This window comes from Astyanax mexicanus, unplaced genomic scaffold (genome assembly GCF_023375975.1).
Source record: "Astyanax mexicanus isolate ESR-SI-001 unplaced genomic scaffold, AstMex3_surface scaffold_37, whole genome shotgun sequence".
Taxonomy (NCBI): domain Eukaryota; kingdom Metazoa; phylum Chordata; class Actinopteri; order Characiformes; family Acestrorhamphidae; genus Astyanax; species Astyanax mexicanus.
Window position 1 is genome coordinate 1852198 of NW_026040047.1, and position 60948 is coordinate 1913145.

General features: G+C 39.8%; 3 protein-coding genes across 4 annotated transcripts in view; 2 read left to right on the top strand and 1 right to left on the bottom strand.

The window, feature by feature from the left end:
* rcn2 (reticulocalbin 2) overlaps positions 1-5619 on the top strand; it is a 12207-nt gene extending 6588 nt beyond the window's left edge. For both annotated transcript variants that reach the window (XM_022679938.2, XM_022679939.2), the window contains exons 7-8: positions 1084-1226; positions 4050-5619. In XM_022679938.2, the coding sequence (XP_022535659.2) occupies positions 1084-1226; positions 4050-4193 (287 nt within the window). In that variant the 3' untranslated portion in view covers positions 4194-5619. The remainder of the gene's footprint in view (positions 1-1083; positions 1227-4049) is intronic.
* A 13388-nt stretch (positions 5620-19007) lies between these two features.
* On the top strand, positions 19008-51944 carry pstpip1a (proline-serine-threonine phosphatase interacting protein 1a). Its single transcript, XM_022679936.2, has 15 exons — positions 19008-19505; positions 20814-20914; positions 21010-21084; positions 21241-21275; positions 21370-21476; positions 21593-21655; positions 24430-24528; positions 26711-26756; positions 31670-31749; positions 38639-38737; positions 41819-41915; positions 47945-48032; positions 48146-48228; positions 51050-51162; positions 51340-51944. The coding sequence occupies exons 1-15, from the start codon at positions 19473-19475 to the stop codon at positions 51469-51471; spliced, it is 1251 nt and encodes a 416-aa protein (XP_022535657.2). The 5' UTR covers positions 19008-19472; the 3' UTR covers positions 51472-51944.
* A 1739-nt stretch (positions 51945-53683) lies between these two features.
* Positions 53684-59828, bottom strand: tspan3a (tetraspanin 3a). Its single transcript, XM_022679937.2, has 7 exons — positions 59653-59828; positions 57813-58004; positions 57632-57706; positions 57260-57361; positions 56976-57128; positions 55916-55999; positions 53684-54609 (listed from the first exon to the last, which is right to left on the bottom strand). Exons 1-7 carry the CDS (start codon positions 59716-59718, stop codon positions 54517-54519), a joined length of 765 nt encoding a protein of 254 aa, XP_022535658.1. The 5' UTR covers positions 59719-59828; the 3' UTR covers positions 53684-54516.
* Between the last annotated feature and the right edge of the window lie 1120 nt (positions 59829-60948).

Consider the following 60948-nt stretch of genomic DNA (forward strand, 5'->3'; position numbering starts at 1 on the left):
TTTACATTTAGCAGACGCCCTTATACAGAGCGACTTACACCTTTGTCATTTTCTCAGTTTAAGAACTCAGAAATGCCTCATTATATCAGCATATTCCATATATATCGTATTTGTTGCACTATAAGGCACATTATGCAACACTAGTAAGGAACAGAGGTGTCGAAAGAGCTAGTGCTTACCATGGTTAGCGGCTAATGCTAATACTGCTATAGTCTCAGTGCTGGAGAACTAAACTGAAACTCCTGTACAACTCTGTACTTCAGCAGAGTGTCTTTACTGCTCCTTAATACCTGACTGATAGAATTCATACATAAGAAGCACCGGATTAAAAGGAGCTCTGACCATTTTTTGTGGGAAAATTAAAGAATTTAAAGTGTGCCTAATAGTGAGAAAAATACAGTGGATAGAAAGGACAGAGCAGACCAATTCTAAAATTGGTCTGTGATTAATCTATTGTGGAAATCTCTCAATAATAATTATAATCCAGTGTCTGAGGAGAGCTCTGTGCCATCTCTGAGTTTCCCTATAGCTGTATCACGTGATCATCAAGTTTTGAATGATTAAATTGACTCATCAGCCAGGGCAGTTCCTCAGATCGTCCAAACATAACACAGATCACATGATAATTCACCAAATATTAGCAGATTTAACGTTTAAATGCCCACCAGATTTAAAATGCCTTATTTTGAGTTTCCATCATTTTGTCGGTAATCAAGTGAATCAAATTACTGAGCAATGAACCCAAACTTTGCCCCAAAACATGTATTGAGTGATATTAAACAGATTAATCAATGACATCTGATTGCACATTCAAAGTTAAGTATCAAAGAAAATACATAAACTTATTGTTTTTTTTATATTATGTGCTTAAAATTAGGAATAAACATAATTAAATTCTTAATATTTTCATTGATGTTTAAGGTTTTTGCTGTGCCATTGTTTTATTATATATGTTTAAATATTCAGGCAGGTATCGTACTAAAAGTCTGAATTTTGGTACTGTAATAACTCTAATGTGCATTGAGTTAAATGTAAATATTGGAGCTGCTTTTTATTCCTGGGTAATTTGTGTACGTTTTAAAGAGAGTGATGAGCCGTCTCAGTGGGAGGCTGAGGAGACGGTTCGGTTTAAAGACCTTTATGACCAGAACAAGGATGGAAAGCTGAACCGAGACGAGCAGCTGCGGTGGGTTGCCCCGAACAGCTACGGCTCAGCGAGAGAGGAGGTTAGTATACCACATAGAAACCACCAACCGTACCCTACCCACAGTGCACTTCACTACATTCCACTACATTCATTTTGCAGGGTTTGCGAGTTCTGTCCCACCACTCAATTTGTACTACCAGTTCTGTGGATGCAACCATAGTTTATATTTAAGATCAAGCTGCCTAAATGAACCATTTGGCAGGATATTTAAGACTTAGAACACTAAAAACATTAAACTAAAAGCATCATATCAGCAAAAGTAGGGGAAGAATATGAATAGTGTAAATCAGAGTGTCAGGGTGAACACATACAGCAAGAAAAAGTATGTGAACCCTTTGGTATTGCTTGGATTTCTAGGATTGCTTGGATAAATTGGTCATTAAATGTGTTCTGATCTTCATCTAAGTCACAACAATAGACAAACAGAGTCTGCTTAAACTAATACCACACAAATAATAATATATTTTTATTTTATTGAAATAGGAAAAAGTATGTAAGCCTTTGGATTTAATAACTGGTTGATCCTCCTTTGGCAGCAAAAAACTATTCTGGATCATTCCTCTTCACTAAACTGTTTCAGTTCAGCTATAATATTATGGGATATCTGGTGTGAATCTCTCTCTTGAGGTCATGATGCTGCAGCATCTCAGTTGGGTTCAGGAGGTCAGGACTCTCCAGAAGGAGGATTTATTTATTTTCTTCTGTTGAAGTCGTTCGGTTGTTGATTTATTTCTATGTTTTGGGTGGTTGTTCTGCCGCATCATCCGTCCTCTGTTGAGCTTCAGTTGAAAGACAGATGGTCTTAAGCTTCCCTGCAAAATGTCTTGGTAAACTTGGGAATTAATTTTTCCGTTGATGACGGCGATCCGTGCAGACCCTGAGACAGCGTAGCAGCCCCAAACCATGATGCTCCCTCCACCATGTTTCACAGTTGGGATGAGGGTTTGATGATGGTGTGCTGTGCCTTTTTTCTCCACACATAGCGCTGTGTGTGTGTTTTCCTTCCAAACAACTCAATTTTGGTTTCATCTGTCCACAGTATATTCAGCTCAGTACTGCTGTGGAACATCCAGGTGCTCTTTAACAAACTTCAAACGTGCAGCAATGTTTTTTTTTATGGACAACAGTGGCTTCCTCCGTGGTGTCCCATGAACTCCATTCTTGTTTAATGTTTTCCTTAGTGTAGATTTATCAACAAAAATGTGAGCATGTTCCAGAGATTCCAGAGAAGTCTTCAGCTGACACTCTAGGATTCTTCCTCACCTCATTGATTATCCTGCACTGTGCACTTGCTCTGCGCAGTGCTGAACTTTCTCCATTTGTAGAGCGTCTGTCTTACCCTGGACACATGAACATCAAGGCTTTTAGAGATACTTTTGTAACCCTTTCCAGCTTCATGCAAATCAACAATTCTTGAATGTAGGTCTTCTGAGAGCTCTTTCGTGTGAGGCATGATTCACATCAAGCAATGCATCTTAAGAACAGCCAATTTAACAGGATGATGCAACAGGACAGCGACCCAAAACACAGAAGTAAATCAACAACCGAACGAAGAAAATACTGAGCCTTCTGGAGAGTCCTGACCTCCTGAACCCAATTAAGATGCTGTGGCATCATGACCTAAAGAGAGCGATTTACACCAGATATCCCATAATATTATAGCTGAACTGAAACAGTTTAGTGAAGAGGAATGATCCAGAATTCCTCCTGACCGTTCTGCAGGTCTGATCTGCAGCTACAGGAAACCATTGGTTGAGGTTTTTGCTGCTAAAGGAGGATCAACCAGTTATTAAATACAAAGATTCACATACTTTTATTTACTCTCACTGTGAATGTTAACATGCTGTGTTCAATAAAAAACATGTAATTGTTTGTGTGGTATTAGTTTAAGCAGACTGTGTTTGTCTATTGTTTGGACGTAGATGAAGATCAGAACACATTTAATGACTTATTTATGCAGAAATTCAAGTATAATCCCAAAGGTTTCACATATTTTTCTTGCAACTGAATGTGTACAATATCTGTTAAAAACTTAAAAGTAATCACTGTATAAACAGAGACAGAGGAGAATTCTGCCCTCAGGGTTTTCTAACAGAAACAGCGAGAATTAGGAAAAAGAGGGAAAGTGCTGCTTCTCTCTGTGTGTATACAATTCTATTAGTTTAACAGAGTGTAAAACTCAGTGAAGGCTGTATGAATTGTGTCTTGCGGCTCGAGGAAAATAGATGTTTGTGGCCAATATATCCGAAACACCTCAGCTAATGATGATGATGGATTACATAAATCCCTTTTACACATTAAACATCGCTTTCTAAATATGTTGGTGACGAGATACAAAATGGCAGAAAAAAATTTATTCCACATATGTAGAGTTATGTTTTCCATGGTAGCGCAGCTGAACTTATTTTGCAAATGATGTTTATTCAGTAAGTGGGAGAGCAGGAGCCGCTGTGTGTACAGTTAATTTGCCCATTCGTCAGTCTTTGACATTTTCATTCAGTCTTTTATTATTTGACAAAAAGTGTAATCAATTTTGTGATAGTTTTTCGTTTTCAGGTATTAAGTTTCGGTTCGTTTTCACCTCATTTTCCTATGAAAAATAGGTCGTCAACGAAGATTTTTCTGCTTAGTTTTCGTTAACTAAGGTTGAAAATTACTGTCCAGAATGGCAGAACTGTCCTCCTAAACTCTGAAGGGTTCTGGGAAATTTAAGTGTCTTTAAGTGAGCTATTTTAAGTTGTTATTGGAGTAAAACTGGGCTTTTCAGGTACTGGTTTTAAATATTATGTAAGCAATGCTGGTTTTTTTCCTGATTTTTTTTTTCTTCTGTTGTGTTTTATAGGCTGTTCATCTTATTAAGGAAATGGATCAGGATGGAGACGAGAGACTTTCAGAAACAGAGATTTTGAAGAACCAGGATATTTTCATGAACAGCGAAGTGACCGACTACGGCAGACAGCTCCATGTGCCTCATGATGAATTATAACACTTTCAAATGGACTTTTTTTATATTAACATCTTAGTAGTTTTATAGTGAATGTTAATTTTCTTCTAAAAGAAAGAAGATTGATTGTATTTGTTTGTCCTCGTGAAAGCTACATTCTGTTTAGTGAGTAAGAAGTAGGTTTGCGCACTAAATTACTCACTTTTGGAAGGTTAACTCTTAGATTAACTCAAAGTACAGTTTTTGTACTGAATATATTGTACTGTTACTGTATGTCTCAGGCAGTTGTGTATAATAATATTTTTCAACACCTGTTAGATCAGAATTATGTAAGATTTAGTTTTTGTTCCTTTAGGCTTCCAGTTGAAATAATTTCTTCTTTGAAAAAAACACTTTAAGGACATGCATTTCTGGACAAGCTGAGAGATGTTTCCAGTCTGCTTTCAGTCTGCTTTCACAAACGTACATAGTAGTTAGTGCTGTTCCCAGCTTTTTAAGGCCAGTCCCCTTAGTCACTGGATCATTAAAACAACTGTTATGTTTTATATACAGATATGTTTAATATCTTAGTAAGTATAATTTTACTATTTAATTGAGGTAAGGTATAAAAAAAACCCATAAAAAATAGTTTAAGACATGTTACTCTAATTTTATGATGAGGATAAGGCTGTTGTTCTTGAGCTATTTTTTTTTTTTTTCGTTTTTGGATGATGTGTCAGAAAATTACCAGAAGAAAGTTTGGTCCTTAAGTAAAGTTGCATTAATCATTTAACATCCTTATCAAGAAAAAAGCAATGAAATATTTCATATAAATAAACAATTTATGTTCTTTTTTTAAAGACCCCAGTTGATAAAATGTTGATAAAATGTACATTCCTAATAAATGTTTGAAATGAAATGATGTGGTAAAATTAGAACAACAGTTAATACATTGTAATAATAATAATAATAATTATAATGTACATTCCATTCCATTCATTAAATCGAAATGCTGAAAATGAAATGCTCACCAGAAATTCGAAAAAAAAAACGTGTCTAAAATGATTGAGGGATAAGAACTGAGACATACTCTTGAAAAGGTGTATGTGAAAGACTAGTTTCACCAAAATCAGTGTGTGGACTATCATAGTTAATTTAATGAAGTTAATGAATAATCACAGTTCATTTATAGGGGCAAACACATTTTCACACTGGGCTAGATTAGTTTGGATAGTTATTTCTAACTTTAAAAAATGAAATCATCATGTAAAAGGTGCTTTTTATATTTTCTCAGATTTGGTTTGTCTGATGTTAAAGTTTGTTTGATGATCTGAAAAATGTCTGACAAAAATGCAAAAACAGAGGAAATCTGTAAGGGGACAAATACTTTGTCACACCACTGTATACTCCAGAAACACAACTACCTATCAGTGTAACATTCTGGAAATGCAGACCTTTCTGTGATTAAAAATAAAATAAAATACATCTAGCTTAAATCCACTATAACTTTACGTTATGTATAGATCACATTTAACAATTTAACCCTTTCAGACCCTGTGTTCATTACAATGGACATGGTGTATTTGCTTTTTTTTTAGTTTTTTTGCACATAACACCATCAGAATAGACCATTAACCAGCCAATAAAAGGATTTCTATGCATATTCAACCATAGCTTAGCTCCGCCCACTGCACAGAAAAAGAACAGCTACTCAGATATTAGGACCTGGCAGCACTACAGCCAATGAGGCAAAGTAAGAGCTAATTTTATCTAATTAAATAATTTCGAGGACTTCTTATCGTGTTTATTTTAATGTTTAGGGATGGCTTGTCAAAAAAAAAATTCTGAAAATAAAACAAAAGTGTTAAACACAGACCTCCAAAACAAAGGACATAAAAAAACAGATATGTTAATTAATCAGATTTATTTTTATATAGATTTTATATAAAAATATTAAAGTCTTCTTTCATGTGCATTACAGACAGAAAACAGCATTCTTACATGTTTTTATCACCATCACACTACCACCAACATGTTTTACTGTATGATGTTATTTTTATGAAATGCGATGTTACTTTTTTACGCCGGATGTAATAGGATGCACATCTTTCAGAAATTTCAACTTTCGTCACGTCTGTCTAGAGTATTTTTCCAGAAGTCTTGGGGATCATCAAGATGTTTTCTGGCAAAATTGAGACGAGCCCTAATGTTCTTTTTGCTCAGCAGTGGTTTTAGCCGTGGTACTCTGCCATGCAGGCCATGTTTGCCCAGTCTCTTTCTTAAGGTGGAGTTGTAAAAATCCAGGGGTGCTGTAGAGAATGTGCTCATGGTCACAGACTATTTCTCCAGGTACTATCAGGCATACCATACAAGGACCACATAGAAATCTCCCCATACCTACAGGTGAAATAGCAATCCAGGACCCCATTGTACATAGTTTGTTCTGAAAAGAATGGTGGAGAAAGGGTTCTCCATGAAAATATCCCAACCCACTGTTTGTTTTCCACATGTGTCTTCCTGCCATGAGGAAGGAAGCAGCATCTCTATATCAGTGGCGATTGCTCTAAGACTGCAAGGGAAGCTCAGCTTCCCCTAAAATGTAAAAAAATAAGTGATTAAATATATACTGTTGTGTGTACATGTCACTGATTAAATATGCGCTACACCGCGCTGAACTTAGTTCAGAATCAGCTTCTTATCACTGGTAACGCCACGGCTTTCCTCTCACTCATTCCCGCAGCTTCACAGCGCTGCTTTAAACAGTGCACAGACTTCAATAGCGGAGCAAAGCGCGCGGCTAAACCAGACGAGTCATTGGATAAATGCTGGGCTTTGTCCCGCCCATCGGACGCTCAGCGTCTCTGGGGGTCTATGGAGCAGTGGGCTGGCCTCGGCCGGCCCGGACGCTCAGCTTCTGCATGATGATTGGATGATCTGTCTGAGGCTGAGTCCCTTTTTGATTGACAGCGAAATGAGCGAATCAGCGATCTTTTAGTGTAAAAATCCATTTGATAGTCTTCCATAAGAAGAAAAACTTAGAGTTAAACAGCAGCAGGGCAGATCAACTGCTCAGATTAATTTGGTGTAAAAGGTGGGGAAAAGTAACAGGTATTTTCAGCTGTTCTGGTTTGATAAAGTGAGCTGGCTGACTGGAAGTGCTGTAACAAATAAAATGTACTGATGGCCACGCCTCTTGATGAAACTCAGGACATAAATGAACAGGGGCCAGTAGTAAGTATTGTGTTATTATTAAAAATAATGTAAATAATTTAAATTAATAAAGGGATTATTTAAGGTAATTAAAAAGGAAATAAATTTACCTGCATTTTTTTCCTTTACCAACTTTAAATATTTTGCGTAATGTTTTTTTTACTGATCATTTTATGTTTATTCATGTCATAGCGTCGTTTTTTATGTAATTGTTCAATGTAAAGAATGGGTACCTTTTTGTTGTGTAGTGAAAACTTGAAAATAATGCCTTTTGTTTACAAAAAAAAAAACATCTCAGTGAGAGTAGAATTTACGTATAAATAAAACTACATATGTTAAGATGTAGACCGAAATTGAGCTTCCCCTCCTTGAAAGACCAGCATCCGCCACTGCTCTAAAGGTACTGTATCAAATCAAACTTAATCAAGTGTATCTACACAGTGCTTTTTACAACTGATTTTGTTGCAAAGCAGCTTTACAGAAATGTGATATCAGGACAGAAAATCAGAAAAAAACACTGAACATACAATACAGAATCTCCAGTGAACAACAGAGAAAACACTTTCTCAGAGTTGCAGGAGGAAGAAACACTGGGAGGAACCAGGATTGCATGCGTGCAGCATTAGCTGCTAATCGTGCTAGTTCTTTAGCCACTCAGTGGTGAGTATCATCGGTCTGTACCCTGCTGCTAACTCCAGCTAGCACGGCTGGAGCAACATTAAAGAGGACATGAAACATTTCAGTTTGTACAAGTTTTCTAAGGGATTAAATATAATGGAATTTATTTGGGGGGAATTTTTTATATCAAATATTTACACACTAAATTATAATATATTTATGTTTGCGCTAGGGCGCCGCCATGTTGCCCGTGCAGCACTGGTGACGTCACGAGGTTGGTTGGTAGAAGAGTCCAGGTATGAAGCTAGTGGAAAAGAGCTTATGGTTTGTGGAGATTATGGATGAAGACGAAGCTGAACTAGGCTAACGTGGAGCATTTACTCAGAGATCTTTCCTGTAGAAACCTGAGCAGAACTTTTCAGATGCTTTTCTGAGAGAGAGACGTTTTGGGAGTGTTTATTCTCTCTCTACATGGAGCCGTGCAGAAACCCTGCAGCCCGTCAACAGCAGGTACCACCATCCAGTTAACCAGCTAGTTTATATACATTTATCTATTTAACATGTAAAGTCCAGAGTTCATTAAGACTGAATGAAACGAACATGATTTAAGTGGATATTGAAACACAGGCTCTGTTTGGTTGATAAACCGTTCAGTTTAGAAGTTAGAAAGCTTACTGGGTACTTAGCTTCATCTAGTTAGCGTTAGCTAGTTAGCTAGCGTTGGCTAGCTATGGTAAGATAGCTAGATAAGTAGCTAACGCTAGCTATGTTATCTTTTAACTCTCAGCTTGTCTAGACTGTCGGTAAGTTTGTCCGGCACTAATGATCCCGACTCAAAACCCCTCTCCTCCACATAGTCCTGGTCTAGAAAGTGCTCGCTCCTAACCCCTAGCATTGCAGCTAACCGGAGGATTCTCGCGCTTCAGCGCCGCTAACCACCGCTGAAGAACAGCTGTCTTCTTAAGAGGCGAGATATGAAAGTGAAAGTAAATATTTTTCTCATTCTTCACCCTATAAAAGTATACTATACCCAGTATTACTACACCCAGGGGCAATACAAAAGTGCCCCCCGCTCTGCATAGATTTTTGGTTTGGCTTTTATTATCTATTGAGAAACTAAATCACTGTAGACTAATAGTTTATGTTAGTGAGGTGTTCGGGAACCACGTGACGTCACTTTCAGCGCTGGGACAAGATGCCGCTGCGCTTACTTAAGAAAATGACATTTAGATTTCTTATTATTTTAATTCAGTTTCACTGACAACTGTTAAACTTATCAGATTTGTTAGAGTGAAAATACATCTTGTGAATTATACTAAATACTTGAAGTCTTTCATATCCCCTTTAATATTAGACACTAAGCGCTAGCACTTTTGTCTTTCAGAGGTGAGTATTATCGCCCTGTACCCTGCTGCTAACTCCGGCTAGCACTGCTACTGTAAGTAAATGGAAGTGCTACAGTTTTTAGTAGATAAATCTGTGTAGATAAACATCATTTGACTACATTTGATACATATGTTTTAGGAATTAAAGTTTTGTTTACTTAACCTAGCTTTACTTAATTTAATTAACCTATATATTAACCTAACATATTTTTAGGTGGTTTTGTTGATAGAAGATTATATTCTGTCAACAGCCTCTTTTTGTACTCCTCAGAAGAAGGAAATTAGGCCATTATAGCATCTAGTTCCAAAATATCCTTTCTTAGTTCCTCTAGGCTTCTCATTAGATTTTCTTACAGAAGATGTATAAAATCATATTTGTCCTCTTAGATGTGCCTTCATTGCTTCTCAAATGACTGAAGGAGACATTCCTGGGGTTGGTCAGAAAATCATAGCATATTTAGGCAAGACCCGTTACCAGGGAAGCTTCAAGGTATTCACCCTAAGCAAACACACCCCCCACCCACTCCAACACTAATGGGGCCCCAACCTCCACACCCGAAATCCCAAACCCTCCTCTGGCTTAATTATAGCAAATATAGCAATAGTAACATTTAAAACCCACCAAATATTGCAAATATTGGTTATTTAAGTTCTTATCAAAATAATATTTAAATGTGACCATGTGATATACTGACAAAAGGAGATAAAAAAAAAAAATATATATATATATATATATATATATATATATATATATATATATAAAAGAAAAGAAAATATATAGAGAAAAAGGAAAATAGTTCTGTGTTGTTTTGATATTATTACTAGTCACTGTATTTCAAGTTATTGGGTTATTACTGTGTACACCAGTTGGTTGAGCCTGTGCTAGGGGCGTGTCTAGTTTGGACTGAGTGAGGGGAACAGAGAGCACATGCTGAGATTGCATCATACTAAAGTTATGCTGCTTTGAACACTCATCAGTGTGTCCTGTGTTCATTAAATTTGGTATTTTCTATTATCCCCTCTCTCAGGTACGAATCAGTTGAGAAGCATATTATTTAAATGAATATCTGTGTTTATGAAATGTTGTGTTTTTGTTGCTTACTAGTGATTTTATTGACTTTAGCTGAGATTTCTGAAGCACATGGAGTTAGCTCTGCCCGTTAGCTAACAGTAGGCTGCCTATTGTTTAAGGCTGTACAGTCACATGCTCAGTTTAAGGGTATATTTTGTATGAAATGCGGTTTAATTGTGATTTGACTCTACATTTACTGATTTTACTCTACATGTAATTAGCTATGGCCATTTTTAATGTTTTTTTGTTAGCTAAGTAGGCTACTAAGCTTAGCTAATGCTAGCTAGCAGAGTGCTCTTGAGAAAAATAGGCTAATTAGTTAGCATGGTTTTACAGAGCCACATCCTCAGTAAATGAGAGGTTTCTTTAGCATTTTCTTTACTTTACATTTACAAGTAGTTGTGCTGATTACATTTTTATGACAGAGTATGGGTAAAAATAATAATAAAAATAATAAAAAAAGAATAGTTAAATATGTTAATCTGTTTTAATGTGTTTTATTAAATAGCTGGTCTGGGTTATCAAATAAATACATGTGTCATGTCCTGTCTGTTCTCTTGTCTGTATGTTCTCATGTGACCCGGCTCCTCTGTGTTTCATTCCCAGTGTTTTTCCACTCACCTGTGTTCATTTGTAGCTCCGCCCCTTCGTCCCAGGTGTTTCCTGTTCCCTGTGTGTGTGCACCTCTATTTAAGGTCCGTGTTCCATTTCCCCGGTGTCGATCCTTGTACGTTTATCGTCTGTCAGTGCTCCATGTTTTCCCCAGTTTCCTCAGTCCAGTTTTCAGTTTATTCCATGTGTATTTTGTATTTGTTTTCTTTAATAAATCCTTTTTTGTTTGCATTTGCGTCCGCCTCCGCGTCCTCCCTGCACCCGCACCTGACAGAAGGATCGACCAAATATGGACGCAGCAAATAAGTGGACCGGCTCCAGGTTGGCGATCCGCCGTGCACCATGCGGGACCCCGGCGTTGGAATTCCCGAGGCCTAAAGGACGCCACAGGCCTCGGCGTAGACGTTCTAAGGGGTCCCGCCAGCATAAAGAGGATCCCTTTACGGGGGAGGATTTTCTTGGGGGGGCGCTAAGGGTTGGTGCGGTGAGCCTCGGGTCTCATCCCGTGTTTGGCAGTAGCCATGAGTACCCGAGGCAAGTGGCGCGCAGCCCGTGGGACTACCTGGGATGTGCGGCCAGTAGCTCCGAGAAGGAGGAGGAGCTCTACCCCGCACCTGCCCGTACTCCATTTCCTCACCCAAAGGTTCAGAAGAGAAAGAAACAAGTTAAAACAGCCACATTAATCGGCACTAAATACCTGGTAGACTGCTATATACAGGATCAAATGGTAAGAGCACTGTGGGATTCAGGATCCCAAGTAACAATAATGGACGAGCAATGGAAGGCTGCACATTTGCCAGATGTCAGATTAAAACCCCTTTCTCAGATTCTGGATGGAGAAGACACTCTGAATGTAGTGGCAGCTAATGGAGAAAGCATACCTTACCTTGGCTGGGTAGAGGTGACTTTTAAGTTGGTCTCTGAGACACCATGTAACCCAGAAGTAATTGTTCCAGCACTTGTGATGAAGGGTTGTGCGCTAACCCAACCAATCATAGGTTCCAATGTGATTGCACTCATTGTGAATAGTGAAATTGGACAGAACACTCCCATGGATAAGAAAGAGATAGTTGAAAATATTAGGGCAGCTTTTCCAGGACTCCACATGCACAATGTACAAGCCTTGGTGGAACAGGTGAACGCTGAACGAATGACGGAGTATGATGTCAAGACCACAAAAGAAGTAGTCAGTGTACCAAAACGCACATCTCTTCAGGTTGAGTGCCGTGTAAAAGCAAAACCACTGCAGGAAGATACTACATTGCTGTTCGAACCAAGCATCAATCCAGAATGGCCTCATGGACTAGAATTTTCAGAGACGTTGGTAGAACTAAAAAAGAATGCAAAGCCATTCATCACAGTTGATGTGCATAACCCCACCGATCATGACATCATGCTGACAGGAGCGATTGTTGTTGGAACTGTGCAACCCATTCAAGCAGTTTATACAGCCACTGTTTTAGAAGGTTGTCGTCCACCAGTTCGCACCACAGTAAGCCATGTAGGAGTAGAAGAAGGCCAAATCACTGGTGATGAGTGGGATCTACCAGTTAACTTAAGTCATCTTGAAGAGCCAGAAAGAGAAGTGGTGCGCAAGATGCTGAGAATTGAATCCAGTTCATTTGCAAAATCAGACAATGACATCGGACGCATTGATAAACTACAACTTAGCATTTCGCTAAAAGACACAGAACCTGTTGCAAAAGCCTACTTGAGTGTGCCCAAGTCACTATATAAGGAGATGAAAGACCATTTACATGACCTCATTGCACAAGGCTGGGTGACTAAGTCAAATTCCCCTTATGCATCTCCTGTAGTCTGTGTCCGAAAGAAAGATGGAACATTACGCTTGTGCATTGACTACAGAGAACTGAACAGGAAGACCATAGCTGACCGCCAGCCCATCCCTAGGGTGCAAGACATCATGGATGGCCTTGGAGGTAACTCATGGTTCTCCTTATTAGACCAGGGGAAGGCCTACCACCAAGGTTTCATGGACAGAGAAAGCAGGCCAATGACTGCGTTTGTCACCCCTTGGGGGCTATATGAGTGGATCAGAATTCCATTTGGTCTCATGAATGCACCTGCTGCCTTGCAGCGGTGCATGGAGGAATGTCTGGAGGGGCTGAGAGATGAAATATGTATCCCATATCTTGACGACACCCTTGTATTCAGCAAGTCTTTTTCGGATCATGTTCACGATTTGAGGTTAGTGTTGCAGCGACTCAGACAATATGCAATCACGCTGAAGCCAAGCAAATGTGAGCTCTTCAAACAAGAGGTCCGTTATTTAGGACGTATTGTGTCAGCTGAGGGCAGCAAAATAGATCCAGTTGATACCATCGCAGTAAGAGCTCTAAAGGAGAAAAAGCCTCAAACAGTGGGAGAACTGCGAGCAATAATGGGCTTGTTAGGGTATTACCGACAGTATATCAAGGACTTTTCTCGCATTGCTGGGCCTCTCTACAGTCTTCTGAAAGTCACCCCTGAGGTCAAGAGAGAAGGGAAACATTGTTGCAAAACCAAAAGGCAAGAAGGGAAAAGAAAAGCAGCACACTCTCATCAGTCTATCATCTGGACAGCTGCACACCAAGAGGTACTGGAGAAACTGACTGATTGTCTAACTCAGCCACCTGTTCTCGGATTTGCAGACTTCAGTAAATCGTTCATCCTCCACACTGATGCTTCCAATCAGGGCCTGGGTGCCGTATTGTACCAGGAACAGGAAAGGAAACTCCGTATGATCGCGTATGCTTCGCGGACACTCACAGAACCAGAGAAAACTACCATCTTCATTCAGGGAAGCTAGAATTCCTGGCTCAAATGCTCGCCCTACTGGTCACCAGTTGGGAAAGCTGGGTATAAAAAGCAAATGGCTGCTCCGTGAATGGGATCGATTGATCTTTGATGAAAATGGCCTTTTATACCGAAAGACAGCCACAAGAAAACAGTTGATCTTACCAGAGAAATACAAAGAGATGGTCCTGAGAGAATTGCATGATGAAATGGGTCATCAGGGAGTGGACCGGACAGTGTCATTAATCAGAGATAGGTTCTTCTGGCCTAACCTGCAGAAGGATGTTGAGCACTATGTTTCCTATTCTTGTGTGTGTTTGAAGCAGAAGAAACCAAGTCGAGAAACTAGAGCTCCTCTCACAAACATTGTTACGTCACAGCCTTTTGAACTGGTCTCAATAGATTTTCTTCATGTAGACAGAAGCTCAGGTGGATACGAGTATATCCTGGTAGTAATTGACCATTTCACACGTTTTGTTCAGGCATATGCTACGACATCAAAATCTGCTAAAACTGTAGCTGACAAGATATTCGGTGACTATGCATTGAAGTTCGGATTTCCCATGAGGATACATCATGGCCAGGGAGGTGAATTCGAAAACCAACTTTTCGCACAGTTGAAGAAAAACTGTGGTGTTATTGGCTCTAGAAGTACACCGTACCACCCCCAAGGGAATGGTCAGGTGGAGCATTTTAATAGAACTCTCCTCCAGATGTTGAAAACACTGACTGAGAGAGAAAAATCCAATTGGAAGGATTCGCTAAACAAGCTCATTTATGCTTACAACTGCACTCGCAGCAAAGTCACTGGGTTTTCTCCCTTTTATCTTCTTTATGGACGGCCTCCGAGACTGCCAGTTGATCTTTTGTTCCGCCTAACTCCAGAGAGTGGAACAGGTGATCATCAGGAATATGTAAAGCAATGGAAATCTGGAATGCAGGAGGCATATGAGATTTCAAGAGAGAACGCCAAGAAGTCTGCCGAAAGAGGAAACCGGAATTACAATAAGAAAGTCAGGAGTTCTGTGTTGCAAGAAGGCGATCGTGTTCTTGTGAGAAACATGACACCCCGAGGTGGGACAGGCAAACTTCGAAATCATTGGGAGGAACAAATTCACAAAGTTGTATGGCAAGTAAATAAAGATATTCCCATCTATGAAGTTGTTCCGGAGCTAGGAAGAGGAAGCAGAATCCTACACCGGATTACTTACCACTAGAGGTCCAACTCAAGACGGCAAACTCAAAAAAACAAAGAAGAGAACGAAAAAAAACCCAGAAAGAGAAGAGAACATTCAAGCAGGGACTGACAGTGATGAGGATGACTATGAATACCACTGCATAACTGTGCCACAGCCTCAATACAGTTGCAACACTGGACGTGATATTCAGACAAAAGCTCAAGAGCCAGCTGTACAAACTGAGAATCAAGTTCTTGGATTGGAAAATGTGCCCCAGCAAAGTGAGGCCCACGATAGGAACTGTGCTCTGGATCAGGACATTCAGCCAGAGATGTCTGCTCAAGGGAGACAAACAGTTGAACAGGATAATTTCTTTGAGAGAAGCGAATCACTCCCTCCGTGTACTGCTGCTGACAGCATTGATGATGAAACGAAGGCAAAGTACAAGTATCAACGACCCAACAGAGAGAAGCGAGCACCAAAGTTATTCACCTATGACCAGCTTGGTACCCCAGTATGCTATCTAGCTTCTCTTTCAGAAAGTGACACTCACAGGCATTTTCCTTGGCCTTGGGATGTGGAACATACAAGACAAACATGGATGGACCCTACACAATTTTACTTTCCCCCTGGGCATTACTGTTCAATGCATTTGCATAGGAACTGAGTAAAAGACATCCTGGGAATGTTGATGGACTGTTCACCTCTGTTCTTTCACGCATACAAATATGTTCACAACATTCATAGACTGTGAACAGAGTTGTTTACATATACCTACTAGGGATGGACAACACCTGAAAGAACTTTCACACTTATACATTTGAAACATACCATGAACTGTGATAAAACAGATTGGTCATGTACACATACGATGGACACAAACTAAAAAGAAACTGAACTGACACATACACCCCTGCTCACAACACTTATGGACTGTGGATAAGCAGAGTACCTGATGAATATGGACATGAACTAAAAGGACTTCCACACACACACACACACACCTATGCTCACAACACTCATGGACTGTGGATAGACAGAGCAGTTGAGTACACTTACCCAATGGACATGAACATAAGATAAACAGACTTTCCCTCTCACATGCGCACATATGCTTGCAACACGCATGGACTGTGAAAAAGCAGAGCACACAAATTTGCAGAATGGAAAAAAAAAGGAAAAAGAAGACACTGTTCATGTTAGTGGACACTGATAAATAGAAATACATTTCCTTTCTGCAGTAGAGACTTACCTAAAAGAACAGAAAGGAGTTTGACTGTTGGCTATATACAAAAAAATGGTTGAAAAAAAATGTAATGTGCAAACACATTCTTTGTGATGTCGGGACGACATCTATATTGGTGGGGAGTGTGTGATATACTGAAAAAAGGGAGATAAAAAATATCTATATAAATATATATATGTAAAAAAGAAAAGAAAATATATAGAGAAAAAGGAAAATAGTTCTGTGTTGTTTTGATATTATTACTAGTCACTGTATTTCAAGTTATTGGGTTATTACTGTGTACACCAGTTGGTTGAGCCTGTGCTAGGGGCGTGTCTAGTTTGGACTGAGTGAGGGGAACAGAGAGCACATGCTGAGATTGCATCATACTAAAGTTATGCTGCTTTGAACACTCATCAGTGTGTCCTGTGTTCATTAAATTTGGTATTTTCCACTATCCCCTCTCTCAGGGGCGTAACAAACACTCCCGTCCTATACAAAAAAAAGCACACAACTTATATTTAACATAAATTTTAAATCCAACATAAATAAGAGTACACACATATAAGAATTAGGCCTTTATGTGCCAAATATCTACAACTGCTGTTTGTGAACTTTCACTTCAGCAAAGGCAACCACAATTTCTTACAGATTAATATAGCAGATTTAAGAATTCTGTTGTCTGAGAATTAGAGAAACGCACGCATGCTTTGGCTTTGTGCATGGATGCAACTAGACACGTACCCCTCTTTTAGGGTGTTTTCACACCAGATCAGTTAATGAGTTTGTTTACTGATCTGAACTAAACCATCCTTTACCCTTTATAAACCTAACAGAAGGAGTTTAAATATCATCAGATAATGAGGGTCATGGAAGTAAATAAATGTAGCAATATATTTATCAATAAATATATAAATAAATGCAGAAACAGCCCTAAATAAAGGTTTATGCATGGAAATATTTTAAGTGTGTACTTTTAATGTATTTATCTATACAATTATGTATTTATATATTTATTTATTCATTTATACTTCCATTTATTTATTTATGCTTATGTCACTTTTCTGCCTCCATATTTTGGGACTTTTTCAGTCCCATCATGTTTTTTATGCATATGCATGCCTGGCTGGATAAAAAATGCAGAAACGAGTATTTTTCTGCCTGCGGAGGATGTTTTTAACATTGTTAAATGCTGAACTGGCGCAGGCTACACTGGGTGGGCAATCGGGGAATGAAAATGTCATTATACTACAGAGACCTGGCCTTCCTGCTCAGAAGAGTGTCCACACAGTCCTGATAATAGTGAAGTTTGGCCACAATAGCACAAGGCTTGCCCCCCCTGCTGCCTCGGTTGCAGACGGTGGTAAAACTCGATCCAGACATCTCCTCCACATTCAGAGTTAGAATATTCGTGCTCCTCATTCGTCCCTTCAGGTCGACTCGTTTCTCCCGCAGAGCAGCTACATGTTTGCTAAGCCTGTGCACGGTTGTTTGCAGAGTAGTGATATCATCTGAGCATGTGGAGCGGCCATGCTCCATTTCAGTTTTTGTTTCACACTATCCATGTCCGTACGTAGCACAGCCACACTGCTACCCTTAAAAAAAGTTTCAGTGACATACTAAACATAATTATACATCAGCAATAATACATGAGATGGAGTGCTATAATGTGTAATATTGGCACTACTGTGCTGCAGTCGTAGGCATGCGGCCGTAGGCCAAAAGCTCGATTTTTGTCCCATCTGACCACAGAACCTTCTCCCAATCACTCTCAGAATCCTCCAGGTATTTATTGGCTAACTAAAGACGGTTCTGCACATGTTCCTTCTTCGACAGGAGGACCTTGCAGCACTGCAGAACTTTAATCCATTACAGCATAATGTCTTACCAAAAGGTTTTCTTGGTGACTGGGGTCCCAGCTGCCTTGAGATCATTAAGAACTTCCCCTTGTGTAGTTTTAGGCTGATCTTTCACCTTCCTCATGATCAAGTATACTCCACGAGGTGAGAGTTTGCATGGAACCCCAGATTGATGTTGATTGATAGTCATTTTGTATTTCTTTCATTTTCTTACAACTAATTCACACTTTTAATGTGACAACGTGCTTAGCGGTACGCCATCCGCGCACAGGAAGAAGGAGTAGGCGGCGGAGGTTTTAGTTGAGAAGAGAGTGTTTTAAAGCAGCGAGGGAAAAGAGCGACAACTTACGAGGCAAAAACGACTATAATAATGGAGCATTTAGGCTGAACAGCGTGTATTCGCTCTTGTCTCCCACAACAACACACTTTAATGCTGCACCGACTCAGCCTGAGGAGTTTATAAATAAATACATGATACCGGCTCTGTGAGACGGACTGGCGACATCTCTGCTGTTCAGAAGCTAAGACACACAACATAATGCAAACGTTTATGCCTTTTTATTGATTATTCCCTATAGTTTTGATACTTACAAGAAATCCTTGTTGAAAAAAATTTAACTTAATTGTTTTAAAGTACTAATTATAAAAATAATTATTATTTCTTTATTTATTTCTATTTGTGTTTGCTGTTTGAAATGTATGCTGTGAAGTTAAAAATATAACTTTAAAAAAGGAAATCAATTGGTCATTTATTATTAAGTAAAATGTCTTGTTTTCTTGAGTATTTTTAATTACTCTTTAAGCAAACAAATATGTCTTATCCAATTTCTCAATAAATCAAATTGATTTTTCAGTACAGTACTTGATTACTAAAATAATCAATAGCTGCAGCCCTAGACTGAATTATTATTTCTCTCTGCAAAATGCAAATCAATTGATATAATTTATACAATTTGATATTTTTTTGGATTTTATTTTTGATATTCTATTTCTCACGGTTAAAATTAACCTTCCCTTAAAATTATAGACTGTTCATGTCTTTTACAGTTTGGAAACTTCAAATCAGCAAGAGATTCAATAATTATTTACTTCACTGTATAGTGTAACCTTCTGTTCAATTTAGCATCTTCTATTTCAGGAGGTTCATTATGTCCAGCGTTTGAACGGTGACTAAAACAGGCTGTTATCTACAGGGCGCCTGTGGTCAGTGACATAATGCAGAAGCTCTTCCTCATCCTAGTCGAACACAGGCAGCACAAGTGAACTGCTGTGAGGTCTTGGGTTTCCTGTGTGTACTGCTGTTGTTCCTTTTTTAACTGAAAATTTGACTTACTCACTGCATTTCGCTGGAGTTTGCGCTGGAGTAAACAGAGCTACAGAGGCTGAGATGACACCGTTACAGTTTAAAGATGCGTTCTGGGTAAGTAATCATGTGTTAAGATGTTTTAGAAGTTTGATGTTTCAGCTGAAGTCCATGTGTGGCAGGTGTATATCTGGATATGAATGTTCCTTTTTGAACTGTAACGTTCATCTTGTGTTTCTTGTACAGTTTTAAAGAAGGATGTTCCACGTTCTAGGCTGTAGAGTGTTGTCATAAACTGGCAGAATGGTAGTCTGAGAGTTGTCAAGTCAAGTCAAGTCAAGAGGCTTTTATTGTCATTACGTCTGAGTACAGGTACACAGTGTGATGAAATTACGTTCCTCCGGAACCATGGTGCAACATAGAACCACAAGCAATAGACAACATAAAGTGCAGGAGTGACGACAGTGCAACATAAAATTATAAAATTATAACACTAAATAACAATAAATACAATAAATACAAAAGACGAGACAATTTAAAGACAGGACAGTGCAGTACCTTCTACGTTGTGTGTAGAAGTATGGTAGAAGTATATACTCCCCTCTTTTATGTATGTATGTATGTATCTATATAATATATTCTACACAATCCACTCTTACTGTCCATTCTAAATAAAACACTAAAGCAGATATCTCGTAGTTTAATGGTCAGAGAATAGCGTTCCCTGCCAGGAGGTAATGGGTGTTTCTGTAGTTTTTAGAGCGTGGGGGGGATCGGTAATCAGGTCGGCATTGTCAGGGTAAACCACTTCCACTCTTTTTGCGGATTCTCTTCAAGAATTGTTCTCCCCTGGAACTGCATGACACATGTGGCTTTGATCTTCAGCGATATATGTATACATATATATAAAACAACAAATCTTCAAAGCAGCACGGAACGTTTCTGGGTTCATTTGCATCCTAGCTCTCGCCTCATAAACCTGTTTTACCTGATGCACTTCCAGAGGTCGAGCTGTTCCCATGATTAAAAAAGTACATTCTGGATCTGCTTCTGCTAAAGTTTTAGATTTATAGGACAGAAGTGTGGCTGTAAAGAGTCTAAACGAGATCATCCCGCATGTGTGGAACAGCTAGAATCTAGACGTGGCATTCTATTTGTGAGCTGAGCCACCAACGGTTTAATTCCAGAATTCAGGATGAGTAACATGACATGACGCACTGGTAGTAGTATGGAAAGATGATCTTGTGATGTGAATTAGCCTGAAATACACCACGTTGTTGCTGTGTTGGTTTAAACAAGCCTTTCCTGATTATAATTTCCTCTAAATGTGAACTTATTAATTAAAAATAATTTATGGTTATATGAGCTGAGAAAAACACTTTATCTGGATGGTGAAGAGATAACACTTCCTCCACTGGCACTTAGGGCCCAGACTTTGTTAGCAACGCCGGGTACGAGGCCCTCACCCAGAGGCTCTACGATGGCCGGCGGGCCTGCAAAGACATGGAGGAGCTCTTGAAGATGAGGTGATCTTTTAAATTGATTTACTTTCCATTTGAATAAGATTTGAAGCTCATTTAGACGTGATGATGTGATGAGAAGGGGCTTCTGCTCTTTGCAGGGCGATGGCAGAAGAGAAGTATGGCAAAGAGCTAGTGGCTATTGCACGAAAGGCTGGAGGCCAAAGTGAAATAGGGTAAGTGGTTAACTTTTAACTCCTCCGCACAGAGTGCTCCACTCCTGACAAGGTACTAATCCACACTACTGAGAATCAGGCTTAGGACATAAGCAGAAAGAATGTGGATGTGAGACACATCCATATTAGTAACACGTTCCTCATTTCTTCTTGCAGCACTTTAAAGGCTTCGTTTGACCAACTCAAAGCACGTAAGTGGCAGGGCGGCACGTCCCGCTGGTTTTATCAGTTATAATTTATGCACTTAAACTGGACCACAGACACTGATGTTTAATTTACAAACAGAAATCGAGAACATCGGAAACTTGCACATCCACCTCTCGGGGATGTTAAAAGAAGAAGTCAAGCGCATGGAGCAGTTCAGAGAACGTCAGAAAGAGCAGCGGAAAAAGGTGCGTCCGTGCAGAAAGACACAGTGGGTTTTATCCTGACCTTCATCCTCTATCTGTCTCACCAGCCCACACTGAGGCCTGGCAGGGCTCTGATTATGAACCTTTCTCTATTGCAGTTTGAGGGAATCATGGAGAAGGTTCATAAGACCAAAGTCTCTCAGTACAAGAAGACGATAGAGGTGAGTCTCAGACTTTCAGATAAATCACAAAAGCACGACCCGAGGGGCAGGGGCAGATACTACCCGCCTCACTTTTCACACTCAGAAAGATGTGCTGCTGAACCAGAAGATCAGTCAGGAAATTACACGTCTATAAGTGGCACTGAGAGAGTGAGAGAGCGAAAGAGCGAGAGAGCAGGAAGAGGAAGAAGCATTCAAAGTCAATTTAAATCGGTGTGCATTTCCGTGCCTGTGTGTGTGTGTGTGTGTGTGTGTGTGTGTGGTTTTTGTGTGTGTGGTGGGGTCAGTGCTCAAAAGTCCCACATCTATTCCTCATTAATATTTTTAAAACCCCACACACACACACACACACACATAAACCAACGCAAGTTTCCCTATTCCTCTCATAGATTGGTAATTTCCTCAAAATGCGGTGTGTTCTCACACACACTCTTGTACTAGTGTGTTCTGAAGATCAGGACAGTTTTAAGATCACAGAGTAACTGTTTAAAGTGAATCATCTTAAATCTAATCTAAACATATATTTCTGATTGAAATTATTTACTACTGAATTATTAATCGTGTCCCTTATTTAAGTTACTTAAGGTAAGAGACTCTGTGCTATTGCATTGACAAATAGTTAATAAACATATTTTAAAATGTTTTATCAGATTTTCTCCCCAGTTTATAAGGCCTATTACGCAACCCACACAATAGGTGACATGTGAAGTCAGACTCCACCTATTTTTGAACTGCTACTGATGCAGCATTGCTGAGTAGCATCATAGCACTAACGCTCGACACGGAAAGCACAGCGACTCGGTTCTGATACATCAGCTCACAGATGCAGTCTTGTGCTGATCCACATCACCCTTTGGAGTTGTATGGGAGGAGACAACAGGCCTATGCCTTTTCCCCCTAATGCGTATTCCGTCTTTCCAGTATTTTATATGAGACTTAGGTGAGATACTAAAATAGACTAATCTAACTCCAATTTATGAACACCAACTAGGTGGAAATAAACAGTTAGCCATTATCAGTAGCACATATTCTAAGATTAGGTTCTGTCTAACAAAACCAGGTTTGGGTAAATAGTTCAGTGATAGGAGATATGGGCATTAAAGCTACACAACGATACGGCGTAACATGTGAGAACAGCCTGATACCGGGGTGTTCAGCGGTCCAGAACTTAGTCTACACTAGCGGTTACAGAACATAACACTCAATCTTATCTGTTTCCCTCAGAGGGTAAAATATGGCATAGCCTAAAAATGACTGCATAACATGTGAAAACAGCCCGGCACCTCGGTTGAGATGTTCAGCGGTCCAGAACTTAATCTACATTAAGAGTTACAGAACATAACACTTAAACTTTCTGATATAGCGCCTAGTGAAACTCACTATATAACTATGGAAGTCCAGAAACTAGTGTTTCATTATTATTGTGTTATTAATTTTTAGTCTTTTAAAATGCAGGCATTATTTGCCTCGCAGAGTAAGGCTTATCTGGCTTTTACTTTGCTTAATGTGCACCGTATGTATGAAAATAGATCAGAAAATAGACGATAGTGTGCCTTATAATAGGGTGCGCATTATAGTGGTAAATTCTGCCTCATTTCGATGACAGAGACATCAGGGACCAGGACATTTTTTTTCCAAATTAGCAATAACTAATGTCAGCAGCGAACTAGCTAACATACTAATGTTATTGGGGAGAGCACTGACCTTATCAACAAGCTAGTTAACACACTAACGTTATTGGGGAGAGAACTAAAGCTAGTGATGAGCTAGCTAACTTTAGTGATGAGCTAGCTAACTTTAGAGACAAACTAGCTGAAATACTAATGGCACCAGGGAGAGAAGTAAAACTAGCATTGAGCTAGCTAATCTTAGTGCTTGTCACCTTAGTGATGAGCTAGCTAAAATACTAATGTTACCAGAGAGAGAACTAAAGCTACTGACATTTTAGCTAGCTCACCACTAAGGTTAGTTAGCTCATTAATAAGATATTCTAATTTAGATTAATTGACTTCATGTGGTGATTTCTGATTAAGTTTTTGAAGAGACACAGAATAATAATTCTGATAATTTAGATTAATAGAGATTATACTTTAATTTTTTTATTTTTGTATTTTAATCTTGGTCTTGGTCTCGGTTTTTCCAGGTCTCGGTCTTGACTTTAAAAGTCTTGGTCTTGACCCAGAAATTACTAATACTTGACTCGGAAATACTAATGTCCGAGGTGAGAAGTCGGGGTGTTGTAAAGACCATTAGGGTACCGCATTGAATAATATTACAGAGTGATGATGAAAGAGCGTTTCTTGGGGCTCCAACAGCTGCTAATGGCAAGCTGCATAAAGGGGATTCGAATCTGCAATCTCAAAATCATAGTAAAAGTGCTTTAAAACAATGAGACACTTTTGTTAGATAAACTGATTTTCTCACTGTTTCTAATTAATCTAAAAATGTATGTAAACTGTTAAATAGTAAAGTAGTATGTACATTCTGAACGTTACTAAATTATTAATAATATGATAATAAAATGTTAAATATTTACATTACCCAGCCAACACACTAATGGGGGCCTCAAATAAAAGCAAAGCATGTTCTAGGTGGTTCCATTTTTACAGGACCAACATTGAACTCACAGACAAAATGGAAATGTTATCTGAGTAGATGTAAGATATGCTTTATCCACAGTTTCACTTTTTCCACAGTAACAGTTTTTTTGATTATTATTTTACATTAAATTAAAGATCTGTGTCTCTGTTTAAGAGCTTCTTTATTTCATACAGTCTAAAAGATCATATGAGCAGAGATGCAGAGAGGCAGATGAGGCGGAACAAGCAGCTGAGAAAATCAACAACACCACCACCCCAAAACAGGCAGAGAAGGTAAAATAGCATTTTCTCATTTTCTCACCCAGTCAAAACTGTTAAAAACATTCCCGTAAACACCAGTAAATCATCACTATATATCACACTGCTAGTTAAATAGTGGAGAATGAAAAGCAACATAATAATCTTAAACACACCAACAAAACCCTCAAGAGGAACTAGCTAAAGTTTTTCTCATGTTTCTTACATATATTTGACCTAAACATCATCACACATCTGTCTATCGATCTCACTGGCTTTAAAAACACCCAGCAAGCTTCAGACACTTTACTTGTTGTTATTTTAAAGGGGTTTTTACACCAGTACTATTTAAAATAAACTCTGGTTTGTACCTGTATTGTGGTTTGATAGAGGAGGTGATCTCGATCTGGTCTCAAACGAACTCACAGCTATTAACAAATGCTGTTTCTGCTCCATGTTGTTTACACACGCAGCCTGTGCTGTATTCACTGCTCACAGCCGTGCTACTCTGTTTACTATGTGTACATCTGTGCTGCACGCCCTATTAAAAACACTGTGTTTAAAAGCACAGCGACAAATTTTCAGTGTTCTGTGTTAAAGCAGCTTTACACTGCACAGACATACAGATATACACGCTGTAACACAGAATCTTCTCACTATATTTACTTACTTACTCCTGCACCAGACAGAGGGGACGATGTGCTCGCGTGGTTTGTTGGTTTGTATTTTGGTGCGTCTAGGTTTATACCTTAAAACAAACAAATAAAAAAAACAGAGGGAGAAACAAAAGAACGCTCTAAATAGACAAACGCATCAAATGAACCGGATCAAAGAAACCAACTACAGGTGTAAAAATGCCCTTAAACTGTACAAGATGCAATAAAATAGCAAAAAAGGTTAAACAAATACAGTAATGAATTTCAACATTTTTGCGTACATTTTATCTAAGACTTCATCAAATGTATCAAAGTACGTTAAAAAAAGAACCAAATCAAACAAAATTAGACAAATGATTCACTATTGAAGATCTGTGAGTGGAATAAGTATGTAAACCTTTAGGATTATCAGATAATTTTAAGGTCAAATTACAGCCAGGTGTTTTTAATAAATGGAATGACTCAGGAATCAGGTGTGAGTGGGTGGAGCCTGTTTTTTTTAAAGAACAGCAATTATTTTAAAGCCTGATCACTGCAGCATGTTTATGAAAGTGCATCATGGCACAAACCAAAAAGATTTCTGTGGAGATCAGAAGAGGAGCTGATGCTGATCAGGCTGAAAAAGGTTAAAAGAAACAACTCTAAAGAGTTTATAAGGAAGTGAAAGTATAACCTATTCTTACCCCTACTCATTTATTATTAGCCTTCCGAGGAGGGGGCAACCAACAAAGATCACACCGAGAGAGAGTGTGTAAAATAGACTATGAGGTCACAAAAACCCAGTGTAACTTCTATGCAACTAAAGGCCTTTCTCACTTTGGCTAATGTTAAGATGTTACTGTTAAGATAAAATAATTATTTATTACTCGTGTAGACACTACATGTTGTTAAGTAATGTTTAAGTGAGTGTTAACGTATGAAACTCTGCCTCCTGTAAATGCACAGTGTGTGGAGGTGGTCTATTGTTCTTCTATTGTTAGAAGTGTTGTACTTTAGCTGCAGCAGGAAGGAAGGACCTGCAGTATCGATCCTTCACACGTTCAGAGTGAGATTTATCCACCAGCATCCTCCTTTCTGTACTACCTGCACCGGGTCCGGGGGTCTCAGGACAGAGCCGGCCCTCTTAATGAGCAGAATATTTTGACTTTTGGTTGAGTTGGTTCTTCTTATCTACATTTAGGAAAATCTGAAGACATTTTCAGTGAAGTTTTTAATGCACCACTGTTCTACATATAATCTTCAATATTCTGCCTTTTGGTGGCAACAAAATATCTCACCAAGAGTCGTCAAACATCGGCATGCTTCTGTGCACGTGCATCTGTGAAAATCACATTTTACGCTGTCATTTCCTGTGTAAAGAAGAACACAGTCAGAGTTGATGCTGATAAAAGACAATTAAGTTGGAAATTTAAACTGTGCATGTTAATGATGATAATAAAAAATAATAAATTCTGAAGCTGGTTATGAAACTGTTCAATAATCTAATTTTTGATATTTTCAGATTTTATTTGCTTTTGGAGTTAATTGTGTTAATTAACATGATATAATGTTGAACTTTGCAGGTACAAAACAAGGCCAAACAGTGCAGAGAGGCAGCAGGAGATGCAGGTAAGAACATTTTATAATATTTTAGCTCATTTTGACTGGTCAGATGTTTAATTTCTTTCAATTTGAACCCTGTTATAATAATTAACAATTTGTAAGTGCATGATTGGTTGGTTTATGAAGGTTTGTAAAAGGTTCCCAAAAAGCATAGTTGCTAACTAAATAAGCAACATACATAGTGGGAACGATGCAGTGGCTATGCAAGTGTTTCCCAAAACCGTAGTCTGAACCACAGCGGTAAGTCCGATCTATCGTTGAGTCACTCAGGTGTTCCACTGAACTTTCACAAACACTGTCGTTAAGTTGCTTAGTTGGAGCTATGGCTTAGGAGCTGTGTTTGAAGCTTAATTTCCACTGATTGCGTCATCGATGAGGAGGACGCAGTACACAGAAGCATGTAAGTGGGCTGAAACGTAAAATCCTTTAAATGAGTAGCTACATATAATCTAGGAAAAAAACTTCCCTCATAAATCCTTATCAAAGGATCAGTAAAAGAGGTTTGATCACTTTTTACTAATTTCTGACCGTATGTTTGCTCTGTTTTCGGGAGACTTGTGAAATATGCGCTCTCATTTTGACAGGAAGCGACGAAGGAACAGACATGCGCTTTAGTTCTTTACACATTTTTCTAAAGCATTAGCAGCACTGTTCACTGGGCTTGGGGAGTCAGGCTAACGCTAGGTAGCTAGCATTAGCGAGGTTGGGTAATGTTGGCTAAAACCTTAACACTCCTTCGATATTAGTGACGTACCGCTCTATGCAGCTGCTGTATCCTTTTAACCAAACTGCTCTTGGTAATAAACCTCCCTCTTCAGCCCATTTTTCTATATCGTTCACGGTAAAAACGTAGTAATAGCTGAAGATATGTGGTCCACACCATTGTCTACTTCCTCCCATCACAGCATTACTTTCAATTAAAAATGGCGTCAGCGTGAAAAGAGACTATAGCAATGAGTTGTTTGCTGATCTGTTTATGTTTAGAATGTTGCATAGCAACACTGTGCAAATGTGCATATATCAGCAAGAGCACATCCACAACTCCAAAAGAAAAGGAACCTTAAAGCTATTATTTCCAAATGTGGAGAGGCTGCAAACAGATACTGCTGTTTCTCAAAACTGTACCTGGGCTGAAAAAACAGATGAGATCAGGCTGAATCTAGCTGGCCTTGGTGTCATCAGGCCACGATCTTCATCATGAATTGGATTTACCAGTCTAGTAACGTTTCTGCAGTTAATGAAGAGAGAAAGAATAGTACATGTAGAAAGGTTAAGAGTTCACTGCGTTTCTGTTCTAACTGGGCTATGGTAGGATGTTTGTGTTATAGATAGATAGTGTGTTGATAAGTATATTGTCGTTTAAGTAGACAAACCACAGCTGGGTGCTTTTCTCATGTGTGGTTGATCTCAAAGCCTATTGATTTGCTTATTGATTTATCAGTTACTGTAACTGGTTACATTGCAGGATTTAGTGTTTGTGTGATTTAGCATCATCTAGTAGTCTTCTATGTCTAGTAGTGAAAAAACTAATTTTTGTTCCAGTATGTTTTGACTTTAATAGTGTCATCAGTATATCTAAGATTAGAGTAAAATGAATGACATTGGGCAGATATACTGTAATGTCTCTGTAATGGAAAATTAGAACAGTGTGGTTTGTTGAATCACCAGCCCCTGAATAGCTTTTGCCATATATACACGCTGTTTATATTATAAGTCTGTGAAAAGCTTTGCTGCTTCATATACAGCTCTGGAAAAAAACAAGAGAGCACTTAAAAATGACGAGTTTCTTTGATCTCTTCCTTTCTCCAGAGCTTTATATGGTTTTAATTGTCATACAGAGCTACATACGGGGTGTCCATGTAGGGTTTATATAGAATGTAGAGTAATGTTATTTTATTTAGTATTCTGTTTAAAAGTTGGGTTTACGCTGCTGTGTTCATATGTGTGTAATAAGCGGTAGAAACAGCCAATCAGCTTGCTGGTTTTGCGGCGTGCACAGGAGAGTGTGCTGGTGGGGGGGAAGTATTTACCCCCCCATATAAATACTAAGTATAGCCACCTTTCACTGCAATTACACCTGCAAGTCTTTTGGGGTTTATGTCTCTACCAGTTTTGCACATCTATAGAATGAGATTTTTGCTCATTCTTCTTTACAGAACAGCTGAAGCTCAGCCAGGTTGGATGGAGAGCGTCTGTGAACAGCAGTTTTCACAGTCTTTCCACAGAAACTTAATGGGATTCTAACAAATGAATATTATTTGATCTAAATCATTCCACTGTATCTCTGGCTGTATGTTTAGGGTCATTGTCTTGCTGGAAGGTGAATCTCCTTCCTCTCCTTCCCTTCCCCTCCAACAGGTTTTCTTTCAGGATTGTCCAGTATTTATTTATCTGCATCCATCTTCCCATCAATTCTGATCGGCTTCTCTGTTCCTGCTGAAGAAAAGTATCCCCACAGCGTTATGCTGCCACCACCATGTTTCACAGTGGGGATGGTGTGTTCAGGATGATGAGCAGTGTTACCCTTCAGCCACACAAAGCACTTTGTCTCAGAGTGCTTTTGCACATCACACTTTTCAGAATTTTATTTTATAAAAATTTTGAAAACAATGTATCATTTTCATTTCACTTTACAATTATGTGCTACTTTTTATGTAGGTTAATCACTTAAATCTCAATAAAATACATTTAAATTGGTGGTTGTAAGGTGAAAAAATGTGAAAGAGTTCAAGGAGTATGAATACTTTTGCAAGACACTGTAATAGAAGCTAATATTACCACACAGTGTACAGTGCAGTGGGGGCTCAGTGGTTTGAGTATTTCTGAGATCCACAATAAGTAGAACTGTGGGGAACAGAAAAGCAGAACGTTTGGTGGAGGAGCTGCAGCAACAGAAAGCTTACCCACATCCACTCAGCTAAAAACAGAGAGCTGAATACCTTCTTTACACACTTTAAATCCATCAGTACAATTTATTTAGGGGGTTTTGCAGACCATGTGTGTCTGTAGATGTTACCCATCACCTGATGGAAACTTCTACGGTGATTATGCTGCACGTCACAAACAGCCACAGAGTAAATTGTTCATTGTTCCACCCACACAGTAAATTAACCAGGGTTAAGTCAACACTTCCACACTTCCTGTTGTACTGCACTCCACCAAACAGTGACTGTTGTGGTGTGTCATTATTTAAATGTATTTTATTATATATTATTATACATTATATATTTCAAACATGGGGATCTCAGACAATGTGCTGTCATGGTTTAGATCATACCTCACTGGGCGCTCGTTCAAGGTGTCGTGGCAAGGACAGCTGTCCTCAGCCCGCTCCCTATCCACTGGGGTTCCCCAGGGTTCGGTACTGGGACCCCTTCTCTTCTCAATATACACTGCCTCTCATGGTCAGGTTATCCACTCACATGGATTTTCCTACCATTGCTTTGCTGATGACACCCAGCTATACCTGTCGTTCTCACCTGAAGATAACTCAATCTCTGCACGGATATCGCAGTGTCTCTCTGACATATCCTCATGGATGAAGGAGCATCACCTTCAACTAAATCTCTCAAAGACTGAACTTCTGGTCATACCAGCAAAACTATCTTTTCAACTTCTCTATAAGCATCGACTCTCTCTCTCTCTCACCGACAAAGGTTGCTAGGAACCTGGGTGTTATGGTTGATGACCAACTCTCCTTCACGCACCATGTGGCCTCAGTTGCTCGATCCTGCCGCTTCGCGCTTTATAACATCAGAAAAATTAGACAGTTTCTGACGCAACAGGCCACCCAACTCCTGGTACAAGCAGTCGTCATCTCACGCCTCGACTACTGCAATGCCCTGCTAACTGACCTACCAGCCTGTGTAGTAAAAACACTCCAAATGATCCAGAATGCAGCAGCACGTCTGGTCTTCAACCAACCAAAACGGGCACATGTCACCCCGCTGCTCATTGAGCTCCACTGGCTACCAGTTGATGCATCAAATTCAAAACTCTTACAATCACCTACAAGGTGATGACAGAACAGGCTCCTTCCTACTTGCACTCACTCCTGAAGGCTTACGCTACCTCACGGCTGCTGCACTCCTCCAATGAACGTCGCCTCGCTTTACCAAACAAACATTCACACAAAGCAATCCAGACTGTTCTCATACAGAGTTCCCCAATGGTGGAACAAACTACCTTCTACTACCAGATCAGGAGAATCTCTCGCTATCTTTAAGAAACACCTGAAGACAGAGCTCTTCAAAGAGCACTTACTCTCCTAACACCTCTAACTAACTACCTTCTACTACCAGATCAGGAGAATCTCTCACTATCTTTAATAAACTCCTGAAGACAGAGCTCTTCAAATAGCTCTTACTCTCCTAACACCTCTAACTAACTACCTTCCACTACCAGATCAGGAGAATCTCTCACTATCTTTAATAAACTCCTGAAGACTGAGCTCTACAAAGAGCACTTACTCTCCTAACACCTCTAACTAACTACCTTCTACTACCAGATCAGGAGAATCTCTCACTATCTTTAATAAACTCCTGAAGACAGAGCTCTTCAAAGAGCTCTTACTCTCCTAACACCTCTAACTAACTACCTTCTACTACCAGATCAGGAGAATCTCTCACTATCTTTAATAAACTCCTGAAGACAGAGCTCTTCAAAGAGCACTTACTCTTCTAACACCTCTAACAAACTAACTACTTCTAACCCCATTTCCTTCTTCCCCTCCTTCACTCCTCTATCCCTTTATTTCCCTTCGACCTCCTTTGAGCCCTATCTAAAAATGGGTTATCTAAATTCCTATTACTTTTGTACTTCATTATTGTAAGTCGCTTTGGACAAAAGCGTCTGCCAAATGAAATGAAATGTAATGTAATGTATTTATATATGCTCATATACATGTTCTTTATTTTCAGAGAAGCAGTACATGTCAAACATTGATCAACTGGACAAGATTCGTCAGGAATGGGAGACGACGCATGAGAGCACATGTGAGGTAGAGTTAAACTCTTCTTACCAAAAAGTTTCAGCAGCAAACGAGGCGCTAAACCACATACATACAAAACACAGCGTCCACTTTTAGCACTCTGATAACCACAGCTACCTCTGACACAGCTATAACTAGCACTGGCACAGCTAACTCTCAGACAACACCAGTGATAGAAAGAAAATAACAAGCCAGTGCATATAAACCTCATCATTTATCTTATATCTGACTTGCAAAAGTATTCAGACCCCTTTGAACTTTTCCACATTTTGTCACCTTACAACCACAAACTTAAATGTATTTTATTGAGATTTAAGATACAGCAAAGGCAACAAAGGAGTGGCTCGAAAAGAAGGACATGGGGTGGCCTAGCCAGTCTTCAGACCTTAATCCCATAGAAATGTTATGGATGAAGCTAAAGTGCCAATACTTATTTCAAATACTTGTTTCTCTGCAAAATGCAAATAAATGTATACAATTTATATAATGTGATTTTCTGCATTTTATTTTTGATATTCTGTCTCTCATTGTTAAACAAATAATTCAGTGGGCAAATCAGCAAGGGACCAAATAAATATTTCCTTCACTGTCTGTGGACATGACCTCTGACCTGGGTAAATGTTCTGTATTAACTATACAGCAGCAGTCTGCTGCAGTGTGAAAAAGTGGGGCTAGACTGCTATAGGCTCAATAGGTAAATGTGTTGGTTTTTATGACAGTACAAAAACAATGAAGGCACTGTGCTCATCCTCGTTCTTTCATCTCATTCAAGGAATGAAAGGTTTTTCCCTACTCTTCCCTAATCACTCTCCTGCTCTGGATTTGAAGCTGTATTTCCTGATTAAAGGTTTAATGTTTGTGAAACACTATAGGTCTTTCTATATACACTATAGGAGTTGTATATGATACTGCATATAAAACGGTTCCTCAGCCTCCACTGTCTGCAGTAGTTAGTAAAAGAAAATCCTCAGAAATACGAGTTGATCGGAGAGACGTATCAACATCAAACAGTGAGTTCATGGCCACGCCCACCTTGGCTCAGGACCGCCCACAGACAGAGCTAAGCCCCGGGCTACAGCATTAAGAGCTATAGCTAAGGAGGAGCTAACAGCTCTGTTTAAAGCTCTGGTTACAGAGCTAGTTAGCGTTAGCTATCTTGAAGCACGGTTTGACAAGGCAGCACAACTCAACAAAACACCGGTCAAAACGGCGCCGTTGACGTCAGATTTTATGATATAAAGCGGACTCTGGGGCTTCGACGGGGTAAAACTGCCAAAGCACCGAATCACCATTTCTGAGGTAAGAGTTTAGTAGCGTTAATCTTGGGTTATTCGCACTGCTGTTCAGTGACGTTTAAAAAAACTTTATCCAGCACTCACTGCTTTATCTTTATAACTAAGGTTGTATCTCTGAAAACATTTAGTCCTTTGAGTTTTAGAGCTGTAAAATTGACTTGGGGGAAGGCAGGTAGGCGTTCTCTGCTGCAGTGCTGTTAGCCAATCAGAGGCGATATATTTCCATGTACGAATATTCATGAGCAAGAGCCAAAACTTGTCTTTCTTTAGGGCTAAATAAAAAACACCTGAGCATTTTTTCCCACAAAAAACAGCTCACAGGGCATTCACTCATACTACAGACACAACTAGACATTTTAAAATGAATTTAAAAACAATGGAATAAGACCATTAAGAAAATGTGAACTTTTCTCCGTGTTTCTTGATGCATCTCTGATCCTGCTCTGTGCTGCATTACTGATCCAGAACCTTCAAATCAAATCAAACCAAATTTATTTGTATAGCGCTTTTTACAACTGGTGTTGTAAAAAAATGGTTTTGGCACAAAGCAGCTTTACAGAAACATGATTACAGGACGAAGAATCAGGCAAAACATTAAACATAGAAAATACAGAATACAGAACCCCCAGTGAAAAACTCCCTCAGAGCTGCAGGAGGAGGAAGAAACCTTGGGAGGACCAAGACTCACATTAAGGGGGGACCATCCTACCACTGGTCAAATGGCTTTTAAATTAATTTTAAAAAGTCTTTTATACATCCACATAGGTTTTATGTATTCAGGAGTGTAATAGCGCCACTAATGGCTTGGATGTAATCTGTAGTGGAGAGTAAGATGGTCGATGAGCAGCTGATCTGTGGTGGTGGTGGAGAAGAGCTGACTTCAGAAACTTCCATCAGTCTGGCCGGACAGGAGACGCGAGAGCCTGAGGGTCCAACATCGGTATCGGGTCAGACAGGTGGGCAGTCAGTAACTTGGAGGAAGGCAGAGAGATGGAATTAGTTTTGACTGGATTTATGTAAAACAGAGAATATAAAACATTATCAGAGTGTGGCAAATGACTCCGGCAGATCTAAATAAAACAGCCTAACTAAAGGCAGAGAGCCAGAAGGTAACATAGACATGGAGGCTCCCTGAAACACCAGCATCCACCCACTCCACCGTCCACAAACCTGAGTGACCGTGTGCAGTGGGAGAACAACAGCACCAGCATCTCAGTTTACCCACAATTCTCTCTGTCCATGAACCCCTGAATCTGCAGCCTTATCTAAAGGGAAAAACATTAATTACCAAAAGCTAAACTAAACAAGTAAGTTTTCAGTCTAGACTTAAAGATTGAGACTGTGTCTGAGTCCCGAACATATTCGGGGAGATTATTCCAGAGTTGAGGAGCTTTATAAGAGAAAGCTCTTCCTCCTGCAGAGCTCCTCTGAATTTTAGGAACTACTAATAAACCAGAACCCTGAGATCTAAGTAATCGTGGTGGTTCATAATAGGAGATTAGGAGCGAACCCGTGTAGGGCTTTATACGTTAACAGGAGAATTTTATAGTCTATGCAGAATTTGACTGAAAGCCAGTGCAGTGCTGATAGTACTGGACTAATATGGTCAAATGTTCTAGTTTTAGTAAGGACCCTGGCTGCAGCATTTTGAACTATCTACAAGTTAATGCAGGAACATCCAGACAGTAGCGCATTACAATATTCTAGCCTTGAGGTAATGAAGGCATGGACTCATTTTTCTGCGTCATGCAGAAAATGCTAGAAAAAAGTGTTTATCAAATGCTAGATCTGAATTAATTACAGCTGTTTTAAAGGCTTTGGGTACATGGCCCAGGGTGAGCGATGAGTTTATTATCATTAACAGAGGTTTAATTATATCTGGCAGTACCTGTTTTAGTAATTTTGTGGGAACAGCATCAAGTGTGCAGGTTGTGCTGTTTGAAGAGGAGATCATTTTCTCTAGTTCTAGCTGTGGAAGTGGGTTAAAGACTTCCAACCTAACTTCAGTAACAGGGTTTTGTTCTAGATCAGCCAGACCAGATGACAGAGAGGATGTAATATTTATCTGTTTAATTTTATCCCGAATGTTTTCAATTTTACTATTGAAGAAGTCCATAAAATCGTTGCTGGTGTGAATGGCTGGAATCTGAGGTTCAGTACCTGCCTGGTTTTTAGTTAATTTGGAAATAACACTAAAGAGAACTCTAGGATTATTTTTATTTATCTCGATCTGTGAGGCCAGATACGCTGAGCGGGCTTTATTAAGTTATTTTCTATATTTAACAAGACTTTCTTTCCACGCAGAGTGAAACACTTCCAGTTTAGTTGATCGATATTTACGCTCTAAATTTGGTACTAACTGCTTTAAGGTACGAGTTTGATCATTGTACCACGGTGCGAGCTTTTTCTGTCTCTCTATTTTGTGTTTAAGGGGAGCTACAACATCTAAGGTAGAGCGAAAGGTATTTTCTAAACCTTCGGTTAGTTTGTCTAGTTCTACTGGGTCTACAGGAGAATATATTAGAGTTGATAAGTCTGGAAGCTTACCTGTAAATTGTTGGGCTGTAAAAGGCGTAATTGAACGTTTTACAGAGTAGCTAGGGGATGTACGTATATTATGACTGAGATGTAATTTAAATGAAATAAGGTAATGATCTGAAATTGCGGAGGTTTGAGAACGAATATTCGGGTTATCTATGCTCACACCCAGGGTCAAAACTAAATCCAGAGTATGATTACAGTAATGAGTAGGTCCTGTTATATTTTGAATAATACCAACTGAGTCTAAAATCGATGTGAATGTGTTTTTAATGGATCATCCAATTTTTCGAAATGAATGTTGAAGTCTCCAACTATAATCACTTTATCATTACTTACTGCTAAGTCTGTGACAAAATCACTAAATTCTTTTAAAAATTCTAGATAGGGCCCTGGTGGTCTGCAGATATTAATTAAAGATAACTGGATTAATTATACTGGTGTAAAGAAGCTCAAAAGAAGTAAAATTTTCATAGTGTTTCTGATTGCTAACTAAGGTACTTCGGAAAAGTATGCAGACCCCACCTCCTCTACCGGACAATCTCGGATTGTGTATATAATTATAGCCTGCAGGGGTGGCTTCATTTAATGCTACATATTCATTTGGCCTAATCCAGGTTTCTGTCAGACACAGAATATCGAATTTCTGATCAGTTATCATTTCATTCACTAGAACTGCTTTTGAATTTAGAGATCTGATATTAAGTAAACCAATCTTTAGGTTTGAAGTGTTAGTACTACAGTCTGGATACACTGGTAACATTCTCTATGGTCCCTGTTCTCCAGGCCACAACAGTGGTTTCTTGACCTTGTAACTTGAGTGAAAATGAACTGACCACCTACAGGTTCCACTTCAGGAGGCATCTCACAGCCTTTTAGACGTACAGCACGTGGGCGTGTTCCAGTATACCCGTACGCTGGTTGAGCTCCGCCCCCAGCTGTTTCCAGAAGGTGATGGTCTGTGTACAGACTGGTATCTCAGGTGTCTCAGCCGGCCTGTTTCTTAGGCATGATGGATTTTTCAACACTTTATGATTAATAGACCAAAATATGGAGCGCTGTGAATATTGGAGATATGGTTTTGTTCCAGCAGACAGGTGATTATTGTGGAGATTGTGTTATGGTTGTAGAATGTGATGCTGAGATGGTTTGATATTTAGTGTAAACACACAGGACAGTTTTATGTAAATTTATATGTAAAGATTTTCTGTGGCATTTATTTGCATATGTTGCTTTAAAAAGACAAGCAGTCCAAAAGTCAGTGAAATCCAATTACATAAAATTACTATAGTAATACTTGTGATTACATTATGGTTACATTTTATAACAGCTCTTTCATATTGCATTATCTTTTTTTCACTAAAGTGCTCATGTGGCAGGAGCAGCTGCAGGATCCAGGGTTAAGCTTAGGTTCACTAGAATTGCGTCATTTCATGCGGGTTTGTTGGGTCTCAAACCTAACCCAGGCAGGCACTGGAGTAGGAACCGGGGGGCATCCCACCCAATATCAGAAATAGGTGGATTTGTTCAATTGTTTTTAAATTCATTTTAAAATGTCTAGTTGTGTCTCTTGTATGAGTGAATGCCATGTGAGCTGTCTTTTGTGAAAAAAGACTAAATGTTTTCAGTGATACAGCCTTAGTTATAAAGATACAGCACTGAGTGCTGGGTAAAGTTAACCCTTAAACTTTACTAAACATCAGACTAATGCTACTAAACTCTTACCTCAGACTTGGTGATTCGGTGTTTGAGCAGTTTCACCACGTTGAAGCCCCAGAGTCCCCTTTATATCATAAAATCCGAACAACTGCACTTTGACCGATGTTCTTTCAAGTTGTGCTGCCTTGACAAACCGTGCTTCCCTAGTGTTTATTTAAGGTCTCGGTAAAACACAGAGTCAACCGGAGATCCCATTTAAACCTATAGCTACAAACACAAAACGGCTAACGTGGACAGTCGTGAGCCGAGGTGGGCGGGGCCATGAACTCACTGGTTGACATTGACACCCTAAAGCAGGGATGGGCAACTTCCATGATGGAGAGGGCCACATTTTTTTCAGCATGACCATTGGAGGGCCACATGACCTCGCACTTCAAATAATTGAATATGAAAAACGCTACAAATGATTTTCAATAAGAACAAATTTTATATGAATTTATATCTGTATGTTTACAGCACCAACATTTATCAACAACTATTTTCTGCATATTAATGCATTTTAATACGGCAAAAGACAAACCGTTTGCTTAAAAAAAGTGCAGAAAGGAAGTCCTTCATATCAAAGAACAAAAAGTTTGCTTAAAAAACTGATTGCAAATACAGTAGTTCCTCTGTGTAAAATAAGTTCATTATAACAAGTCCTTCATAAGCAACAAGGACAAAACATTTGCTTATAAAAGTGCAAAAGGCATTTGAACTCATTTATAACAAAGAACAAAAAAGATTTAAAAACTGATTGCAAATAGCTCATTCAATAATAGCAGAAAACTAGACCACAGAGGCCCAACATTTATTGAAGCTAATGAGAGAGCTGTGGTTTGGCCTGCTGGCTCACAATGGACTGGATGTCAATGTCAATTTTCGTGGTTGTTTGGCAGGTTGTTTGACCTCTAGCGGTCAAAAGTAGAATTACGTTTTTTTTTTTGTTTGTTTTTTTTAATTATGAAATTATGAAATTATTTTTGATCTATTCGCGGGCCGCACTGAGTGATGACGAGGGCCGTGTGCGGCCCCCGGGCCGCCAGTTGCCCATCCCTGCCCTAAAGTCTCTCTGATCAACTCGTGTTTCTGAGGATTTTCTTTTACTAGCTACTGCAGAAAAGGGAGGCTGAAGAACAGCTTCATATGCAGCATCATAAACAACTCAGAGAGACCTATAGTATTTCACAAAGAACAAGAAAAAGTAGATTTTAGCGGAAGGAGACCTTTAATACTAATATGAATCTATAGTAAATATGCATAATGCATAATGTACCAATTCAATGTTAATGTATAGTGGCTGATTTTATGATGGGGTTGTGTGTTAGAAAGATATGTTACATTTATTTGTTGCATTCTAACTGCAGGTGTTTCAGCAGCAGGAGGGAGATCGGATCAGTATCTTAAGGAACGCTATTTGGGTTCACTGTAACCACTTCTCAATGCAGTGCGTAAAAGATGACGAGGTTGGTGCATTTATTTCGGACCTTCTTGTTCCACAGAGCTATTTCTTATTGCCTTTTTATCACAGAAACATTTATAGTTACCTGAAACGTTGTATATAAACATACACTACCGTTCAAATGTTTGGGGTCACATTGAAACGTCCTTATTTTTGAAGGAAAAGCACTGTACATTTCAATGAAGATAACTTTACACTAGTCCTAACTTTAAACAAATACACTCTGTACATTGCTAATGTGGTAAATGACTATTCTAGCTGCAAATGTCTGGTTTTGGTGCAATATCTACATAGGTGTATAGAGGCCCATTTCCAGCAACTATCACTCCAGTGTTCTAATGGTACAATGTGTTTGCTCATTGGCTCAGAAGGCTAATTGATGATTAGAAAACCCTTGTGCAATCATGTTCACACACCTGAAAACAGTCTAGCTCATTACAGAAGCTACAAAACAGACCTTCCTTTGAGCAGATTGAGTTTCTGGAGCATCACATTTGCGGGGTCAATTAAACGCTCAAAATGGCCAGAAAAAGAGAACTTTCATCTGAAACTCGACAGTCTATTCTTGTTCTTAGAAATGAAGGCTATTCCATGCGAGAAATTGCTAAGAAATTGAAGATTTCCTACAACGGTGTGTACTACTCCCTTCAGAGGACAGCACAAACAGGCTCTAACCAGAGTAGAAAAAGAAGTGGGAGGCCGCGTTGCACAACTAAGTAAGAAGATAAGTACATTAGAGTCTCTAGTTTGAGAAACAGACGCCTCACAGGTCCCCAACTGGCATCTTCATTAAATAGTACCCGCAAAACACCAGTGTCAACATCTACAGTGAAGAGGCGGCTGCGGGATTTTGGGCTTCAGGGCAGAGTGGCAAAGAAAAAGCCATATCTGAGACTGGCTAATAAAAGAAAAAGATTAAGATGGGCAAAAGAACACAGACATTGGACAGAGGAAGACTGGAAAAAAGTGTTGTGGACGGATGAATCCAAGTTTGAGGTGTTTGGATCACAAAGAAGAACGTTTGTGAGACGCAGAACAAATGAAAAGATGCTGGAAGAATGCCTGACGCCATCTGTTAAGCATGGTGGAGGTAATGTGATGGTCTGGGGTTGCTTTGGTGCTGGTAAGGTGGGAGATTTGTACAGGGTAAAAGGGATTCTGAATAAGGAAGGCTATCACTCCATTTTGCAACGCCATGCCATACCCAGTGGACAGCGCCTGATCGGAGCCAATTTCGTCCTACAACAGGACAATGACCCTAAACACACCTCCAAATTGAGCAAGAACTATTTACAGCAGAAGCAGGCAGCTGGTATTCTATTGGTAATGGAGTGGCCAGCGCAGTCACCAGATCTGAACCCCATTGAGCTGTTGTGGGAGCAGCTTGACCGTATGGTACGCCAGAAGTGCCCATCCAACCAATCCAACTTGTGGGAGCTGCTTCTAGAAGCGTGGGGTGCAATTTCTCCAGCTTCCCTCAACAAATTAACAGCTAGAATGCCAAAGGTGTGCAATGCTGTAATTGCTGCAAATGGAGGATTCTTTGATGAAAGCAAAGTTTGATGTAAAAACAATGTTATTTCAAATACAAATCATTATTTCTAACCTTGTCAATGCATTTCACAATGTATGGTGGTGAATAAGTGTGACTTTTCATGGAAAACACAAAATTGTTTCCGTGACCCCAAACTTTTGAACGGTAGTGTATACATATAAATAAGTGGCTCTGTGAGCTTGGGCAACCCTGATCATTTTCATGATTTTCTTTATAAATCATTGGTTGGTCAGATCAACAATTTCAGTTAAATATATCATATATCAGATGAACACAGTGATATTTACGAAGCGAAATGAAGTTTATAGGATTTACAGAAAGTGTGCAATAATTCTTAAATTAAGCAGCTGCATAAATTTGAGCCCCAAAAGAAAAATAACATCAATATTTATTAGATCCTCCATCCTCTAAACTCTTCCTACAGCTTCCAATGAGAGTCTGGTTCTTCTGGTTGAAGGTATTTTGGATCATTCTTCTTTATAAATCATCTCCAATTCAGTCAGGTTTGATGATTCTGATCATGAACAGCTGCTTTAAATCACACCACAGATTTATAATAATATTCAGGTCTGAGATGATCTGAGATGATCATTCCAGAACGCTGTTCTTGTTTCTCTGCATGAATTAATGATTTAGTAGATTTAGAGCAGAGTTTAGTGTTTAGTGTTTAGGGTCGTTGTCTTGTTGAAGGATCCAGCCCCGGCGCTTTAACTTCAACTTTCTCACTGATTCTTCAACATTGTTCTGAAGAATCTGCTGATATTGACTGGAATCCATGAGTCCCTCAACTTTAACAAGATTCCAGTACCTGCACTGATCACACAGACCCACAGTATACAGACTCTCTAAGATGATGATGTAGGTGTTTGGAGCTGGTCTGGAGGTCTGTGGGTTCACTATGACTGTTCTCTCCATCCTCCTCCTCTTGTTCTGTCACTTCAGGTCTTAATTAGAACTGTGTCTGTGGTTCTTCCTTCACTCTGATCCTCACAGTGGAAACTGCAGCTGAAATCTCTAAAATTATTCAGCTTTTTATATCCTTCCCCTAAAAAAATAATCTTAGTTTTTTGGTCATTTGAAAGTTGTTTGGATGCTTCCGTGTTGCCAATTTTCAGAGAGATGCAAAAGAGAAGAAAAACTTGCAATAGGCGCCCTAACCCTTTCTCATAATTGGATTCATCTGTGTATGTGGATCAAAGGTCAATTAGCTTAACGAACTAATTTTGTGTTTGAATAATTAGTGCTAAAGCTACTCAGATCAATAAAATGACAAGGGTGCCCAAAGTTATGCACCTGCTTAATTTAGTTTAAAGAATTATTGCACACTTTCTGTGAATCCTATAAACTTCATTCCACTTCTCAAATATATCTGTGTTTATCTGCTATATGATATATTTAACTGAAATTACTGATCCAAACCACCAATGATTTATAAAAGAAAATCATGAAAATGATCAGAGGTGCACAAACTTTGTCATACCACTGTAAAGTGCTGCTTCACTGCTTTCTGTTTATTTCTGTGTTTTTTAGAGTTATGAGGAAGTACGGACAGTTATGGAAGGATGTGACATCACAGCAGACATCAACAGCTTTATTGAGCTGAAGAGAACAGGAAGTTCTCCCCCACGTCAGTATAAACACATTTCAAAGTCAAAGTCAAAGTGTTTTTTATTGTCATTCCAGCTATATACAGAGTACACAGTGAAACGAAACAACGTTCCTCCAGGGACCATGGTGCACATAAACACAGTGTAGACAGAACAATAGTGCAACAGTACAAAAGTGCAGACAGACAATACAACACCATACAGACAAAGAATAATAAATAACAAGACAGTGTGCAAATTTTGCAGTGTGCAAAAAAGACCAGTGAGGTAGTAATTACCTCTATTACACAGTGTGCAATAGAGTCCAGTGAGGTAGTAGGGTTTTTAGTGCTTTCCATTTTCTGGGGTAAGTGGGGTAAGAGTGTGTGTGCATGTACAGAAAAAACATCAGTTCAGTCTCTGCAGTTGAGGAGTCTGATTGCTTGGGGGTAGAAGCTGTTGCAGAATCTGGTCGGGCTGGACCGGATGCTGCGGTACCTTCTTCCCGAAGGCAGGAGGGAGAATAGTTCGTGTGAGGGATGGGTGGGGTCATTCACAATGCTGGTTGCTTTGCGGATGCTGCGGGTGGTGTAAATGTCCGTGATGGAGGGGAGAGAGACGCCGATGATCCTCTCAGCTGTCCTCACAATACGCTGGAGGGTCTTGCGGTCAGAGACGGTGCAGGTCCCAAACCAGGCAGTGATGCAGCTGCTCAGGATGCTCTCAATGGTCCCTCTATAGAAGAGTGTGAGGATGGGTGGAGGGAGACGGGCCTTTCTCAGCTTCCGGAGGAAGTAGAGACGCTGCTGGGCTTTCTTGGCTGTAGAGCTGGTGTTCAGGGTCCAGGTGAGGTTATCTGCTAAGTGGACACCAAGGAACTTGGTGCTCTTAACAATCTCCACAGAGGACCCGTCGATGTTGAGTGGAGAGTGGGTGTGTTGTGCTCTTCTGAAGTCAACAACCATTTCCTTTGTCTTGTCCACATTCAGGTGAAAGTTGTTGACTGTACACCAGTCTGTCAGCCGCTGCACCTCCTCTCTGTATGTTGACTCGTCGCCTTTGGTGATGAGACCCAGCACGGTTGTATCATCGGCGAACTTGATAAAGCTGTTAGAACTGTGTTTTGCAGCACAGTCATGAGTCAGCAGGGTGAACAGCAGAGGACTCAGGACACTGCCCTGGGGGGCCCCCGTGTTCAGTGTGATGGTGCTGGAGGTGCTGCCCCCGAACCGGACTGACTGGGGTCTCCCCATCAGAAAGTCCAGGATCCAGTTGCAGAGGGGGGTGTTGAGGCCGAGCGAGCTTAGCTTCCTGATGAGGTTCTGTGGGATGATGGTGTTGAATGCTGAACTGAAGTCTATAAACAGCATTCTGACGTAAGTGTCCTTCTTTTCCAGGTGGGTGAGGGAGAGATGAAGGGTGGTGGTGATGGCATCGTCTGTGGAGCGATTGGGACGATACGCAAACTGCAGGGGGTCCAGTGAAGAGGGCAGTTGTGTCTTGATGTTCCTCATGACTAGCCTCTCGAAGCACTTCATGATGATGGGTGTAAGTGCAACGGGACGGTAGTCATTGAGGCAGGACATTGTGGACTTCTTCGGCACGGGGACGATGGTGGTGGACTTGAGGCACGTTGGGACAGTGGCGCTGCACAGGGAGATGTTGAAGATGTCCGTGAGAACATCTGTCAGCTGGTCTGTGCACTCCCTGAGCACTCTGCCGGGGATGTTGTCTGGTCCTGCAGCTTTTCATGGGTTGACTCTGCGCAGAGTGTTCCTCACATCCACTGCAGTCAGGCACAACACCTGCTCGTCCGGCTTGGGCATGGTCTTTCTCGCCATCGTGTTGTTTTGTGCCTCAAACCGTGCATAAAAGTTGTTCAGGGCATCAGGGAGGGAGGCATCATGTTCACAGGACGGTGGCATTGTCCTGTAGTTGGTGATTGCCTGGATGCCCTGCCACATGCGCCGCGCGTCACCCGTGTCCTTGAAGTGGCTGTGGATTCTCTGGGCGTGTGCGTGCTTTGCCACTCTGATAGCTCTTGACAGGTCGGCTCTCGCTTTCCTCAGGGCCACCTTGTCACCCACTCTGAAGGCGGAGTCGCGGGTACTCAGCAGCGCACGTACCTCAGCAGTCATCCAAGGCTTCTGGTTTGGGCGTGTAGTGATGGTCTTGGAGACAGTGACATCATCAATACACTTGCTGATGTAGCCAGTGACTGATGCTGCATACTCCTCCAAATCAACAGAATCGCCTTCAGTAGCAGCCTCCCTAAACATGTCCCATGCAGTGCACTCAAAACAGTCCTGAAGGGCAGAGATGGAGCCTGCCGGCCAGGTTTTCACCTGCTTCTGAACTGGTCTGGAGCGTCTGATGAGTGGTGTGTATGTTGGTGTCAGCCAAACACACATGTGATCCGAGAAAGCGAGGTGGGGGCGGGGCTCCGCCCGGTACGCGCTGGGCATGTTTGTGTAAACAAGATCCAACGCGCTCGCTCCTCTCGTTGCAAAGTTCACATGTTGGTGGAATTTAGGGAGCACTGACTTGAGATTTGCGTGGTTGAAATCTCCGGCGATAATAAACAGTCCGTCTGGGTGTTTGTTTTGCAGATCGCTGATAGTCCGATAGAGTTCACACAGAGCCTCTTTAGCATTAGCACCAATGCTAGCGCTGGGTGGAATGTAGACAGCAGCTATTAGCACGGCGGAGAACTCCCGTACTAAATAAAAAGGTCTGCACTTGACTATCAGGAACTCCACCAGCGGAGAGCAGTGTTTGGCGACAGTCACAGCGTTGTTACACCATTCCGTGTTGATGTAAACACACACGCCTCCACCGCGGGTCTTCCCGGATAGAGGCGCGCTTCTATCGGCTCTGAACGCGGTTAGCCCGGCTAGCTGAATGGCGCTGTCCGGAATGTTGTCGTTAAGCCACGATTCCACAAAAACCAAAACACAGCAGTCTCTGAACTCACGCTGGGTTGTTCGCTGGAGTCGAATGTAGTCCAGTTTATTGTCAAGGGAACAGACGTTTGCAAGAAAGAGCGATGGTATAGCCGGCCGGCTAGGACTAGCCTTTAGCCTCGCGCGAATCCCGTCTCTCTTTCTGCGCTTACGCTCGCACCGCTTGCGATGGCACTTCCGCTGGGCTCCGGCGTCAGGAAACACCGCGGGCTGGCGGCCTGGGTCTCTTAGCAGGCTAAGCTCAAGTAGCGTCTGCAGAACCTCGTCCGGTAGCGTGTTTTCTGGCTGGTTTCTCCACTGTAGCAGGGTCTGGCGGTGGTAGAACATGTGCACGGGTGTTCCGATGCACATATTTGCAGGAAATAAACGGAAAAAACGACAAATAGTAACACAAAAGCACCATTTAACGGACCCGGAGCGGCCGCTGCGTGTTAACGCGCCACCATCTTGAGAAACCTGTTTAAAGCTTTAGTGTTTATAAATGTCTGGACATTCATGCATTGAGCTGGTTGTAGTAATTATTCTACCGCAGAGTAACAGATATATACACATCCAAATTTATTAAATTCACACAGATTATACACAACAAAAAGGTCCTATTAAAGAGAAAGAAACACTGTTTATAAATAAACTGGGCAGAATTTGAGAGGTGGGTAAATATAAAGCAATATTTTAAATGCAGACGGAGGGTTTAGTAATTAATTACGCTTAGGCTTCATTCACGTTACAAGCCAGTTACTGGCGAGAGAACTAAGTTTAGCATAGAGCTAGCTATCATTAAAGGAGAGCTAGCTAATGTTAACGGGGAGAGAACATAATAACGTTAGCAGCGATTTAGCTAACGTTACTGGGGAGAGAACTAAGATTAGCATAGAGCTAGCTATCATTAAAGGAGAGCTAGCTAATGTTAACGGGGAGAGAACTAAGGTTAGTGGAGTTAACATTGGTGGCGAGCTAGCTAACATAATAACGTTGGCAGCGATTTAGCTAACGTTACTGGGGAGAGAACTAAGATTAGCATAGAGCTAGCTAACATCAGAGGTGAGCTAGCTATCGTTACTGGGGACTGAACTAAGGTTAGCGGAGTTAATATTAGTGGCGAGCTAGCTAACATACTAACATCAGCGGCAAGCTAGGTGATGTTCCTGGTGAGAGAACTAAGGTTAGCAGAGTTAACATCAGCAACGAGCTAGCTAACATTACTGGGAAGAGAACTAAAATTAGCGTCGAGCTACCTAACATACTAACATTAGCGGCAAGCTAGCTAACGTGCTAATGTAAGCGCTGAGTTAGCTAACGTTACTGGTGAGAGAACTAAGGTTAGCGTAGGGCTAGCTACATCAGTGGTGAGCTAGCTAACGTTACTGGGGAGAGAACTAAAGTTAGAGTAGGGCTAGCTAACATCAGCCGCAAGCTAGCTAATATTACTGGAGAGAGAACTAAGGTTAGAGTAGGGCTAGCTAACATCAGCCGCAAGCTAGCTAATATTACTGGAGAGAGAACTAAGTTTAGCTAGCTAACATTACAGAGGAGAGAACTTTGGTTACTGGAGTTAATATTAGCGGCGAGCTAGCTAACATACTAACATTAGCGGCGAGTTAGCTAACGTTGCTAGGGAGAAAACTAAGGTTAGCGTAGAGCTAGCTAACATTAGCGGAGAGCTAGCTAATGTTGCCGACAAAGAACTAAGGTTAGCGTAGAGCTTGTTACCGTTAATGGGAGGAACTAAGGTTAGTGGAGAGCTAGCTAACATTAGCGGAGAGCTAGCTAATGTTACAGACAAAGAACTAAGGTTAGCGTAGAGCTTGCTACCGTTAACGGGAGAGAACAAAGGTTAGCTGAATAAACATTAGGGGTGAGTTAGCTAACATACTAATGTAACCCTTTCTCTCCTACGGCTCCCTAGCTGGACTCTGCGTTGTGTTAGATGGAATAATGATGGACCAGGAAGCACAAAGATGTGGTGTTTTCAGCTGGACGCTATGTTTTATTGCCAGGCTCACACAGCAGCTCATCATAACTTCAGCTTTAGAGAAAGCACACAACACTGTCTTAATTAAGTGCAATTATCCACTTGCACTCAGAGATCAACATTACAGAGAAATAATAGCTCTAAAATAACTCACAGATCGCATAAAAATAAAATAAAAGCATATAAATGATTTAAACTCCCAGATATACACCACATTAACTGAAATATTAAAACACCAAATACTCAAATAGAACACAAAAATACGGTTAAATTTATACATCTAACATAACTTAAGGTGTAGTCTAGTATAAATCTGTACAAAATATTAATGGATGGCATATATTTTAAAGGATTGTTTAGGATTAATATCAGAGCACAACACTGCATGTCTCACCTTTAGAGAAAGCACACAACACTGTGGCTTCCTGGATGAGCAGCAGCAGGAAATAGACAAAACTAGCTAGGCATAGTGCATCTATTGCCACCTAGAGGCCAGCACTAGCAACAGCACCTTACATTAACATTAGCGGCGAGTAAGCTAAGTTACCAGAGATAAAACTAGGGTTAGCGGAGAGCTTGCATCCCAATGAAACAAAATTGATAAAGAAAATTGATAACAAATGGGAACCCTTTTGTTTTAATTTTCAATACAATAAACTTTTGTCTACTTAGGAAATTATGATGACATTTTTGGGCCTTAAATTATATTTATTGAGGTTTTAAAAAGGTCTTAAAAAGCACTAAATTTGACTTTTAAAATGGAGCAAGAACCCTGTAAATGTCTCCTTCTTCACCAACAACAAAAAACACCTCATATTAGAGAGAGGAGAGACTCGTAGCTTTATAAAGGGAAATGGATGAGTTAGCAGCTCATATGTGGAGCATCTTTTGCTGGAGTGGAGAGTAAACAGCTGCTCTGAAGTTCATGATTTAGGACCACATATAAAAGTGACTCAAATCTGATTTGAAAAAAATTGGATTTGGCACGTTCACACAGCCATATCAGATTTGAGTCACTTTATTCAGGTAATGTGAATGTAGCCTTAGAGACATTTGACCTTAATGTAAATGTAATGATTTTTATGATGAGTTATTACTATCAGTGTAACTGTAAATGTTATATCTGCTCCTGCAGCACCTGTTTTATTTGAGAGCTACTATAACCGAGAGTTTGCAGGTGAGAGCAATGGGACGGCTCGTTTTGGGGGAGGAGTAATAAAGAGGTATTTACTCCTGCATTCATTTGCATATTTTGGTTTCCTCATGTGTGACTCACTCTTCCTCACCTGGAGCCACAGAGTCACTAATGTTCTGCATCACACTGTTTATTTTACAGGTTTTCTAACCTGCTGCAGGGAAACTGCTCTGGTGGGTCCAGAAACTCCAGTGACTGCCCGCAGTCAACAGCGCCCCCTACAGGTATGTTAAGTGTGTGCAGAGCTTCTCAGAGCCTTTCCAATAAATAACCATATGTATTAGTTATACTTCCTTTTTTTTATTTGGGAAACTTTTTACATTGAGAACTGGAACATGCTTTATTAAATTTATTAAACGTTATTTGTTCATAAATACACCTTAAAGAAAATAACAGATATATGGTGGTTATTTACTGGAAAAGCTCATTTGATAACATCTGTATATTGTATTTCGTCGTCATATTTATAAATGATTAACCCTCCTGTTATGTACAAGTTTTAAAGTAAATTTTTTTTTTTTTCAGCATGAAAGTTCTTCTGCTTGCTTTAATTAGTGTAATCAACATATACTATGAAAATGGTTAATCTCACATATTTGCAACCACCTCCTGCAAAAACAAAACTAAAACAAAATTGCAATGTTATATTTTAATGTTGTGTAAAACTTTTGTGTTTTATATGTTGGTTATTCAAAAGTAATAATATTTATTTAAAAAAAGTAAAAGTAATAATAGAATTTGTCTTGTTTTAGGGTTTAGAGCTTTCTCAAGGTCAGAGTTTAAGACAGGGCTCAGCCTTTTATATCAAAAATACAAATAATGGAACAAATAAAAAATCTAAAATTATTTCCTACCGTTTAAAAAAAGAACAGAAGAAAGTGGAGTGATGTGATGTTGTGACTAATCTCCTTAGTGCTGCTAATTGTAAAAGACATCAGGGTTAGTTGTCATTATTAAAATAGCTTTGTTGAATAGTAGTAGTTGTAGTTGTGTAGGTTGTGGATTCTCTCTATGCTATTTGGAGTGGCTTGGTTATAACCCTGGTCTGTACTTTAGCCTGTTTAGCTTATTATTGATTATTAGCTGCACATAAATATAAAACAGTGAATAAAACAGTAAAGGTAAGGGGGATTTTGTTTTCGACGCAACTTTATATAAAATGTACACGCATTAGAATCAGTGCCCTAGTGTGAGACCAGTTCCCGAGAATACGCTGCAGCTTTATTCAGTGTTTAGTTCTGAGAATGTAACTGCCCTGACTGTGCAGCAGTAACACTGCTGATCTGCCATTTCACCACCATGTGTTGTTAGATATTAATATACAATAGCATGAAAAAGTATTTGCCTCCTTACAGATTTCTATTGTTTTAGGATTTTTGTCATACTTACAATCTTTGATATCAGACAAATATAAACAGAGTTAGTATAAAAAGCACTTTTTAAATGATGATTTCATTTATTAAAGGAAAAAACAATCTAGCCTTGTGTAAAAAAGCATTTACCTCCCAAAAATTAACTGTGATTAATCACACTTTTTGGAAAGCTAACCACAACCAGACCTGATTACTGACAAACCTGTAGAATCAGTAAATCACTTAAATAGAACCTTTATGACAACATGAAGCAGATAAAAGTTCTCAAAAAGCAGCACATTATTATACTCCCATCTGAAGAAATTCAACAACAGTTGAGAAAACCAAGTCATTGATCATCTATCAGTCTGGAAAAGATTATAAAGATTATTTCTAAAGCTTTGGGACTCCAGAGAACCACAGTGATTCACTATTATTCCCTAATGGAGAAAAAACGTGGAACACTGGTGAACCTTCCCAGGAGTGACCGGCCGACCAAAATTACTCCAAAAGGGCATGAAGAACTCATCCAGGAGATCCCAAAAGAACCCAGAACAACATTTAAAGAACTGCAGGATCTCACTCACCTCAGTTAAGATCAGTGTTAATTATTTAATAATAAGAATAAAGAGACTGGGTGAAAATGTTCTCCATGGGGAAATTCCAAGATAAAAAAACACATCATACTGTAAAGCATAACGTAAAGCATGGTGGTGGTAGTGTGATGGTCTGGGGCTGCTTTGCTGCTTCAGGATCTGGACAACTTGCTGTAATAGATGGAACCATAGATGGAATTCTGCTGTTTACCAGACAATCCTGAAGGAGAATATCCTCCATCTGTTCATGACCTCAAGCTCAGGAGTACTTGGGTTCTGCAGCAGGACAATGACCCGAAGCACATAAACAAGTTCACTGTCTCTCAATGGATTAATAAAACTAAATGAAGGTTTTGGAGGGTCTAGTTAAAGTCTGATTGAGATGCTGTGGATGATCCTAAACACCCAGCTAACCAATTTCACTTTCTCTCACTGTCAGCTCAGTGGACTGTACAAGGTCTCTGTCCCACAACTTAAATAGTGAGAATGTGTAATTTAGCACAGAGCATGCGGAGGAATCATTTTAATTTGGGTGGGTGTGATGCGGTCTCCTTCCAGAGCAGAAAAATCTGATTGCTGGTTATATTCACTCAGATAGAGAGCACAGTCATGAAGCTCTCTCCACCATTCAAACACCTATCCAATATTATTCCAGGTTTTAGTTCGGACTCTATCGCGTTTCCTTTTTGGATTCCTTTTTTCACTCCTTGGTTTCTTTGGTTTTACTATGAGTGAATGGAGGAGCTACTGAGCTCTGAGTTTCCTCTTCTGAAGTCTCCATTGCTCCACCAGCCGCTCGTGTTCAGTAACACTGAGCCGGATCCTCTTTTAGAGGCTGTACGTGTGACGTAAGTACGTAAAGACGCGTGACGTGGCCAGAAGACGAACTCCCACGAAAACCGTCCCGAAACCCCAGTTTTTAGAATGAATATACTGTATTAGGTTTAGCAGGGATGGTAGTTCAGCACAGTGGTACCATTAAACACTATATTTTATCCATATTTTTCTCCACTCAGAAATGCTTTGGCTTTCAGTTTAGAAACAAAATAATAAGCACTGCCACTGAAAATTTGTTTTCTTTTTGTTTGTAACTCCAGGTAGCAGCTCAGATGGGGTATATGCTTCCATTCCTGGCTTTGAAAATGCAGTTCCAAATAGCACAGGCGGTCAAGGAGGAGAGTACCAGGCTCTGTATGACTACATCGCACAGGTCAGTACTGGGGTCCATATAAGAATATTTTATCATGTGATAATAACTGAAGTACAAATATATATAGACCATGCATAATTAAATAATTAGAGAAGGGTAAAACGTACCTGGAGCACATACAGTTTTATGTGTCTTTGTCCGAATTCTAGATTTAATGCATGGTTTGCCTGTTTGCAGAGTGCTGACGAGCTCTCCATATCGACGGGGGACATTCTGCAGGTGGTGGAACAGGGAGAAGACGGCTGGTGGACGGTGCAAAGGAATGGGCTGAGCGGCCTGGTGCCAGGCTCGTATCTGACCAAGATCTGAGCAGAAATCAGCACAGAACCAGAAACAGGATTCTTCAGGGAGTTAAACATGGGTGTTTGTAAATGTGTCATTGTGCTTATGAGCTAAGAGAGACTATATATCATTACTTATTAAAGTAACAAGGAAGCAGATGAATCACAATAAGGGCTTTAGTTTTTTTTGTAATTTAGGGTTTTTAGGTCATAGCACAACAAACAAACTTGATGTCATTAATATTGCTTATAATATTGGTCATTTTATGTACATTAGATTGTCTTGCAGAAAGTGAGAACTGGTGTTAGTGAGGCAGTCATGTAATTTGGGTCAACCCACTGAAAATTCTTGGTAGAATCACAATGTAATAACGTAAATATATATACTCATTGACGAAAATAAGTATTTTCCCAGCTGCAAAGAATGGAGAGGTCTATAATTTAATCTTGGGTACACTTTAACTGTGAGAGACAGAATAAAACCTTAAAAATGCTTCGTATAGTTGCCCTGGCTGTGTGTTTCAGGTCATTGTCATAATGGAAGACCCAGCCACTACCCATCGTCAATGCTCTTACTGAGGGAAGCAGGTTATTGGCCACAGTCTCACGAAACATGACCCCATCCACCCTCCCTTTAATACGGTGCAGTCATCCTGTCCCCTTTGCAGAAAAGCACCCTCACAGTATGATGTTTCCACCCTCATGCTTCACAGCTTCAAAAAGTTCATGACCTTCTCCAATGCCTCCATGCAGATGATCATTAATGAACTCCAAATAGACCTGGACACATTCTGGTGTGATCAAGGGAATCTTGCGTTTCCTGCAGGATTTTAATCCATAACGGCGTGGTGCGTTATTGATCGGTAATTTAGCGGTTTTGTGGTTTTGTGATTGTGGTCTCAGCTCTCTGCAGGTCATTGACCAGGTTCTCCCATGTAGTTCTGGGCTGATTCCTGACCTTTACCTCATGAGGAGAGATCTTGCATGGAGCTCCAGACTGAGGAAGATTAACAGTCATCTTGTGTTTCTTCCATTTTCTAATAATAATAATCTCCAGGCTCCTGCCCATTGTCCTGTAGATCCTCCCAGCCTTGTGCAGGTCTACAGTTTAGTCCCTGCTGTTCTTAGACAGATCTTTTTGTATTGGTCATGGTGGAGAGGTTGGAGTTTGATTGGTTAAGTTCAAAGAGGTTTGGTTTATAGAGGTAATGAGAGAAGAATAGAAGCAGCTTCCTAAAGAAACATTAACAGATTCTTTCTGGGTGGTGATCAAATACTTTATCATGCAATACAATGCTTTCATATATTGACATTATTAAAGAAAACCTGTATATACTTACGGCACACTGTAAACAGTTTTATACTCATAATTGTCTCCTATTTGCTTCTCCATGTACTTAAACAACTCATTGAAAAGACGCCTTCGCCAAGTGTTGCTACAAGTTACCTTTATCATTTAAAAACATTTAAAGGTCTCATTATATCATTTTTTTAATTAATTTTAAAATGTCTAGTTGTGTCTCTAGTATGAATGAATGCTATGTAAGACTTTTTTGTGACTGTGCTCAGGTGTTTCTATTTAGCCCTGCTTAAGATCACTGAATTAGAGATCTCTAAAGCACTGCAGCAGAGAACGCCTACCTCCCCCCCCCCCAGTCAATTTTACAGCTCTAAAACTCAAAGGGTAACATCTTTACACCCAGAGAGACGGCTCAGTTCTGAAGCTTCTGTATTAAATTATAAACTCTCTGTGAGTGTGCAGTTGGGCGGAGCATGGGAGTAAATTAATCATGCTTTGGGCTCTGTGTTGCTGCCAGTGGAACACAGCACATTGGTGGAGTGAAGAATCTGTGGATCGGCCTGCTGAGATCAATGCAAGCAAAAAGCCCAAGTACCCAAGAACTAAAAGACTCTTTGTCTACAAAAAGTGATTCATCATAAGGTAGCATTACCAAGTACTAACAGTGCAAGAGGTCCAACTTTAAACCTTAAGTCAAGTAAAATACTTAAATATAAAAAGGCTATTTTTATCCTCGTGCTTTTGATCACAGCTCACTTTTGTACTGTTTAACTGTTAACACACGGCTACAGAGACAAGCCAAATGCCCAGAGAAAAGCCTTACCCTCAGCCTTGCTTTTTTTATACTAAGCATGATGAAATAATGTAATAATGATACAATGATGGACGATGAAAACAAAATTAAAAAAAAAGTTTTTATAAAAATGACAACAGATGGGCGTTGCAATGTCAAAATTACGTTTAATTCGTTTTCCCTTACTCTATTTACATTCATTTCAAATGTTTACGTTGTTCGACATCGCTATATGGTTTCCAAACCAACTTTAAAATCTACTTCCCAAATACTAAACTCCACACAAACACAGGAAGGAGGAAAATTAAAACAGTGCTAAAATACATTGAAGGTAGTGAGTAAAGCATAATCCACAAAACAGCGTATGTATAATGAGGGATCATTATCTCAAGGTGATTTTCCTGCCAGTTCACACTCTGTTTAAAGATGGGCGTCGTGTTGCTGAGCGATCCTGGGGAGGCTGATGTTTGTGATCTGGTGATGGGTGGCACAGCAGAGACAGATACAGTGCAGGGAAAAACCTTTTACACATACCAGTCCTAAACAACATTCACGAGCATGATCTCAATGACCACTGACGTTAAAATAATCAGTAACTGTACACATAGTGCAAACAAACATGAGGAAAGCAGAAATCCCACATTTTCTGTTAATACAGTAATGCCATCGTTCACGTGAGCAAAAATGCTCAGTCTCACAAAAAACAAGCAGTTTTCTCATTTAGAAACAAGGTTTCTAAATTTGGCTTTTAGCATTTTGAGAAAGAAAAAAACAAAACATTTAAAATGACCGTTTTACCGTTTAAAATTGAGACATGTAAATAAATATAAATGTACTACGCTGCTTCACCCATCACCAGCGCACAGTGTGAGAGACCCTGTCTAAATCATATAGCAGAAAGATAAGGGCATCAGCAGAGTACCATCACACACTGACAGAACCCCGAGCCGTGTGTGTGTGTGTTTGTGTGTGTGTGTTTTTCACGCGTACGTCCCTCCGGATATCAGAAGCTCGTAGGCGGGGTCCCGGCCTCTGCGACACAGCACCACACAGGCACAGAGCATCCCGAGCATCTAGGAGAAGAGTTCACAATAATCAGTTTACTGCATCATCACACACACACACACACACACACACACACACAATCACAGTAAAACTGTGCTGCTTGTGGGGCTGTAACTGAAAACCTAACATATAAAAAGCAGCTTGTAAACCTCTTCCCCTGAAAATAACGAATCAAAGTTTTACAAAATAGAAGCTTAACACATAAAACCCTACAAATCTCTACAAATAAATACGAGCTATTTGCTTTTCCCCAACCAATATTATTTACCTTTAGTCCTTCAAACATATTTATATGATGTTTCAAACCAAATAATATCAGTAAAATACGACCCAAAATAGTGTCCACAGAAAAAACAGTGTGAAACTACCTGCTTTACTCAAACTAAAGCTAGATATGGTGCACGCGCACATTTACCGTGTGCTCCTTCTGACCAGTGGACGCACACACATCACAGACTTTAGTAGAATTAGTGACTTTTTTATGTATAAATCATATTTATAATATGCCTCCCAGAAAAGTCCACCTGATGCTCTTCATGTATTTTGTCACAGTAATAAGCCATGTAATGAACTATCATCAATATTCTTATGCTTTCAATGCATACACTCTAGTCTAACTGTTTTAGAAAAGATATCTTAGGTGTTTAAAGTCTTTACATTCAAAAATATGAGGCGCTTGGTGAAGTTTTTAGCAAATCATGATCAGTTCCAGGAAAATATAACAATTCTGCTTCCTTTTACATTTTAAATGATGATATTTTTGAGCAGCCGTATGTCTTCTGGAGTAAAAGAGATCATGTGTCTGTCTGATATAATTACCGTGTTATAAGACCTGAAAGAGGAACTGAAAACAACGAAGAAAACACACACTAAAACAGCCTAGAGTTCACAGGGTTAAAGAAGTTTGTCTTCCTAAAATTAGGAAGATCTGCAAAAAAATACCAACTACTCTCAATTCAAATGGAACTCTATGGTTTCAATAACTGAGAGAATTGATTGTTCTTTGCAAGTGAAACATATACAATAAATTATTCATTATTTAAAGGAAACTGCAACACCACTCTGCAGTCAGACACACCGGCCCAGTTTTAACTGTGTTAATAATTAAGACCGGTTGAATCAGTTTACACACAGGGTGTAATGTAGTCCTGGCATGTGAACTAAGGCTCTAGAATTGGTTTACAATTTAAGAACCTCAAACATTTTGTTGAAATGCAGCATGAAATGAACCTTTCTGACTACAAACTTTACTCAGTTATACAGAAAATTTCTTTATTGCAAATCAAAACAAAACAAAACAGATTAAGATCATACCTGAATTGCGGCAAATGTCAGCGCAGCCCAGATGACATACATCATGATTTCCTTCAGTTTCTTCACAACTAGAGCTTCACATCCCTAAAGAATTCCAAATAAACACAGAGCGCATTTACATGCAGTTAATAATCTGCAAAAAAAAAAGATTATCAGTAACCCCACAATTCCTTTTGTTTAATTTGGATAACATATGGATCTTCATTTTTATGAATCTTCATTTTATATACTTTAATATAAAACAGTATGAAAATCTGCTCTTCTTACAGAGTTGAAATACGGCTCCTCGTTTATAAAGCACTAAATGGGTTTGGACCGGCGTACATCTCTGATCTGCTGGAGAAATACCGGCCTGTTAAACTCCTCAGATCATTAGAGATCTGCAGATCTGTTAACTGTACCTATAAACAGAACTAAACACGGTGAGGCAGCTTTCAGACATTATGCTTCAGTCAGTTGGAATAAACTTCCAGTAGTTGAGATCTGTTTAATTTGCCCATCTTTGCACATTTTTAGTTATTGTACTATTTTTTGTGCTTAGTTTTCATTCTTTTTTTAAATTATTTTAATATTGTATTTTAACATTGTTCTGTATTACATTTTAAATGTATTGCTTATATTCCATTTCCTTACTTTAACTTAGTCTATCATTTTTTGTATATACAGTTTGCATTACTTTTTTTCCATTTAATTCTGTATAACTTTCTTTTGAACTTCTGCATTGAGTCAAATATTTTAATTGCAAAGAACGTTTAATTGCCTGTAAATGAAAGGTGCTACTCAAATAAACCTGATTTTCCTTGCTGCTTTCTTTATATTGTTGCAAAAAAAACAGTGTGTGCAGAAAGAAATCAGAGTAACTATACATGTGTAAAGCAATCTGATTACTTAGAAATTACTTAGATATATATATGCTGTCTATATGACCCCTAAATACCTGGGTAAATGCTGAAATCTGGTAATGAAATGCATGTAAACACACATACTCTAAAAAAAATGCCTCTTACACAACTCACATGTGCACAGGTACGATCAATAACACACGGTCTCACACACTCACCTCAGGATACAGGTCTCCAGGGCGCGAGAGGGAGCCGGTACAGTTGCTCACGTTGGGTTTGCAGCAGCTCAGGGGTACACTGTTGTTCCGCGACTCGTTAAACCAGCTCGTGTTTCTCCAGTCCAAGTAGTTGGTAATTCCACAGCAATGAAGCTTAAATTCAATGCAAAAAAATAATTAATGATGTAAAAGTTTCTTGGCTGACAGTACATAGTGCATGAGAATAACTAACTCAAGCACTGAATTGCACTAATAAAGAAAAAACAAAACATCAGTTTACATACCTGTCTTTGCACGTAGTCAATAGCGCGGCTGGGTGCATCTGAGTTGGTGCCGTTATATTCATTGTACACCTTCTGAATTGAATGATTAACCTCTTCTTCCACCTAGGAAATGACCATATTATAAATCACTGCATTTCAGCCTAACATTAAGGTATATTTAAATACGTTATATTTAATATTTTAACTGCTGATTAAATAATAATGAAGAAGTCCAGTTTAGTACGTGGAATAACAACAACAAAACTGTATTATCTCAGGAACTTTGTGAGTAATAGGCCTATGCTGCTTGTGTGATGGTTTTGTTGACTCTAGTATTCAAACCACAAAAGACGTGTTCGACTCCACCTTTAAAAAATAAAGGCAAGGACCAACCTTTGCTCTGTAAATGTAGCCAAGCACAACCACAACCACCTCCGTCACAAAGACCAGAATGAGGATGATGACAAACTGTAAAGTAGAAATTCAGGATATACAGTTTAAATGCTAAGCTACAGGTCTCTATAAAAAGGTGTCTTAATCTAGCAAGGTGTGTGGGGTTTGGAGGGTAACTGACCGTGGCCAGTCCACAACGACTCTCACGAATTGTTGCACAGCATCCAATCAGGCCAATGATGAACAGCAATCCGCCGACAGCAATGATGACAACAGCAGGGATCAAGGTGTACACATCCTCGAAAAAGTGGTCATAGTCATCATATGTGATGAACACGTACGCACCAACATAACACAGGATGCCAGCTGCAGCCTGTGGGAACAATAAAAATGAGCTACACATTAACAGTCCTTGTAGATTAAATGCATTAAAAAAATTAAGAAGCAGTTGCGTTTAATCATTCTATTCAACTTTGGGAGGGAAAAAAGGGGTAAATTTTTTTAATAATTAGGCAGTGCAGTGACTAAAAAATAAGCAACAAATGCAATATTTACATTCAATGTTTTTATTTTTGGCAAGATGTGTAATGTCGTCATTTAAGCAAGAGGTGCTACTTTTAAGAATCTAAAATATAAAGCATAATTCCATGTTTTTTATACTTTGTATGACTTGAAAATAATGAAAAAACAAAAAAAACACTGAATTTAAAGTATGTCCAAACTTTTGACTGGGATTGTATGTATGTATGTGTATGTATGTACAGCTCTGGAATAATAAAAAAGAGAGCACTTAAAAATTATGAGTTTCCTTATTTTACCAAATTAAAAACCTGGAATATAATCAAGAGGAAGATGGATGATCACAAACCATCAAACCACCAAACTGAACTGCTTAAATTTTTACACCAGGAGTAAAGACGCATAAAGTTATCCAAAAGCAGTGTGTAAGACTGGTGGAGGAGAACATGATGCCAAGATGCATGAAACTGTGATTAAAAAACAAATATTCACCAAATATTGATTTCTGAACTCTTAAAACTTTATGAATATGAAATTATTCTCTTTACAATATTTAAGGTCTGAAAGCTCTGCATCTTTTTTTTTGTTATTTCAGCCATTTCTCATTTTCTGTAAATAAATGCTCTAAATGACTAAAATATTATTATTTGCAATTTGGGAGAAATGCTGTTTATACTGTAGTTTATAGAATAAAACAACGTTCATTTTACTTAAACATAAACCTATAAATAGCAAAATCAGAGAAAAAGGGGTCTAGTACTATTTTTTCCAGAGCTGTATATGTAGACACATTGAGAGAAAGAGAGAGATAAACAGGGTTAGAAAGATAGATAGACAGTTTTATTTAACTAGTTTTAAGTTAGTGTACAGGGGCAGTGTTGTGCATAAGCAGTGTGGCCCGTGTAGACGGGGGTCGGGTATCAGTGTTTAGCTCGGTTACACAGCCCGTATGTATAACACACAGCGTTAATTGGGTGATTGTGCTGCAGAAGTTCACCCACTGAACCTCCACAGCTCATAATAAATATAATTAAATACCGGGCTTGCCTCTCAGCGCGGTGTAAATAAACACAGAGCGGCGGCGTTAGCGAGGCGAGCCCGCTGTTAGCACGGTCTGAACAGCAGTGATACGGTTAGCTTAACTCCGGCCTCAAAACAAACACAGCCACCGCAGCTGCTGCTGCTGCTGAGCCCCGCACAGCGGAGACACTCCCGGTACACCGACACCACCAGCGGCCCGCTCACAATCTCCCCGCGGGGCCCCTTAATCTCTGCCCGGCCCGCGAAATCTCTCTAAATCCCTCCCCGGTGCCCTGAATCTCTCCCCGAGGCCGCTGCAGCTCAGCGGCGCTAACGGCCAAAGCTGCTGCGTAGCCGCGTCCGTGCTAAACTGGGTTAGGCTAGGCTAAAATAAGCTAAGCTAGGCTAATGCTATGTTATGTATCCCGGGCGAGCCGCGCTGACGCAGGGAGAATTGCGAGCTCGGCTGCGGCTCCGCTTACCCAGAAGATCAGGTTGAGGAAGACCAGCACAGTCTTCGAGGAGGTGATTCCACACTGACCCATCATCAGATTAATCTACAGCAACAACAAACACCACTGACTATATGTAGACTGGCAGTCCGGCGGAGTCCATACCGCGGTCTCTCTCTCTCTTTCTGTCTCTCTTGCTCGCTCACTCACTCACTCTCTGCCTCTCTCTCTCTCTCTCTCTCTCTCTCTCTCTCTCACACACACACACACACACTCTCAAAGCAATTAATAATACAAGTAAACAGATTAGAAAATAATACTATTAAACATACAGATTAGAGAGAAAACAAATAGTAATAGTAACAAATAGTCGTAATCAATGAAGGAAGTAAATAAAAATAGTCATAAAAGCACATTAAAGTTAAAGTGGCAGTCCATATTATTTTCTTTCTAAGAAGCATTTCTGAGTGGAGAAGGAATAAAATATTGTGTTTAATGGTACCAGTGTGCTGAAACGACCATTCAGAATCCGGCTCAGTTTAAGTGAACGCGAGTGGATGGTGGAGCAATGGAGACTTCAGAAGGGGAAACTCATTCACACATAGTAAACAAAAAAAAAAAACAAAGGCATATCAGCTTTAAATGAATAGAAGTAAAAGATATCTAAGATGTAACATCAATATATCAACATCAATGTAATAATAACAGCACAGTCATTAGTAATGATTGGTGGATGGTCTCACTGGATGTCTCTCAGAATGTGACAGGCTGTAATGTATCTCTCCCAGTATGTAGGGCAGAGTGTGTGAAATAGTGCAGTGTAGTGTTTATATCATAGAAAATTTTGAGCTGCTAAATTTCCTGTAGTATAAACTCCTCATTGAGTGGTATTTTGGAAACTCTGTTAGGAAGTGCAGCTCTGTCTCCACCACTGCCAGCTCACAGTGAGAGCACAGTCTGGCCTCTCTGGGTGTCCTGGGTGTTTCCACAGCCAGGCTGTGCTCACTGAGTCTGTACGTTACCAACACTTTCCTCAGTTTTTTTATCTTTCATTTCTGTCAGGTAATCTGCCAGTGTACTCTCGGTTTAGAGCCGAATAGCACTGCATCTGTCCTGCTGGAATTAATATGTTTAGGGCTTTTTTTGTGTATGAGAGTATGAGAGGGTAAAGTGTGAGAGGGTACTGTGCTAATTCTGCCCTGCAGGCCGTGTTCGGGGTCTTCCTCTGCACACAGAGGAGAATTGCAGAATTCTATGTGCAGAGTTACAACTGGGTGTTTGTCCCAGTTTGTGAGGGGTCCCCAAACCTCACTACCATACAGTGCA

What these genes read in the sequence shown, in the direction of transcription:
- pstpip1a (XM_022679936.2), top strand. Translation starts at nt 19,473, where the DNA reads ATGACACCGTTACAGTTTAAAGATGCGTTCTGG. An exon ending in AGAAAGAGCAGCGGAAAAAG is followed by an intron (nt 21,477 to 21,592) that starts GTGCGTCCGTGC and finishes TCTCTATTGCAG; the next exon opens with TTTGAGGGAATCATGGAGAA. An exon ending in AGAGGCAGCAGGAGATGCAG is followed by an intron (nt 26,757 to 31,669) that starts GTAAGAACATTT and finishes CTTTATTTTCAG; the next exon opens with AGAAGCAGTACATGTCAAAC.
- tspan3a (XM_022679937.2), bottom strand. Translation starts at nt 59,718, where the DNA reads ATGATGGGTCAGTGTGGAATCACCTCCTCGAAGACTGTGCTGGTCTTC. An exon ending in TTGACTACGTGCAAAGACAG is followed by an intron (nt 57,129 to 57,259) that starts GTATGTAAACTG and finishes ATTGAATTTAAG; the next exon opens with CTTCATTGCTGTGGAATTAC. An exon ending in CTGGAGACCTGTATCCTGAG is followed by an intron (nt 56,000 to 56,975) that starts GTGAGTGTGTGA and finishes GGAATTCTTTAG; the next exon opens with GGATGTGAAGCTCTAGTTGT.